The 72,089-nt window shown below is 42.9% G+C and overlaps 3 protein-coding genes and 1 pseudogene across 3 annotated transcripts in view; 3 read left to right on the top strand and 1 right to left on the bottom strand.

Moving 5' to 3' along the window:
* The window catches only part of LOC141336762 (B-cell receptor CD22-like), a 21,480-nt gene extending 1,703 nt beyond the window's left edge, over nucleotides 1–19,777 (top strand). Inside the window, exons 3-8 of the mRNA XM_073842489.1 lie at nucleotides 4,115–4,468; nucleotides 4,566–4,814; nucleotides 4,891–5,133; nucleotides 5,215–5,302; nucleotides 5,377–5,419; nucleotides 16,522–19,777. Of these exons, the coding sequence (XP_073698590.1) occupies nucleotides 4,115–4,468; nucleotides 4,566–4,814; nucleotides 4,891–5,133; nucleotides 5,215–5,302; nucleotides 5,377–5,419; nucleotides 16,522–16,587 (1,043 nt within the window). The 3' untranslated portion in view covers nucleotides 16,588–19,777. The remainder of the gene's footprint in view (nucleotides 1–4,114; nucleotides 4,469–4,565; nucleotides 4,815–4,890; nucleotides 5,134–5,214; nucleotides 5,303–5,376; nucleotides 5,420–16,521) is intronic.
* Nucleotides 19,778–39,260: 19,483 nt separating this feature from the next.
* Nucleotides 39,261–53,001, bottom strand: LOC141336761 (B-cell receptor CD22-like). Its single transcript, XM_073842488.1, has 9 exons — nucleotides 52,959–53,001; nucleotides 51,960–52,304; nucleotides 51,617–51,862; nucleotides 40,571–40,825; nucleotides 40,235–40,477; nucleotides 40,060–40,156; nucleotides 39,854–39,899; nucleotides 39,422–39,678; nucleotides 39,261–39,318 (listed from the first exon to the last, which is right to left on the bottom strand). The coding sequence occupies exons 1-9, from the start codon at nucleotides 52,999–53,001 to the stop codon at nucleotides 39,261–39,263; spliced, it is 1,590 nt and encodes a 529-aa protein (XP_073698589.1).
* A 7,304-nt stretch (nucleotides 53,002–60,305) lies between these two features.
* On the top strand, nucleotides 60,306–61,712 carry LOC141336640 (ras-related C3 botulinum toxin substrate 1 pseudogene; annotated as a pseudogene).
* Nucleotides 61,713–66,246: 4,534 nt separating this feature from the next.
* Nucleotides 66,247–70,377, top strand: LOC141336759 (B-cell receptor CD22-like). The gene is made up of 7 exons (XM_073842487.1): nucleotides 66,247–66,301; nucleotides 67,038–67,385; nucleotides 67,477–67,725; nucleotides 68,325–68,579; nucleotides 69,794–70,051; nucleotides 70,144–70,240; nucleotides 70,326–70,377. Exons 1-7 carry the CDS (start codon nucleotides 66,247–66,249, stop codon nucleotides 70,375–70,377), a joined length of 1,314 nt encoding a protein of 437 aa, XP_073698588.1.
* The last annotated feature ends 1,712 nt before the right edge of the window (nucleotides 70,378–72,089 follow it).

Below are 72,089 nucleotides of genomic sequence, written 5' to 3'. Positions count from 1 at the left end.
GCCATCCTGTAATAGTGGACAATAGTAGAGGACAAATTCCTAACCCTGATCCACAGGGAGGATCAATCTCCAGAAGGGGGCACTGCTCTCAGTGAACCCTTAATGAGAAGGGGGAGCGTGCACAGCCTGGTCCACACGACCTGTATAAAGGTCCGGCAATCTCACGAAGGTGGGTTGGTGCTCATAGAGGACCCTTCCAAAGAAGGGGAGCTGCGTAACCCAATAGGAGCGAATGCTCTCACTGTTACCCTTCGTAGAGGGGAGCATACATCCAGAATACAAGGCTGGAGAGTAAAAACCTGAAGTATGAAGGTCAAGCTCCTAATCCTGAAGCACAGGGAGGAAAACTTGGCCACCAAGGAGTGGTGCTCTGATTTAGTGAACCCTTGAGAAAGGGGGCACGCCAACGTCCTTGTAGAAGGTTAGTAAATCTCAATAGTCTACCCAGGGTAGACTCCCACCCTAAGAAGGGAGGAAGACTTTCCGTCCTGGGATGGTGCTCTGAAGGGAACCCTAGACAACAGGGGAGCTATAAGGTAGGTTCCAAAACCCTGCGCACAGGGAGGAACGCGAGTTCTTATGCTCTAAAGGACCCTTTCCTCAGAAAGGGGAGCACTGGGCGCCTTATAGGATTCTGGGTTAACTCCAAAATTAAACCATGAGGACAGCTTCCTAGCCCTGAGACCAGGGGGAAAAACCATCCTATGATTTGACACTTCGTAAAAACCTTTCTTTCGGAAAGGGAAGTAAAATGAGGCCTGAGGAGCAAGAATTGACCCTAAGGTGCCAGCTTTCTGAGGTGTTTTGACACCAAAAGATGCTCAAGCCCTTCCACAGAGAGGGAGGCATCCGTCAACCTGGGTGTAGATTCTACATCAAGCATTACCCCGGCCCTCAGGCTAGAATGAGGTGGCTTGAGATGAGTCACAGAGTGACACTCAGTTTAGTAAAACCCTTTCCGCAGAAAGGGGAGCGTTCACATAAGTAAACTGGAATCATAACCCAAAATTGGAAAGTGGTCACCAGGTGGTGCTCAATTTAAACCTTTTCCGCAGAAAAGGGAGCATCCTTTAGTTGTTCCGAGTCTGCAGCGAGCACTTCCCCCGCCCTCAGGCGTATTGTAAAAAGGGGGGTGGCCTGCTGGCACTCCTATTTAAGTGAACTCCTGTCTCAACAGGTTAGAGAAGCTCTGTTTCCATGGAAACCGGGGGCTAAAAGAGGAAGTTTCCTCAGGGTAACCTAAACAGGGTCCAGCGGAATCCTGTAGTTCACTTAGGAGAGGACGCGAAGGGGATTCTCGTACACAGGCTATCTGCAACAGAGTTAAACATGCTAGGGCAATCCTAAAATGTATTTTTAAGACGCTTACCTAGGTGAAGGGAAAAACTCCCATGTTTAACCACTGAAAGGGGGGAAACCTATTCGGTAGGCTGACCCTTCTGGATCGAAGTGTTGGAAGACAAATGCCACCATACGACCGGAGGGAGGGGTGCTTCGCTGAATTATCAGTATTCCTTCCTAAGGAATAAACACAACACACAAAAACAGATCCAGAATAACATCTTGTAAGTCATGAGGACAGACTCCTAACCCTGAAGGCCAGGGAGGAACGCCCGTCCTGACGAGGGGGCGCTCATTGGGGACCCTTTCCTCGGAAGGGGAGAGCCCAGCTCGTGCGTGAGGCCTGAAGAGTGAGAATCATCATGGACAAGAAGGACAGGCCCCTAACCCAGATGAACCGGGAGGAAAACCTGGCTCTGTCAGCGAGAAACGGTATTCTGAATAAACCCTTTCCGCAGAAAGGGGAGTGCTACCTCGGTCGAACTGACCCTGCCCTCGAGCTAACAGGGGAATCGACAGACCACCGTCTAGGTGGACTTATGTTCCTGTCTCAACGGGACATAAATTCCCTGGAGCAGGAACTTATGAGGACAGACTCCTAACCCTGAAGGCCAGGGAGGAACGCCCATCCAGCTGAGGGGGCGCTCATTAGGGACCCTTTCCTCGGAAAGGGGAGAGCCCAGCTTGTGCGTGGGGCCTGAAGAGGGGAGCAGGTTAGAGGAATTCTCAGAACAGGCCTGCAAAGGACAGCGTTAAACATGCCAAGGGCAATCCTAAGAAAGAAACTTAGGAAGCTTACCTTGAAGAGGACATAAGTCCTATGTCTGACATATGCTGTAAGGGTGGTTTACCGCACAGCCTGTGGCTTGGAGAGGACGAACACTGCCGTAACCATAATCCGTAGGATCAGAGGGGGAGCATCCGCCGTAGACTTGTCATTTTTCTCTGAGAAAAAAACACAACACACAGGCCTGAGACAGTATGAAGTTCCTTTTTCTTTTATTTAAAGAAAAATGGATCGTACTCACCCATAAGTGACCTGCTTTTAACTCTAACTTAAACAGACCCTGTTTAAGGAGTTAAAATCTGGCCTGGGCCTTCATGGAATGAAGGACTTAAAGGCATTGATCTACCTAGTCCATAGCCACATAAATCCAGAAAGGCTAATGAGCCTGGAAAACTAACAGATCAGTGAAATACCTCTGGTTAGTCCTTTTAAAAACAGCCCAAACCAACAGAGTGGGCCGTCTACTTAAACCCTAGCAGGGGAGACATCACCGTCTAAGCAAGAACTAAAGAGAACTGCTCAAAAAGCCCCCAAAGGGGAGCATTCAGAAAACCAACACACAGACATCCTCAGGTATCTGTGTGTAGGAAGGACCAACCAAGGTGAAAAACTGACCTAAAGCTTCCAGACCCTAAAGGGGAAAGAATTAACACACAGCTAGCCTCAGACAGCTGCAGTTAATAAGACTGTTCTGACATAATCATGGCTGAACTAGTCTCAGTAAATCCCCCCTCTTTTATTTATTTTTTTTGGCGGTAAAACAACTCCACAATCGCGACGCGCAGCACATATTGGGCCTCCGCGGGAGCTACTTTTTTTTTTTAAACATACTCCGCCCAGGCACCAAATTCCCTCAGGAATAAGGCAAGCAAGGAGCCGCTGACAACGCCGCGAATGCGTTTGTTAATACCGCGAGAGGCAAACACACTCATGCAAAATGAGGAACAGAGAAACTCACCTCCCTCCTTTGCGAATGCGTTTTCGCAATAAGCCCATTAGTTCCCTCGGGAGCTGAACGTGCTGAAATTTACCACACCCACATAGCTGAGAGTCGTGCAAGTGGGTATGAGAGTGTGCCTCTCATTAAAACCAAGCAATGAATGCACCGATTGCAATCTACTCTCTCAAGAGCTAATCTTGCTTGCATCATCCCCTCATAGTTCTGGTAGTGTGAAAGTGCGGGTATCAAACTACCACACACGTCACACGCAGGTCTCAGATGAGAGAATACATGCACTCCTAGACAAAGAGAATCTGAAGACAGCGAAGATGTATTGTGTTGCACTGGCGCCCTTTTATGTTATGGTTGCCCGGTAGTGACGCAGCGGCAACGTCATACGCTGTCGCCGGCCATTTCATGTAGTTTTTCTATGTATTCATGAGACACGAGTCACGCTGCAGCGTTCCCCAAAGCGCCCTCTAGAGGACGCAGTCAGAGTTCCCTTCGAAAGGGAACAACAACCAAAACGTAACTTCAAGACTGGACAATGGAACTGGGGAACAAACGACTATTTAAAGGGTAGCAGAGAGGTGTGTCAACTTAACAAGGACCGGTGTAAATAATCAAGGTAATGAGGGGGAAGTCCAAATATGGGGAAAAAGGGGAACCAACACAAACTAAACAATAGGGGGAGACAAAAGAATAAACCAAAACATTGAAACCACGTGGGGGTTTATGGATAAACAGTCCATAAACCTGACAATAGTCACTGATCATTGTACTTTTTTAAACTTTTGTCTGCTTTTTAATGTATTTATTTTTGCTTTGGTGCAATTTCTCTGCCTTTGTGTGTTAGTTTCTGCAAAGACCTTCATCAAACTTCACAAATAGCTGTAATAATTATCACAGTCATTGGCTTTTGAGATTTGTCATGTGTTCTGATGTGTATTTTTTTGTAATAAAATATTATAATCCTTTTCTGACTTTTCATTGTCCAGTGTGACTGATAAAACATATTTTTGGTTCTGATGAATTGTGTGTTTCAGGAGTTTCTAGTGCTGATTGGGGTGTGAGTTACAGTCATTCAAACATCTGTGCACTAAAGAACTCATCAGTGATAATGAGCTGCACTTATACATACCCTACTGGATATCAGATCATGAAAGTGTTCTGGACCAATACAAAAGAGAAAAAAGCGAAATATGAAGAGTTTCCAGATCTGTCTGAGGACCCTGCATACAGTCAGAGGCTTCAGTATCTGGGAGATGAACAGCAGAACTGCACCATCAGACTGAGTCATGTGACACACAAAGATTCACACATGTACTATTTCAGATTTACTACTAATGTAACAGAAGGAAAATGGGTTGGCAATCCAGGAGTGAGTCTTACTGTCACAGGTGACTTTCATGAGGTTCACTCTTCTTTTGTGCATTATGTTGAATAATAATGAGTGTATGACAGCAGCACTAGATATAATGTGTGTGTTGTGTTCAGATCTTCAGGTGGAGTCTCCTGAGAGAGTGACAGAGGGAGATTCAGTCCGTCTGACATGTAAAAGCAGCTGCACTCTGACTGACAGAGCAACATTCATCTGGTACAGAAACTCACAGCCATTAACTGAGAGAAGAGACACAAACAATCAACTCCTGCTGCAGTCAGTCAGAACAGAGGATGCAGGCAGATATAGCTGTGCTCTACATGGACACACTTTCATCTCTCCTGATGTTCATCTCAGTGTTACGTGTGAGTATAGATACAGATTCATTAGATCTTTTTAAAAACTTGTTTGGAAAAACGTTTACCTTTTGTTCTGTTTTAGATGCACCAAAGAGCGTCTCAGTGTCCATAAATGGATCTGCTGAAATAGTGGAAGGTGATTCAGTGACTCTGATCTGCAGCAGTGATTCAAACCCACCTGCTCTGAACTTCAGCTGGTTTAAGGAGAATCAAAGCTCAGCTGTTGGATCTGGACAGAGTTTCAGTGTACTACAGAGTGGACGCTTCTACTGTGAGGCTCATAATCAAAATGGATCTCAGAGATCAGACGCTGTTACTGTCACAGGTGAAAGTCTGGAAGAGCAAACCTGTATAACTTTCTTTGGTTCAGAGAATTAATCTTAGCTGTTGTGTTTCTCTCTTTCAGTGCCTCACAGATCGAGTTGGCGTGTCGTTTTTGGGGTCACAGTGGCATGCGGAGCATTGGTCATCCTCATCATCATCCTCTTTGTAATGTGAGAACCAAAAACAACATTGATATTTTCAACTATAATCATCTGTATGCTGTTGATGTCTGTTATTATTACAGAAAGAAACAAAGGTGTCAATCTGAAGATCTCAGAGTGAAACAGGTAAATCATTCAGACACATCTTTGCAGAAGCAGAATATCAATCAATAAGCTGTTAGTTCATTCATAAACTCTCTTTAAACAGATGTCTGTTTGTGAAGTGCCTCAGATGGTGTGACACACGATATATTTAAGTATTTTACCTGTTGAAATGTCCTCATAACCTGAACACAAAAACAAAGTCTGACTTATATGATTCAGTTAATTAGTCATTTAAAAAAATATTACTTAAAAAATGTTTCTGTGGAGTCTATCTGGTGGCAGAAAATGACAGGTTTAAAGTAGTTTATGGAAGCCATGGGATAAAAGAATTTTAATTTTGCATTTTAAAATGTTGACTTTTTTCAAATCACGTCTCTGATGACAGCTTTCTATAAAAAAAAATATTTGCATTCCAATTCTGACATCCAAAGGCACAGTAATAATTGTTCCCTTCCGGGAACTCGAGCCGCGTCTAGAACGCTATGGGGAACGCCATTGGCGGGCCGCACTCTGAATCATGTCTTACAACCAATGAAATGACGGGAGTGACGTCACAGGCGCGGTGACGTCATCGACCGGGAAGTATAAAGCGCGTGCGTTTGAAGCCGGCGGCAGCTTTTGTCATTCAGCGAGAGCGCTCTGTGTCTGTGTCTGTCCCGGTCATACTGCTGTTTTTTCGTGCCAGTTTGCACGGCTTTTATTTGAGTAGTATGACCTCTTAAATGCAACCAAGGGGGAAAGAAAGTTTAGAAACTACGGCGGTACAAGCAGCCACATAGATAGTGTGTCCCTCCCTGCCAATCCTTCATTGTTGGTGGGGATACATTGTTGATGTGTGGTCTGCTTGAGTGTAGAGCACGCACAGTCAGCCCTCGAAAAGGCTGACTGTCCACAGTGTGAGCGTAAAAATCTCCACTGCGGGTGCTCCACGGAAGGCTCTCTTCGAGGAGGGAGCCTTCGCCAGCGTTTCTCGCAGGTCTGGCCCCGCTTCCGCCGAGGCGGAGCGGTAGCTGCACTCGTTGGGATCGCGGCTCGATCTATTAGAGGGACGGGAGATGGGTGTTTAAAAATACCCTATCTCCTCTCCTATCTAGTGGATCGGTAAACCTCCCACTGGATCAGGAAGCCCTCAATGCGGTTACTTCCCTCCAGGAAAGGTTTTCAACGCTTTCCTTATCTTCCTCCGAGGAGGTTGATGTGAAGTACGTTGTCAAAAGTATTCAACCGCCCCCCCTGATCGCCTCAGTATGATGAGCTGATGGTTGTGCTGACTATGCATTGGCTAAATAAGCATTATGAGCCGCAGAAAAGCAAACGTTCTGCTTCCTGCGGACTAAGTCAGCACTTCCAAATGGAGCTTTCTGTCCTTCCCGATCTACATTGAGTTTTCAGATCTAGGAAAATCTAGAAAGTAAAGATGACGCCGCGGGTTGAACAGACGCTATCAGCTTCTGTCCCCCGGTCTGGCATCATTCTTGAAGGCTCCGTCTTTGCTCTCCAAGCCGCCTAAAGAAAACTTCAGGCTTGATCAGCAAAGATACACGTGCTGGGGTTCTTGACGGGAAAATAAAACCCCAGCCGTGTACCAGCTCCTCACATAGAGGCTCATAATAGGAGCGTTGCAGCCCGTTTCCCTCCGGTGACACCTAGAGGGCGGGGTTAGCAACACTCCTGACCGGGGGCTTCAAAGACTGAGCCCGGTCCGAGGGTCGTGCTTTGGTCTAAGAGGTCCTCGGCTAAACGGCCCTGACTTTATGGAAAATAAATAAATAAAATATAGGGCCGATGAGGGCAGCCCCTCTCGGGGAGGTCTGCGGTGCACCATAGAAAAACTCGGTGACCACACCTTCCCGGCCCTCTGGAGATCTGGAACAATCTCCCGCGAACAGAGTTCGCAACCCCCGCAGGGGTCTTAAGAGCAACTAATTCAGGTGTATCCTGCCAGCTCGCTGTTACAGGTCACCGAATCAGTTCCTCAGATAAATCCAGAAGCCAGCCGCAAGGGGCTGGTTCCCTTAATAGAATTTCTGGCAGCGTGGAAACTACTGCCAAATATTTCTATGTGGGTCCTGCGCACTGTAGAGAAAGGTTATTGCAAAAAACTTCAATTCGGCTCCAAGCCGCCACCTTTCAGCGGGGTATTTCACAGCTCTGGTGAACCCCGAGCAGGGTCTGGTAATCGAACAGGAGGTAGAACTCTCCTGAGGGAGGAGGCCATCGAGGTGGTCCCGCCTCGGTGTAGAGAGTCTGGGTTCTACAGCCAGTACCTCAGTGTTCCCAGGATGGAGGGCTCGGCCCATTTTCGATTTCACGTCTCCATCCTTCCACAACACAGGAAGTTTCTCAGGTTCGCTTTCAGGGGCAAAGCTCTCCAATACAGAGTACTTCCTTTCGGCCTAGCTCTCTCACCCCGAACTTTCACGAAGTGTGTGGATGCTGCTCTGGCTCCTCCGTGACTCCAGGGCATCCGCATACTCGACTGGTCGATTCTGGCCAGCTCAGAACAGTTAGCGGTCCAACATCGAGGTGTTGTTCTCGCTCTCATGAAAGAATTGGGGTTGAGACTCAACACCAAGAAGAGTGGGTTTTCTCCACTACTAAAAACCACTTATCTAGGTGTAATCTGGGATTCGACCACGATGCAGGCACGAATTTTACCTGCTCGGACCGAGTCGATCCTTACTGCAGTAAATGCGGTCAAGCTAGGCCCGCCACTCACTGTCAACAGTTCCAAGTACTGTTAGGTCTTATGGCAGCCGCTTCCAACGAGATACCTTTTGGACTGCTGCTTATGAGACCACTTCAGTGGTGGCTCAAACCAGGGGGTTCTCCCCGAGGGGAAACCCATTTCACAAGATCACGCGGCGCTGCCTACGTGCCTTGGCCATGTGGAAGAAACCCTGGTTTCTCTCTCAGGGTCCGGTTCTGGGATACCTCACCGGATGGGGAGGCGGTCATGAGTGGCCGCTCAACCCAAGGCTTGTGGAGCAATCCCATCTCTCCTGGCACATAAATCGCCTAGAGATGCTAGCCGTGTTCCACGCCCTGAAGTGTTTCCTTCCAGACCCAGAAACCGTCACGTGCTGCAGTCAGCACTGCAGGGATTTATTATATAAATCATCAAGGAGGTATCCGCTCACGCCCCTTATATAAGCTGGCGTACCGGATTCTCCTATGGTCTTAAGGAAAGACTTCTCTCCCTGAGAGCAGTCCAGTATCTCTGGACGTGGGAGCAGACGTCCTGTTGAGGCAGGGGCCGAGGCCCGGGGAATGGATGCTTCACTCAGAAGTGCTGAAGCAGATCTGGAGAGTGTTTAGCCAGGTTCAAGTGGACCTCTCTGCGACTCAAGAGATATCGCAATGTCCCCCCTGGTACTCTCTAGTGCCTCCAGCTCCTGCAGGACTGGACGCTATGGTACAGATGTGGCCGAGGCCTCGTCTGTACGCCCTTTCCCCAATCGCTCTGCTCCCGGGAGTTCTGTAACAAGTGTGACCCCCGAGGGGGCACACCTCATAGAGGCCGGTCTCTCAATCAAGGTTGCCGAGACCATCCCTCACTCCAGAGCTCCCCCTATGAGGCGAGGAAACCTTAAGTGGAACTTGTTTGCTTCATGGTGGCACGAACACCATCTAGACCAAGTTACTGCCCGTTGGTACAGTACTAGAGTCCCCGCAAACTTACCTGTCCACAAAACCGGCTCACTCCACCCTGAGGGTGTTCGTGGCGGCTTATTGGCCTACCACGCCCCTCGTGGTGGCTCGTCCGTATGGTATTCCTCGGTGGTGCACTCAGGCGAGAGGGGGTCTCAAGCCCCAAGCGTGAGTGTAGCTAGGTCTCCCCTCATTGAAGGGTTACTTGAGACCTCCACTCTTAAGAGCTGATGGATTGAGCGTTGTCAGGCTTCCTCTCATTTTAGAGAGTCTTCTATGAAGCCTCCGTTCTCCAGAAGCTCCGCTTCCGCACTTACAAGCATGAGTGTAGTCAGGTCTCCCCTCACTAAAGGGTTTATGTCCGAGACCTCCACTCTTAAGAGCTTCTCATAGGATTGAGCGTTATCAGGCTTCCTCTCACTATAGAGAGTCTTTTATGAAGCCTCCGTTCTCCAGAAGCTCTGCTTCCAGTACTTCCAAGCGTGAGTGTAGCTAGGTCTCCCCTCACTGAAGGGTTACTTGAGACCTCCACTCTCAAGAGCTGATGGATTGAGCGTTGTCAAGCTTCCTCTCATTCTAGAGAGTTTTCTATGAAGCCTCCGTTCTCCAGAAGCTCCGCTTCTGTACTTACAAGCGTGAGTGTAGTCAGGTCTCCCCTCACAAAAGGGTTTATGTTTGAGACCTCCACTCTTAAGAGCTTCTCATAGGATTGAGCGTTATCAGGCTTCCTCTCACTATAGAGAGTCTTTTATGAAGCCTCCGCTCTCCAGAAGCTCCGCTTCCAGTACTTCCAAGTGTGAGTGTAGCTAGGTCTCCCCTCACTGAAGGGTTACTTGAGACCTCCACTCTCAAGAGCTGATGGATTGAGCGTTGTCAGGCTTCCTCTCATTCTAGAGAGTCTTCTATGAAGCCTCCGTTCTCCAAAAGCTCCGCTTCTGTACTTAAAAGCGTGAGTGTTCCAAGCGTGAGTGTAGCCAGGTCTCCCCTCGCTAAGGGTTCTTTGAGGCCTCCACTCCTAAGAGCTGGTGAATTGAGCGTTGAGGTTTCCTCTCACTTTAGAGAGTCTTCTGTGAAGCCTCCGTTCTCCCAAAAGCTCCGCTTCCAGGAACTGCGGGTTGGTCCTCGCCCCTGACATTCGTCAGGTACTATGAACTTGACCTCAGAGCCGCTCTAGGCTCAGCTGTACTCTCGGCTTAGCGAGCTAGGCCTAGAGAGTCAGCCACCTCCCTAGCCAGGAGGAGACTTCTCAAGGCGCATTCTTTCTGCGGAAAGAAGAGAAGTCGTTTTCGCCACGACGCTCCTCGTGTGCCCGAGGGCAGAGGAGTGTCCCTGCATCCTCGTGATCCCGAGGGCCGAGGAGCAGACCTAAGAAGCCTCTTGTCCGTGTAATGCTAGACAAAGGCTCATACTCTCGCGTCCCGGTAGGCTTACCAGGCCGAGCTTCCGGTCCCTCTTGTTCTGGCGCAACCCCAGACAAAGGACTAAGACTCCTCGTGTGCCCGAGGGCCGAGGGGTGCCTCCTGCACTGGCTGGCGAACCAGGCGGAGGTCTTTATTCTCGTGTGCCTGCGGGCCGAGAACCATACAGCCCTCTTGTCTGCGGAATGCTAGACAATGGCTTACTTGTCCTCGTGTTCTGGCGCAGGATGCTACCAGACCGAGTGTAATTCGGTCCCTCTGGTTCCGGAATTTCCTAGACCAAGGACTAAGACTCCTCGTCTGCCTTAGAACAAGGCCGAGGAGTGCCTCATGCGCTGGCTGGCTACCACGCAGAGGCCCCTACTGTCTTCCCCGTGTGCCTGAGGGCCGGGGATTGCAGTGCCCTCTTGTCCGCGGAATGCTAGACAATGGCTTTATCCCTCGCGTCCTGGCGTAGCGCAGGCCGAGCCTTGGATCCCTCTTGTTCTGGCTGAACCCCCAGACAAAGGATCACCCTCTCCTCGTGTGCCCGAGGGCCGAGGAGCCTGGAGGTCAAGCTCACCGTCCTCGTGGGTCTACGGACCGGGGACTACACACACCATCTGTCCGCCGAGTGCTAGACAGTGGTCATTTGGTCCCTCTTGTTCTGGCTGACTCCCAGACAAAGGACTAAGACTCTGCATGTGCCTGAGGGCCGCGGAGTACCTCTCGCTCTGGCTGGCGACCACACAGAGGAAGACTACCATTCCTCGTGTGCCCGAGGGCCGAGGACTACAGGGCTTCTTGTCCGCGGAATGCTAGACAAAGGCTCTTTTCTTTCCACCTGCTGGCACAGACACTGCGCAGGGTTCGGAAATTATGGGGACGTAGGTAGTTTCGTTCCCCATAGCGTTCTAGACGCGGCTCGAGTTCCCGGAAGGGAACGTCTCGGGTTACGTATGTAACCTTAGTTCCCTGAGGGAACGAGACGCCGCGTCTCGGACCATAATTCCCGCACCCTGCGGCGCTCGCTTCATTCCTAAAAGAGCTGCCGCCGGCTTCAAACGCACACGCTTTATACTTCCCGGTCGATGACGTCACCGCGCCTGTGACGTCACTCCCGTCATTTCATTGGTTGTAAGACATGATTCAGAGTGCGGCCCGCCAATGGCGTTCCCCATGGCGTTCTAGACGCGGTGTCTTGTTCCCTCAGGGAACTAAGGTTACATACGTAACCCTAGACGTTTTCTCTTATTCCACGGATTTTACACTTGTTTTCCTCCACTTGTTACAAGTGTTTTACTTCCACCACAATGTGCACACAGCTGCAAGTGACATTAGCTGTCTAGCATGTCTACTCCAAATTGGTCTGTACAGCTCTTAAACTCACAGTAAGTGAGAAGTGTAATATCAAGGTTTTATGTTCTTTAGTTAAAAAAAAAGAAATAACAATGATTGCATCCTGCTTATATTTTCACCTCTAGTCCTGTATTTTTAAGAAATGTAAACACTGCTCTGCTACTTTCCCTCGTTTTCTCCCACGTCCCTAGAATCCCTAGCAAACTCCATTCTCTCTCCAGTTCATACATTTTTTTTGTAATATATTCCTCTCTACATTATATTTTTTACACCATAAAATGACATGCTCAGAGACATTACAAACATCACATTTATCTGTATTGCATTTTCCCATTTTGAAGAGTGTTGATTTAAGTCCAGTATGACCTAGCCTAATTCTTGTAAAAACACTTCTTCCCTTCTACAATTTCCTTTAAGAGCCATCACCTTTAATGATTTCTGTATATTATAGTAGTGTCTCCCTTTACAATCTGTGTCCCATATCATTTGCCATGAGTTCTCTACAGCTGTTTTAATTATTGACTTGGCCTCACCTTTTCCAAAGGGAATTTCCATTATCTCTTCATCCTTTAATTTTAATGCATTCTTAGCTATTGAATCTGCTTTCTCATTACCCTCTACACCAACGTGTGCCAGCACCCAGCAAAACTGTATTAAAATTCCAGATCTTTGTATCCGTAGCAATGTCATTGATATTTCCTTCAACAAGTCATCTCTTTTTGTTTCACTAGCATTCAGACTCATAAGAGCTGCAACAGAATCTGAACATATGACTGCTCTCTCCGGTCTTATTTCTTCTACCCATTGCAAACCTAAAATTATAGCCACTATTTCTGCTGCGAAAACTGACAATTTATTATTAATTATTTTGCTTATAGATATATTGAAATCAGGTATATACACTCCAGCTCCAACATGGTTGTTTCCTGGGTCTTTAGACCCATCAGTAAATACTTGCAAATAATTAAAATATTTCCTCTTAACATACTCTGACACCAACTATCCAATGTTATCTATATTATTTTCAATCCATTCTCTCTTTTGTTCTATAAGTTGTAAATCTACATCCGGCACTGGCAATATCCATGGAGGTACATTACCCCATACAGTATTGGGTCCAATCTCTAACCTATTTAGCCCATATTTTTCTGCTACCAAATTAATATTCCAACCAAATCCTGTGCCTTTTCGTTTTTGTGAATATTCTCAACAGTCTTATCACCTTCGTCGCAGGTTGCTCCTCTCCAGATCCCTTTAGCTTAACCCAGTATGATAATGCCAACTTTATTCGTCTTAAATTTAATGGTAATTCTTCAGATTCCACCAGTAATGCATTGGTCGGAGTTGTTTTAATAGCTCCAATACTAAGTCTGAGAGCTCTATACTGTATTCTATCTAGTTTTTCCAAGTTACTTTTTGCTGCTGCTCCATATACCATACATCCATAATCAATACAGGATCGTATTAAGGCCCTATATGTATCTATAAGTGATTGCTTATCCGCTCCCCAATTATACCCAGAGACCGATCTCATAAGGTTCAACACTTAATTACATTTTGTCACAATCTGTTTAATATGTGTTCTCTATATACACTTCTCATCAAACCATAACCCCAAATATTTAAACGTTGCAACCTTTACCATATTTTGACCATACAGTTTAAGTTGAATATTGCCTAACCTTCTCTTTCTGGAGAATAACATATAACATGATTTCTCAACTGACATCTTAAAACCCCATTCATACGACCATCTTTCAACCTTTATTATGGCACTCTGAATACTCTTAATCACGTGTCTAATATTTTTCCCTCTTTTCCATATAGCCCCATCATCTGCATAAAGTGAGGACCCTATATCTACGCTAACACTGTCAAAGACATAATTTATCATAATGTTAAAGAAAATAGGGCTAATAACACTACCCTGTGGAACACCATTCACAATATTAAACACATCTGATACAGCATCACCTACCTTAACTCTGAAAGTTTGGTTAGTTAAAAAATTTAAGACCCAATCATACATCCTCCCACCAAGACCCCTCTTATGAAGTTTAATCAATAGTCCTTCTCTCCACACTGAATCATAAGCTTTCTCAATATCAAAATACACTATAGCCATACTAACTTTCACTAACGCATCTATAGTAGATCTACCTTTGCGGAAAACATTTTGATGTGTGCTAATCAATTTTCTTTGCTCCAAATAATATGCCAATCTGTGGACTATCACCTTTTCCATCCATTTGCACAAGTGTGATGTTAGCGCTATAGGCCTGTAGTTTCCTGCATTATCCGGGTTTTTGCCAGGTTTGCTAAAAGGTAGTATTAAGGCATTTTTCCATTTATTAGGCATTACACCTTCTTGCCATATCCTGTTAAATAGTCTTAGTATCATTTCTAAGGCTTCAACTGGTAATTGTCTGAACATAGCATAGCATAATTGATCCTGACCTGGAGCTTTCTCCTTATTTGTATTTGCCAAATATTCTTCATCAACTAACACTGGAATTTTATCATATTTTCTTTTCCCACTCATTCTTTTAATCATCAACCAAACATCGTCCAATCTTATTTCTCTACCAATAGCTGAACAGAATTGTCTCCAAGCATTCCTCTTTGCTATTTTAATTATTTTCCGTGCCATAGCTCTCTTTCTTTGATATCCAATCAAATTCTCTTGACTCAGTTGTTTCCTTAATATTCTAAAAGCTTTATTTCTATCCTTTATAGCATTTCTACAATCATCATTCCACCATGGAACCATCTTCTTTTTCCCGTTTATTTTGCTTTTGGGAATGCATGCTGTTGCAGCATTGACAATCAATTTTGTCACTGCTTCAGCACAAGTGTCTATCTTACCTTCCATCGATATTGCTTTCATCTCTTTACAATGTTCTCTGAATTTTTCCCATTCAGCTTTATGAAAGCACCATCTCTGTACTATATATCCTTCCTGCAAATTTAGTTCAAAATTTATAGTGCATAAAATCATATAATGATCACTTCCTGTGATGATATCATTCATTACTTCCCATTCACATATGTTACTTATATTTCCTGATACCAACGTAAGATCAATGCATGAAACTGAGTTTCTTACAACATCCACTCTAGTGCCACTACCATCATTAATACAGACAAGTGATCTCTCATCCATAAGCTCTTCAGTTATTTTCCCATTTCTATCTACATGATCACTTCCCCACAGATTATTATGGGCATTAAAGTCTCCACACCAAATTTCTCTTCTATCCACCCTTCCACTGATCCCTTGGAACATTTCCATGGATTATAGAAGTTTATTATTTTTATGTTTCCTCTGGGACTACATACTTCTACTGCTACACATTCATACTCATTCGGAACATTTATCCTTCTGTATGCTAGAGAGTCTCTAATAAATGTTACACAGCCTCCACCTTGTGCTGAGCTTCACATCTAGCATAACTATACCCTGACAGAACAAATTCCAGATGCGGTCTTAACCATGTGTCTTGTATACAAATAATGTCAGGTGTATCATTCAGATCTGCTATAACTTTTTTGAATTCTTGCCCGTTCGCTATTAGACTTCTGGCATTCCACTGGAGGATATGAAATACCATCAATAGACTAATCACCTTGAGACAGTCCATCAAAGTTGGTAGGATTCAACATCTCATGAATCATTTCTGCTTTTATATCTTTAATCCCTAATAACTCTGTTGCTGCCTCCATGACAGTCTTTATTCTATCACTTTTCCTCTGTTGCTGCATTGCTACATTCACAATCTTACATGTTCCCCTCCGCATCTAGCACATCTTAGTCTTCCTTTGCATTGCCCTGCAGTGTGTCCCATTCTTTGGCATTTGAAACATCGCAATGGGGCTGGAATATACTCCCTTACGTCAAAACTCAGATATTCCATTCTAATTTTCTTAGGCATACTCTTTTCAAATTCTAGAAGTACTGAAAAGCTATCACTTTTCACCCCCCTTCTGTACATTTGTAATCTTGTAGCCTTCAACACCTTTCCTCCTTTCACTTTTTGCATTATTTCTTCCATTGTCATTGTTAGTGGCACATCATATATAACACCTTTCATCTTGCCTGCGTTTCCTGGAATATGTGCATTAATTCTTTCTCCATTCAGTGTTTCAGCCTGTAGAAATTACTCTCTTTGCAGTTTATCTTTAGCAACAATCAAGAGTCTCCTGTTACTTAAGAATTGAGCAAACTTTATTTTGCCCATTTCTTTTTCTATAGCTTTTGTCAGTTTAAGTGGATGAAAGTGCACTTCTTCTTTTTTGAAAGTTATCATCACTTTCCATTCAGCTTGTTCGTCCTCATCCTTCCCATTTTTCTTAGCAGCCCTTTTTCTATTCATATCACCCATCTCTAATCCTAAATTAAAACTTTCTGAGCTAGTACTCCTATTTTTCCTTTTCCTTGTAACATCCTGCCAAGCCATATCATCACTTTCACCATCCGTATTTTCACCCATGATGACTACATCCACGGTACAGCTGTTGCTTAACCCGCCAAACCTCAGTTCACGTTTGCGGCGTCCTTCCTGTGTCACTGTCAAAAGTGTCCGGATGAAACGATCTCCTCGGCATTAAGAGGCTCAAACAACGTTAGCATATTTGTCCTAACAAAACAGTTATATACAGAAATATACTGTACTGCTGTACAATCACATGACTGATCTCTCACTCTCTTTTACACAGACCGTTAATTGCAGACCTCCTGAAGACTCCTACACGACTCATGAAGATCCTTCACTAAGTGTCTGAACCTGCAGCTTTTCTCAATACAATCAATAAAACTCTCTTCAGTACAGTGGTTCTCAATCCTGGTCCTGGGGGACCCCTGCTCTGCACATTTTGCATGTCTCCCCTATTTAACACACCTGACTGAGATCATTAGCTGATTAGTTCAGTTCATGGATCTCTCTCCTCATGAGCTGATGATCTCAATCAGGTGTTTAATAAGGGAAACATGCGAAATGTGCAGAGTAGGGGTGCCCCAGGACCAGGATTGAGAACCTCTGCTTCAGTACTAGTTTCATAATGTTGTTGATGAACGTCAATCAGTCAATTTTTTTTATGTTATTGCTTGTTTAGACAATAGGAAGATGCTGCAGTAAGAGGCGGAGCACAAAGGAAACCTGAGCTCTGTGGGCGGAGTTAAATATAATTCACAGGTTACATCGGAGTCAGTGAAGAATTTTATTTCTTTATAGTTTCAGAAATATGTTTGTATACACATAAATATAAATGTTGAAGTTAAGTAAGCTTACCATTTTAATATTTTCCCTTCAATATTTTAATTGCACACCTTCACAATTGACAATGTATTGCCTTTTGTGTTGCTGTAGCTTTCTCTTTAAGTGATCAGTTTTATTTGTGATTGTTTCATGTGTGCTTGTACAAAACCTTAAACTTCCACCAGAGGTCTCCATCTCCTTTAGTAACTAAATGATCTGATTACCTGCATTTTGCCAAGGGATAGAAAAACATCTTAACTGTAGTATAGTAAAATTGTTTTTTTATAAGGTAGGGTCACTCATACTCACACTGAAAACATTTTTGCAGTGTATTTATTCTCTGAAAGCCTGTGCTATTTGAGTAAACACTCATACAGAATACAGAAACTGACTTAGATAAATAGTAAAGGAATCTTTATTCACACACGTCTTGGGCAGCATATTGAACTGTTTGGCCAAGACAAGAGTATGTTTAGTTTGTGTTTGACCAGTATGAAAGAAGCTGCAAAGCTGCTGTTTGTCTGCTACAGAAATGAGAAGGAACACAGTGCTCTTCCACTTTACCATCTGACAAAAAAAAAAAAAAAAAAAAGTGGTGCGCCTTGTTTGTGAGCAGAGGAATGTCCCTAGTTGCATGCAAAGTAAAACATAACATAAAAACAAATGCATTTCAGTATTGCCAAAACATACTTAAACAGTTAATAGCTGCAATATTGTTTTAAAATAAGCTGTGCATTTGCAGTACCTGGCTTTGTGCGATGTAAAAAAACAAACAAAACAAACTCAGCACTACTTGATTAAACTCAGACTGAAAATAAAATCAGAGGCATAATAGATAGACAGATAGTGTCACGGTGCATACAGGAACTTGCAACACAACGGAGTAAAATGCAAAGTCTTTAATAAATCCTCAGGTAAAGCAACAACAGCAGACAAAACAACTGGAACACAGGAGGAAACTTATGTAACATTTGTTGCCAGACAAAGAAACAGGAAAAACAAACAAACTTATAAAGGAGACTAATTGACTACGACAGGTGTGGCTGATGACACTGATTAACAGGAAATCCAAACATGGGCATGGGAGAAACCAAACAATGGGTGAGGAGACAAAGGGAGAAACCAAAACACACAGACCAAAAGGGGGAAAACATAAGGTAAACCTGACAGATAGATAGATGGATAGATACATATACATATTATAAAAAAAAAAAGAATCAGTCTAGCACACAATGACCATCATTCTCTCAGAGTAAATGTAGGTTTTTAACATATTTACAGTGGTTGTGGTTCAAACAGATGAGTAAATTATTCCTCAACTGTGCAATTATCCAACAGTCACGCATTAAACAGTTGAGCAGAGTGGTCTCTATTACTCATTTGACATTGCTGTAGATCACAGATGTGTCTTCCTCAGTTTGTACATTTGACTGCCTAAAAAACAAAAACAGTGTTACAACTCAGATTAAATGAGTTACTGCTGATAAAGTTTTTTTTCTTACCTTACGACAGCATCAGGCTGATGAACTCTTATATCTACATACTGACATTCATTATCTTTCAGTTTGTTCTCCTCTTTCTTTAGCTGATATTGGACAGTTGCGTACTGGATCTCCTCAGTATCTCTGGATTCAGGAGTTTTTCCTCTGGATCTGCTGGGTTTCACACTGGCATACAGAACATCGTTGACTTTCTCAGCTTCAGAAAGAGGCTCGTCATGAACTGAAACTCTCTGTGACTTGACAGAATAGAGATCATTCTGAAAGACAAGACAATACAGGATTAAGACAAATTAATCTTTTTTTCAGATGCAAGGTACATATTTTACACAGCAGAAGGTCTCAAACTTTTCAGACCAAATACAACCAAATATTAGATAAAATCTGATAACATCAACGGTTGATTGTTTTATTTTCTGCTTCAATGAAGTTGTGTTGTGTCTGGATGATTTACCTGTTGCATTGTAAGATCTTCAGTTTTAACAGTCCTTCGTTTCCTCCTGTTATAATTAAATTATAAAATGAATGTAGAGATATAAAATATGAATGCTGTTCTTAAAGGTGCAGTGTGTAGATTTTTGCGGCATCTAGCGGTGAGATTATGAATTGCAACCAACGGCTCCCGTCCACCGCTCACCCCTCCCTTTAAAGAAGCTACGGTGGCCCACACGGGATTAAGATGTCGTCATTTTAGACAGCAAAGAGTAATGAGGTTTCTTTTAAAACGTAAATTAAGTAATTATATTTACTTAATAATTAAATAAAACGATGTTATTGTGAATATTACAGTTACTTGTTCAACATTGTGTCAGTGTTTTTCCGCTAGAACAACAGTGATGAAACGCGATCTGTAGAGCAGTTTGTCCGTTTAGGGCTACTGTAGAAACAATACGGCGACTTCCATGTGAGGGGACCCGCGGTGTATGTAGATATAAACTGATAATTCGAAGGTAATAAAAAACATAATGGTTCATTAAGTAAAGTCTTTATACATCCCTGAAAACATATGTATACTATATTGCATTTCTGTCTAGAGATCCTCTTAAATATTACACATTGCACCTTTAATGATTACTTATAATGTAAAATACATAAGCCATTTCTTAAAACATCACAATAAAATTGAAAATATATGCACTGCAGTTTTTTTTATTGAACTTACATTATAAACCATATAATGATGATGATGATGATGATGATGATGATGATAATGATGAATAATCCTCCACCAGATGCTGCTGTGATCACAATCACATTCATACCAGCACCATGATGAACTGAAAGAGGAAGATCATCATAATTAACAAACTGTTGAATGATGTGAAGATACAGGAGTGTGTTAATAAAAGCTTCACCTGTGACAGTAACAGCGTCTGATCTCTGAGATCCATGTTGATTGTGAGCCTCACAGTAGAAGCGTCCACTCTGTAGTGCACTGAAACTCTGTCCAGATCCAACAGCTGAGGATTCATCCTCCTTAAACCAGCTGAAGTTCAGAGGAGGTGGGTTTGAATCACTGCTGCAGATCAGAGTCACTGAATCACCTTCCACTATTTCAGCAGATCCAGTTATAGACACGGAGACGCTTTTTGGATTGTCTAAAAAAAAAAAAAAAAAAATGAATATATATATATATATATATCAAAATCAATAATGATAAATTTGAAGTGACTGATGATTTAATAATCACAGATACTGAATCATCATTAACTCACAGATGACATTTAAAGTCACAGCATCAGAGTATTTCTCTCCATGTTTATTTCTGGACTTGCACTTGTATTCTCCACTGTGATCAGAGCTGATCTTTGAGATGTTGTAGATTCTTCCAGATCCCATCAAAGTTCCTCCATTAAACCAACTGATTTCTGCAGGTGGGTTTGAATCACTGCTGCAGATCAGAGTCACTGAATCACCTTCCACTATTTCAGCAGATCCAGTTATGGACACTGAGACGTTCCTAGGTGGATCTAAAACAGAAAAGAAAATCATTTATATATATATATATATATATATATATATATATATATATATATATATATATATATATATATATATATAAATATCAGAAAATGAATTTGGATTTTTGAACAATGTTAAGATGATCTTTTACTCACATATGACATTTAAAGTCATAGGACTAGAGTATTTCTCTCTATATTTATTGATGTTCTTGCACTTGTATTCTCCACTGTGATCAGAGCTGATATTTGAGATGTTGTAGATTCTTCCAGATCTTACAAACGTTCCTCCTTTAAACCAGCTGATTTCTGCAGGTGGGTTTGAATCACTGCTGCAGTTCAGAGTCACTGAATCTCCCTCCACTATTTCACCAGATGGACTGATGGACACTGAGATGTTCCTGGGTGGGTCTAAACAAACAAACAAACAAACATGAAAATTCACAATAAATATTAGACAATTTTACACAATGTGCAGATGATCATTAACTCACACAAGACGTTCAGAGTCACAGCATCAGAGTATTTCTCTCCATGTTTATTGATGGACTTGCACTTGTATTCTCCACTGTGATCAGAGCTGATCTTTGAGATGCTGTAGATTCTTCCAGATCCTACAAACATTTCTCCTTTAAACCAGCTGATTTCTGCAGGTGGGTTTGAATCACTGCTGCAGCTCAGAGTCACTGAATCACCTTTCACTATTTCAGCAGATCCAGTTATGGACACTGAGACACTCCTGGGAGAATCTAAAATGGATAAATATCTAAATTCACAATAAATATTAAGAAACGCTGAATTTGAATGTGAACAATGTGCATCATTAACTCACACATGACATTTAAAGTCAAATTCTTAGAGTATTTCTCTTCATGTTCACTGATGGACTTGCACTTGTATTCTCCACTGTGATCAGAGCTGATCTTTGAGATGCTGTAGATTCTTCCAGATGCTACAAAGGTTCTTCCTTTAAACCAGTCAAGTTTTGCAGGTGGGTTTAAATTACTGCTGCAGTTCAGAGTCACTGAATCTCCCTCCACTATTTCACCAGATGGACTGATGGACACTGAGACACTCTTTGGTGCATCTGAAAACAACAACAAAACAAACAACAACAACAAAAAAACACCTAAAAAGCAAATTTGACATCACACACTGGAACTTACAAATCAATTTTATAAATATCCCTCTATTATTTCACGAGATGGAATGATGGAGATTCAAGGATTTAGTAGATGATCTAAAGGTTTCAGTATTTATCAGTAGGGCTGAAGTTGGTTATTATTAGACAGTTTTAGCTAACACCCTAGTATTATTTAATGCTAAAAAGTGAAAATGAATAAGAAAAAATGTTTAAGAAAAATAAGCTAAGAGAAGGAAAAAAAAGACTTCCACTGGATATGTTTAAAACATTTGAAATACAGATAGGTAAATGTTTTACCAAATTCTGGATTAAATCAATAATGTTAAATATGATTCTCACAATTATATATTTTCCACAATTCTTTTTTTCAAGGTAAATTAAAAGTAATTTATATTTTTTGGCAAAGTATGTACACTGCAACAGCAAAATCTATGAGGAAAATTTTACATTTGAGTGTCTGATGTTCATATGTACATAAACACCACTGATCCTCACAAACCCCTCCAAAACATGCTTCAGTGAGCATCTGTTATAAAACACTTGACTATATTGAAATGTGTTTATTTCTTTATCTTGTTCACAATCATCACACATCAAACCTTTTAGAGTTCTTGATGAGTTCTTTAGTGCACAGATGTGTGAATGACTGCATCTCACACCCCGATCAGCACTAGAAACCCCTGAAACACACAATTCACCAGGATGAATGTTGTTTTATCAGTTACAACAGACCATGAACACAATACTTTTTACTACTTTAAAACAGCAACTCTTTACAAAAAATATGAGCTACTTTTCTCAGAATCTATTGAGTGATAAACGATCATCGTTCATCATCAGCTTTTATGAAGGGTGTTGCAGAAAAGCAGAAGTAAATGCACAGTGACAAACGAGTGAACCAGGAAATCAAAAAGAGAAAAAAGAGAACCAGGAAACCAGCTTTGAACAACACACTGCACTATCAAAATAATTAAAAACAAGACGGAAATAATTAATGACAACTTGTTTTATTAAATACCCAATGACATACAAATAGTTCAGTGACTTTGAGATGGTTTAATTCAATGGTATCTAGTCTTTTGGCTTACCTCACCCAAACGGCCTGATTAAAAGGACACACGTGAGAACAGGACAGAAAAAAATGCTCCTCCGCCGCTCATTGTAAGACCTTAAATAAAAAACATTAGAGTGTTTCTAATGCGAGACTCACCGTGAATCATGAGCAGAAAGATCAGAGGAAGATGAGGAGCCATTCTGACTGACATCAGCATCAAATATATCTATAATACAGCATTAATCATCTCTTATAATCATAACTTTTACTGTACATCATCCTGTATATTCTATACTGTATAAGACATATATGCTATAAGAGCAATTATCATCAGTTTTCATTCACGTACAAGTGTGTTTGTCTTACCGTGTTGAAACTCATCAGATCAACAGCAGACAAAAGACAGACTGTTTGTGGTTAACACTGTTTTAATGATCAGCTGCAAAAAAAATTGTGCCCCTTCCTCATCAGGAAAACCACATTAGTAGACTAAAACTAAAGTAAAAGAGTGAAATAAGATTAATAATTGTGAAGATGAATAATATGATTTTTTTTAGAACAATAATAAAAGTGATTTACAGACGATGCACATCAATGTTGATGTCAGCAGTGGGAGATGGTGACTTCTGAGGGCTTGTACAAACACATATGAGACAATCACACATAAAATGGATCAATGTAAGGGAAAGTTACAGAAATACAAAAGCAAAGCACGAGACCATAAAATTATACATTGTGAAGCAATGATCATTCATGATTAAGAAAGCACTTGCATGCACCACTGAACACCAGTGTGAATGCCTTCATCCGTTAAGATGGAGGATGTTGCAAAAATAAACACACATAGACAGAGGTGAGAAAACAGAGCAAATAAATCAGCCATGAACAACGTGCCACGCTCTCTAATAATCAAACACATGACAGTTCGGACTAACAAAATAATCATTGTTGATTTAATAACTCTGTGACATCCAAATGTGAACTGTGTAGCTTTTAGTTCATGTCTATCAGCTCATGCTACTAAAGTCCTTTGACACATAAACTACCATGGCTGCGTTCCACTTTGCTAGACACACATTTAAAAACGTCTTAAAGCACTTCCCCTCAGGGGAATCCTCACCCTGCTGAAAAAAAAACAAACAAAAAAAAAAAAAAAACTTCAACCATCCTAGGGTGGTTGGTTGGTCTTAGCTGGTTTTAGCTGGTAGTTTCCCAGTCTGACCAGCTATGACCAGCTAAAACCAGCCACCCTGGTGAAAAAAAAAAAAAAAAACTAAAAAACTAAAACCAGCCTAGGCTGGTTGGCTGGTTTTAGCTGGTCAACCAGCCTGATTTTAGCTGGTCAGCAGGCTGGTTTTAGAGGGGTTATGGCCACTTTTCCAGCCTGGCCAGGCTGGGAGACCAGCGAAAACCAGCTTTCTAGCTTAAACCAACTAAGACCAACCAACCAGCCTAGGCTGGTTTTAGCAAGTTTTTTCAGCAGAGCTGTTGCTTCAAAAAAGAGCTGTGGATTCCCTGGTGAAAAAAAAAAATGCTAAAACCAGCCTAGACTGGTTGGCTGGTCGTAGCTGGTTTAAGCTGGAAGTAGCTGGTTTTAACTGGTTTCCCAGCCTGACCAGCTAAAACCAGCCTGACTAGGCTGGGAAAGTGGCCAAAACCCCTCTAAAACCAGCCTGCTGACCAGCTAAAACCAGCCAACCAGTCTAGGCTGGTTTTAGCTGTTTTTCTTCACCAGCCCTGCTGAAAAACAAAAAAACAAAAAACAGGTAATACCAGCCTAGGCTGGTTGGCTAGTCTTAGCTGGTTTAAGCTGGAAGTAGCTGGTTTTAGCTGGTTTCCCATCCTGACCAGCTTGACCAGGCTGGAAAAGTGGCCAAAATCAGCCTCCTGACCAGCTATGACCAGCTAAAACCAGCCACCCTGGTGAAAAAACCCCCCAGCTAAAACCAGCGTAGACTGGTTGGCTGGTCGTAGCTAGTTTAAGCTGGAAGTTGCTGGTTTTAACTGGTCTCCAAAACCCCTCTAAAACCAGCCTGTTGACCAGCTATGACCAACTAAAACCAGCCAACCAGCCTTGGCTGGTTTTAGCAGGTTTTTTTTTTTTCCCAGCAGGGAGGGCACTTCCATTTCGAAGTGTTTTCCACTTTGTGAAGTGGACGAGGGAAGTTCATATGTACAGACCCATGTAACGAGGACGCTGAGGCGGCGTTAGAATCCATTTGCGGAAGTTTATTGAACACAACAAATATCAAATACGTGGAAACAGGCAGATGGTCGGTAACGGTAAAGCAGTTCAATCTAGCAACAATCCAGAGGATAATCCAGCAAACGTACGTCATAAACCAGGCAGAGAAGTCAAACCTTGAAAACAGTCCGATCAGGCTAACAATCCAAATGGGGTAATCCGTGAAATCAGAAGTCAGGGAACGAAGCAGAATCATACACAGGCAGGCTTATCAGAATAATATAGAACGCTCGGTAAGGCAGGTAAACTGGCAATACTTCGCGAATAGGAAGCATGCGGGCACAGCTCAAATAGTCCCAAACAGGAAGCGAGTGTAGAAGCAGCAGAGGGAGCGCTCAGTCAGTATTCGGGTGATGGCTCCCTCTGCTGGCTTGGCATTACAGAACCCCTCCCTCTAGGAGCGACTCCCGGAGCTCGGCGAGGACGTCCCCGTGGTCGTGGTGCTGGACGGTCGGGTCTGGCTCGATGGAACTCCTCCGTGAGAGATGGGTCCAGGATCTCGTTGGCGGCCACCCATGACCTCTCCTCAGGTCCATAGCCCTCCCAGTCCACCAGATACTGGAGCTGACCCCCTCTACGCCGAGAGTCCAGTAACTCCTTTACCTGATAGGCGGGCATGCCGCCTACATCTATGGGTGGCGGTGGTTCTGGGGCCATCTGGCCGGGGTCAGCCTCCGGGTGGACCGGTTTTAGCAGGGACACATGGAAAGAGGGAGAGATACGATAATTAGCAGGAAGCTCAAGCTGGTAGGTCACATCATTAATTCTCTTAAGAATTTTAAAGGGGCCTACATACCTTGGGCTGAGCTTCCTGCTGGGCAGCCGCAGCTTGATGTCCCTAGTAGAGAGCCAGACCCGTTGTCCCGGTTGGTAGGGAGGGTGTGGACGTCGGCGTCTGTTGGCCTGGATCTCCTGATTCCTAACAGCCCGTTGAAGACGCACATGGGCACTGTCCCACACCCTCTCACTACGCTTAATCCAATCGTCTACAGCTGGAACCGAAGAAGGCTCCCCTGACCACGGGAACAAGGGAGGCTGATACCCCAGGACGCACTGAAAGGGGGTGAGGCCTGTAGATGCATGAGTGAGTGAGTTTTGGGCGTATTCGGCCCAGGGGAGAAACTCTGACCACCTGTGTTGCTCTCTGCTGCAGTAGGTTCGCAGGTAGCGTCCGATCTCTTGGTTGAGTCTCTCCACCTGGCCGTTGCTCTGAGGATGATATCCTGACGTGAGACTGACGTTGATATCTAACTGTTTGCAGAATGCTTTCCAGACTTGGGAGGTAAATTGTGTTCCACGATCGCTGACGATATCCTCAGGTAGCCCATAGATGCGGAACACTTGGTTGAAGAGAGCTAGAGCTGTTTCCATGGCTGTAGGTAATCCTTTTAGTGGGATTAGACGGCATGATTTCGAGAATCTGTCTATGATGACCAGAATAGCAGTAAACCCCTCAGATGGTGGCAGATCAGTGACGAAGTCAATGGAGAGGTGAGACCAGGGTCGTTGAGGAATGGGTAATGGTTGAAGTAGGCCTGAGGGTAGTTCCTTGGGGGTCTTGGATGTGGCACAGATCTGACAGGATTTAACGAAGATGGTTGTGTCCCTTGTCATTGAAGGCCACCAAAACGAATTTCTTAATAATTGAAGGGTGCGAGATATACCTGGATGACCTGAACTGATGGAAGTGTGAACCCATTGGAGTACTTGATGGCGCATAACTTGGGGTACATATTGTTTGTTGGGAGGACATTGTGGTGGTGGTGGGTCTTGTTCTTGCCTGCGTTGAATTTCCTCCATGATGTCCCATGAGACAGGTGCTAGAATGATAGTGGGTGGTAGAATTGTTTCTGGTGTGGTATCCTCTAGTGGGGGGTCATGCTTACGGGAGAGAGCGTCTGCCTTACTGTTCTTACTGCCTGGTCGATAGGTGACAGAAAAGTCAAAGCGGGTGAAGAAGAGAGCCCAACGAGCTTGACGAGGGTTAAGTCTTTTAGCTCCCTTTATATATTCAAGATTTTTGTGATCAGTGATAACTTGGAAAGGATAGCGGGCACCCTCAAGCCAATGTCTCCATTCCTCAATGGCGGCTTTCATAGACAGTAGTTCCTTATTACCAACATCGTAGTTTCTTTCTGCACTCGTGAGTTTTCTAGAGTAAAAGGCACATGGGTGAAGCTTGCCTGGTTGGCCGTGACGTTGAGAGAGAACAGCTCCTATTCCGCAGTCTGATGCATCTACTTCCAAAACAAATGGTAGATCAGGATCGGGGTGTTTCAGGATAGGAGCAGAGGTGAAACTTGACTTGAGGGTGGTGAAGGCTTGATCCGCCTCTTCATTCCAGCTGAGCTTCTTGGGTTTGTTCTTGAGGAGTGATGTGAGTGGAGATGCTATTGTGCTGTAATTCCTGATGAAACGGCGGTAGAAGTTAGCAAAGCCCAGAAATCGCTGAAGTTCCTTGATGGTAACAGGTGTAGGCCAATCAGTGACTGCTTGAACTTTGGCTTGATCCATTTTAACTCCCTGATGACTGACCTGATAACCAAGAAAGGAGGTTTGACTGGCATGAAACTCACATTTTTCCGCTTTGACGTAGAGTTGATGTTCTAGTAGACGGGACAGTACAGCACGTACATGAGTGATATGTTCAGTCTCTGACTTGGAATAAATCAAAATGTCGTCAATGTAGGCAATCACAAATTTATTAGTGAAGTCCTTGAAGATCTCATTTATGAAAGATTGAAAGACAGCTGGGGCGTTGGCTAGGCCATAGGGCATTACCAAGTACTCGAAGTGCCCCCTGGTGGTGAGAAATGCGGTCTTCCATTCATCACCCTCCTTAATCCTGATGAGATTATAAGCGCTTCGTAAGTCTAATTTAGTGTAAATAGTGGCTTCTCGCAGTTGTTCTAGAGCTGGAGGTACCAAGGGCAAGGGGTAGCGGAATTTTACTGTGACGTTGTTGAGTCCACGGTAGTCGATGCAGGGTCTTAAACCACCATCCTTCTTGCCTACGAAGAAGAAGCCGGCGGCTGCAGGCGATGTGGACTGGCGAATAAATCCTGAGTCAAGAGCCTCTTCAATGTAGTCCTCCATAGCCTGTTCCTCAATTCGTGACAATGGGTACACTCTACTTTTGGGAGGCATGGCGTTAGGAAGGAGATCAATGGCGCAATCCCATGGACGATGTGGAGGAAGTTGTGTGGCCTTAGTCTTGCTGAAGACTTCTGAAAGATCTTGATAATGAATGGGGATAGTTACCTTTGCCTGGGTTTCGGGACTCTCGATGCTTGTAGTGAGACATGGTTGTGGTTGAATTGAAAGGCAGTTCTTTGAGCAGAATGGCGACCAATGGGTTAATTCCCCTTGAAACCATGAAATGGAGGGATCGTGGATGGAGAGCCATGGAAATCCTAAGATGATTTCATATTTGGGTGAATCAACGACGTACAGAGTGATGTTTTCTTGGTGGAACAGTCCAGTTTGGAGTTTTAGGGTTTTAGTTTGACGTTGGATACCTTGACTGATGAGGGTGTCGTCGATGGCCTTGATCGGGATGGGAGGAATGCATGGTTGTGTAGGAATCTGGTATTTCAGGATGATATCGGAACTGATGATATTCAGGGCTGCTCCAGAGTCGATCATCGCTGTGAGATCAAAAGACAGAGTATCAGTTCTTATGGTGACAGGTAATGTAAGTGATTTATTCTTCAGGACAGAGAAATTGTGAATAATTACCCCTGTGGTTGCCTTGGTCTTGAGTGGGCAACCAATACTACGATGGCCTGGTTCACCGCAGTAGAAGCAGAGATGGTTTTGTCGACGTCTGATTCGTTCTTCTTCAGATAGGCGAGAGATATTAAGCTGCATGGGTTCAACAGATGACTTTTCAGCAGCGGTACAGGTAGCTGGAGATTTATCATAAACCCTCCTATTTACACGTTGCTTAGGAGTCTGCCTCATGAGATTATCAATCTTGATAGCCATATTAACAAGCTCAGAAAATGATAAATCCTCCCGACGACAGGCGAGTTCAGTCTGCAGATCAATATTCAGGCTGTTGTAAAAGATGGCCTTGAGAGAAGTATCATTCCACCCACTTTGAGCTGCCAGCGTGCGAAATTCAATGGAATACTCAGCTGCGGTGCGGTTGCCTTGTTTAACATGAATAATTTGATCTGAAATATCCCTGCCCCCTGCGGGATATTCAAAAACTTCATGGAGTTGACGTAAAAAATACTCAATGGATCCTTTAATCTGCGGATCGCTATCCCACACCGCTGAAGCCCAGTCGAGGGCTTTGCCAGTGAGCAACGTCATGAGAAAAGCACATCTCTTCTCCTCAGATTCAAAGCGATCTTGTTGGTAATCAAAATATAGCTTTACTTGCCGAATAAACCCCTTGCATTGTTCAGCAGAGCCATCAAACTTATTAGGAAGAGCAAAGCTTACCGATGATGATGTGGGAGGAGGAAGAGATCGCACATAGTTAGTCAGATGTTCGTTGACGGATTGTAGCTTCACAAGTTGTTCTTGATAATTCTTTAGAACCTCGCTTTGGTAAGCGAACGCGGCTTGCAAGCTAGAAACTTCCGCTGGATTCAGGGTAGGCGAAGTATTATGTAACGAGGACGCTGAGGCGGCGTTAGAATCCATTTGCGGAAGTTTATTGAACACAACAAATATCAAATACGTGGAAACAGGCAGATGGTCGGTAACGGTAAAGCAGTTCAATCTAGCAACAATCCAGAGGATAATCCAGCAAACGTACGTCATAAACCAGGCAGAGAAGTCAAACCTTGAAAACAGTCCGATCAGGCTAACAATCCAAATGGGGTAATCCGTGAAATCAGAAGTCAGGGAACGAAGCAGAATCATACACAGGCAGGCTTATCAGAATAATATAGAACGCTCGGTAAGGCAGGTAAACTGGCAATACTTCGCGAATAGGAAGCATGCGGGCACAGCTCAAATAGTCCCAAACAGGAAGCGAGTGTAGAAGCAGCAGAGGGAGCGCTCAGTCAGTATTCGGGTGATGGCTCCCTCTGCTGGCTTGGCATTACAACCCTCAACCCCTCGTTTTTGCTTTAATATATACACTTTAGGTAGCTCCATATACCCCAATGAAACAAGATTGTGACATGAAACATGAAAAATAGCCAAAAATATTCATGTTCTGGTGATACACTGATGTTTGTCCAATTAAATGCTCCCTCCTCTAGTCTAAACCACCTGATGTTGACTTAGGCTGCGTTCCAGTTCATTTTTGATGCCGTTCACTCACTAACTTCCCTATGTCTCAATTACTCGGCTGCACAGTACATCATTGATTGCGTTGCAATTGTGCCCACTACTGGCGAAACCATGTGGCACGACTAAGATGGCAACCTGAGTGGGTGCAGTTTCTTTACAGATGCTGCTTATAAGCTGTATATAGTTATATTTAGTCTGCCTTTGGTTATTACAATTTCTGGAATGATTGAAGACTACTTTTAGCTTTGTAAGTGAAGACTTTAGACTTAATCAAAAAAAGCTAAAAAGCTAGCGGTAGCACATGCTAACTCGTTAGTGTTAGCTGAGGGCATGATTATGTTGCCTCTATGAGTGAGGACTAATCATTTAGTCTGGCTTCGTGAAGAGAAGTTCCCAGCTCTGCTTTGTTATTCCAAGCAATTTACCAGCTGCTAAGAAACAGGCCAGTGACAATGCAAACATTGATGTCTCATCTCAGTTAGACAACATAACACAGCTGTTCTGACACGATAGAACAAAAGATCTCTGACTTGAATGAAAAAGAGGATATTGAGACATCTGAGATGAAGTCAGTCACAGCAAAGGTGCATGGATCAAGTTGAACAACAGTTAACCAGATTGTGACGGGCGTCCCGAGGAGCAATCAGCGTCGCCCTGGCAACACACGAGGACCAGCTGGATCCACTCACCACGGACCAATCGGTCACGGCACAGCCAGCTTTATAAGCAGTCTGCCACAACCAGAGAGTGAGACACATCTCCAATGCACTGTGAGACTTACCTGACCGCTGTATCTTTTCTCCTCCAGAGTCGCCGTGACCGCTTGGTCCCCCACTTCCGGGTTGCACGTTTTGGGGTTAAAGCACGTCCTTGCACCAACCCCCTGCACCGGCCACCCTCACTTGGAGACACCAGCACCCAGGAGAAAGCCACCCTGCACCACAAGGAAGACAACCTCACCTCTTCACTCACCGTATTGTTTGCTTTGCTTCACTACTGTCAATAAACGCCCCTCCGGGGCTCACTCAACTCTTGTTTTGTTGTTGCTGTTCTCCGCCCGGCCACAAGGTGGTGGAGAATGCGGGCAGATCGTTCCTAGCGCCGGCTGAGAACACCAACAAACAAGACGTTGTTTACACCGCCATTTTGTTGCCCCTCTCACCTCCGGCTGTCTTTTTTCTTTCTTTTTAGGCTCGCTCCTCCCCGCAACGATGGAGGAACTTGTTAAACAGCTTACGGAGGTTAGCGTCCGCCAGCAACAATGTTTCGAACTGCTTAGCGAGCAACACGGCCACATTCAAGGGTATTTGGCCGAATTACGCTTACCAGCCGCCCAGAACATCCCTCTACCGGACCCTCGAGTCACCGCTGCCCGTTTGCTACCCAAGCTGACCGCAAATGATGATATTGAGGCCTACCTTAAGATGTTCGAATCACTCGCTCGCACCGAAGGGTGGGCGAGAGGTACTTGGGCCGCGACACTGGCACCGTTGCTTTCTGGTGAGGCGCAACGGGCATATTTTTCCTTACCAGGTTCTTCCCAAAATAATTATAATGAGTTAAAAAAAGAAATATTAGGCCGTCTCGGCCTCTCTGCAACCGTTGCCGCCCAGCGCTTCCATGAATGGGAGTTTAAAGCACGGTTGCCAGTCCGCGCCCAGGCCGCTGATCTGATGCGGTTAGCCGAACACTGGCTACTGGAAGATTCACCCTCCCCAGCTCAAGTGGCCGAACGGGTGGTGGTAGATAGGCTGCTGAGAGCTTTACCCCGTTCGATGAGGCAGGCCGCGGGTATGCGGGGACCAAAAACCATCGCTGAGGTGATCGACGCCGTGGAGCTGGCGGACGCAACCTACCACCGGGACCTCGGGGAGCGAGCGCAGCCATTCCCCCGGAGGGTGCCCCAGGAGCGACGCCCGCCGGAAGGCACCCCACGACCGGTACACAGGCCGACCAGCCCCCGCGACGAGCCAATGCCCACAGAGCCGTCGACCCCCATCAAAGCTTGGATGGCAGGCTGTGTGGTTCATCAGAAAACGCCCCCTGAAGCGCCTACGGCCACTGTCAGGATCAGAGGATGCCACTTCCGGGCCCTGTTGGACTCCGGTAGCGCAGTTTCCCTTGTGCGGCCCGCCACCCTTGGGCCCCGGCCAGCCTCCAAGGCTCTGATGCCGATCACCTGCGTCCATGGAGACACGCGTCAGGTACAAACTAACCTTCTTACCTTTCACAAGGATGGACAGGCGTGGACCCTGGAAGTCGGGGTGCTGAAGGACCTACCTGTCCCCCTACTGCTAGGCAGAGACTGGCCGGGGCTCGACGCCGCCTTGGCCTCCACCACACAGCCTGTCCGCTGCCGCCGCAAACCGCGGCCACCGCCGTCGCGGGGGTCCGGATGCCGCTCCAGCCTACTTACGACGGACAGTGGGAGAGAGGGTGAGTCTGCCGGCCAACGCTCTAATCTGTTTCACGATGTGTTTCAACAGGTTACTGGAGGAGGAGACTTTGGGAAAGCCCAAAAAGAGGACGACAGGCTCAAGCACTGCTGGCGGCAAGTCCGAGTGCTCGAGGACCAAGAAATTCTGCCGGCCCCTCACCCCCTCCCACATTTCATCGTTTGGAATGGCCTGTTGTACTGCGTCGCGGAGCGACGGGGGGAGGTTAAACGACTTTTGGTAGTGCCGAAGTCGAAGACGGAGATGGTCCTGGAGCTCGCCCACGCTCACCCTATGGCAGGCCATCTGGGGGCCCAGAACACTACCCAACGAATCCGGGACAGGTTCCACTGGCCAGGGCTGGAAGCCCAAGTGAAGAGCTTCTGCCAAGCTTGCCCTGAATGCCAACGTACGTCTCCTCGGAAACCTCCCCCCAGTCCTCTGATCCCTTTGCCCATCATCGGGGTGCCTTTCGAGTGGATCGGGATGGACATCGTAGGGCCGTTGGCGAGGTCTGGCCGGGGACACGAACACATTCTTGTCATCGTTGACTACGCCACCCGGTATCCAGAGGCAGTCCCCCTTCGCCAAGCCACCGCCAAAGCCATCGCCCGTGAGCTCTTCCTGCTATCCAGCCGGGTGGGTATTCCGTCGGAGATTCTGACCGACCAGGGAACCCCGTTTATGTCCCGGCTAATGGCTGACCTGTGCCGGCTGCTGAAGGTGAAACAGATCAAAACATCGGTCTACCATCCTCAGACCGACGGGCTCGTCGAGCGATTCAACCAGACCCTGAAACAAATGCTCCGGAGGGTGGCGGCCGAAGACAAGAAGGACTGGGATCTGCTCCTACCATACGTTCTCTTCGGCATACGGGAGGTTCCCCAAGCCTCCACCGGCTTCACGCCCTTCGAACTCCTGTTCGGCCGCCAGCCTCGTGGTCTCCTCGACGTAGCCCGAGAAGCCTGGGAGCAGCAGCCGGCCGTCTACCGCACTGTGGTCGAGCACGTGCAGGATATGAGAAGCAAGATCGACAGAGTCATGCCATTAGTCCGGGAGCACCTGGTGAAGTCCCAACAAGCCCAGCAACGCCATTATAATCGGCCGGCCCAACCGCGGGAGTTCCAGCCTGGAGACAGGGTGATGGTCTTGGTCCCGAACGCCGCCTGCAAATTCCTCGCCCAGTGGCAGGGGCCGTTTACCGTGGAGGAGAGGGTAGGCCCTGTTAACTATCGTGTGAGACAGCCCGGCCGAAGACGGCCCCTGCAGCTGTACCACATCAACTTACTTAAGAAGTGGATTGGAGATAGGGACCAAGCCGTCGCCCTCGCCGTCACAGAACCCGCGGTTGTAGACATCAACCCCCATCTGTCGGCCACCCAGAAGACGGAGCTGCGGCACCTGGTCGGTCAGTTCCTGGACGTATTCTCCGACAACCCCGGCCAGACTAACGTCCTCTCCCACGACATCCGCACTCCTCCTGGCGTCATCGTCCGGCAACGGCCCTATCGAGTCCCCGAGGCCCGCCGGCAGGCTATAGAGGAGGAAGTCCAGAAGATGCTCAAGCTGGGGATCATTGAGCCCTCTCGGAGCCCCTGGTCCAGCCCGATAGTCCTGGTCCCAAAGCCGGACGGCACCCTCAGGTTCTGCAATGACTATCGACGCCTCAACGAAGTCTCGGAGTTCGACAGTTACCCCATGCCCCGGGTGGATGAACTCCTGGAGCGCCTGGGAAGGGCCCGGTACATCACCACCCTGGACCTGACCAAGGGTTACTGGCAGGTCCCCCTCTCCGCGGATGCCAGGCCCAAAACCGCCTTCTCCACTCCGTCGGGGCACTGGCAGTACCGGACCCTTCCCTTCGGCCTACATGGCGCTCCAGCGACGTTTCAGCGCCTCATGGATGTGATCCTCCGGCCCCACCAGAACTACGCTGCGGCCTACCTGGACGACGTGGTCATCCACTCGGAGGCATGGGAAGACCACCTGGATCGGCTCCGGAGGGTGCTGTCCGAGCTCCGTCGGGCTGGACTAACAGCCAACCCCCGCAAATGCCACCTTGCCTTGGAAGAAGCCAGGTACCTGGGTTACCGAGTCGGGAGAGGCCTTGTAAAACCCCAAGAAGACAAAGTAAAGGCGATCCTGGAGGCACCAACGCCACACAACAAGACCCAGGTACGGGCCTTCCTGGGGTTGGCTGGCTACTACCGCTGCTTCATCCCCAGCTTCTCCTCTATAGCCGCCCCTCTGACAGACCTGACCAGGAAGGGGCAGCCTGAGCAGGTGCGATGGACCCCGGAAGCGGAGCGCGCCTTCCAACAGATCAAACAGGCCTTAACCACGGAGCCAGTCCTGCGCGCTCCGGACTTCAACTGCCCCTTCCTGCTCCAAACGGATGCTTCAGACACGGGATTGGGGGCCGTGCTCTCCCAAGTCCAGGAGGGAGAGGAGCATCCGATAGTCTACATCAGCCGGAAGCTGACCCGGGCCGAGAGAAACTACGCTGCCGTGGAGAAAGAAGCGCTCGCCATCAAGTGGGCGGTCCTGGAGCTCAGGTATTATCTGCTAGGCCGCAAGTTTACTCTTTTCACAGACCATGCCCCGCTGCAGTGGATGGCCCGGGCCAAGGATACAAACGCCCGGGTCACAAGGTGGTTCCTGTTGCTCCAGGACTTCCACTTCGATGTGCGCCACCGGGCCGGTTCCAGCAACAACAACGCCGACGGGCGCTCTCGGTCCTGGGCAGCGTACACAGGTCTGTCAGGGGTCACTCCCCACCCACCCCCTGTCTCCCCTCTCTCTTTTTACCTCCAGGACCAGGACGTCGCTTGGGGGGGGGAGTGTGACGGGCGTCCCGAGGAGCAATCAGCGTCGCCCTGGCAACACACGAGGACCAGCTGGATCCACTCACCACGGACCAATCGGTCACGGCACAGCCAGCTTTATAAGCAGTCTGCCACAACCAGAGAGTGAGACACATCTCCAATGCACTGTGAGACTTACCTGACCGCTGTATCTTTTCTCCTCCAGAGTCGCCGTGACCGCTTGGTCCCCCACTTCCGGGTTGCACGTTTTGGGGTTAAAGCACGTCCTTGCACCAACCCCCTGCACCGGCCACCCTCACTTGGAGACACCAGCACCCAGGAGAAAGCCACCCTGCACCACAAGGAAGACAACCTCACCTCTTCACTCACCGTATTGTTTGCTTTGCTTCACTACTGTCAATAAACGCACCCTCCGGGGCTCACTCAACTCTTGTTTTGTTGTTGCTGTTCTCCGCCCGGCCACAAGATATAAAGAATAATTGATGATCTTGAAACCTACATGAGGCAGCAAAACCTGAAGCTCATAGGTATTCTGGAAGTGGCTGATGAAAACATCCATCTTGAATTTGTCAAGATTTGTCAGGCTATTTTTCCCAGCAAAAAGGAAAAACTTCCAGAAGTCATTGAAGTTGTTCATTGTCACTGACACAGTGTATAATATATTAAACCAAAGAAAGGTTTAATGTTTATTGATAATTGGAGCACCATTAGTCTGTTCAATAATGATTACAAAGTATTTGCTCTTGGTAATTTTTGATCTTATTGATTATTCTGATCTCAGTAAAGATGATCGTTTTATATTGTTTAAAAGCCTTAAGACCTCTGGTCTAAGTTTATTGTAAATATTGGAAGAAGGTTTGGGTATTACCTAATTCATATCTTGAAGATACTGAACAAATTTTACCCTGCCAAGAATTTATGAACCAGATTTATTGAAGATATAGATGTAAATTGTTTGTTTTGTGCATTATACCCAGAAACAGTAGACCTACCTTATATTTTCTGGCATTGTCAATATACAAATAAGTTAAATTCAAGTTTTTCAATTCAAGTTTATTTGTATAGCGCTTTTCACAATACAAATCGTTGCAAAGCAGCTGTACAAAAATGTAGGCTACTACAATATATTTAGTAGCTTGTTAGTGGTGACTACTGTATGTTAAGTCGATGTACATATGCTATAAATATTAAAAATAGTAATGGTGTAATCAAAAACAGATGATGAAAACTAATAGTAATGTTTATGTGTTGCAATCAAACTTGTAGAAAAATTGTGTAGTGCTGTATGTTGTTTCAAGGCTGGCATCATCTGCGGTCCTCTGAGGGGTTGGCATCATCTCTTCTTCTGAATCCAGACTGAATCTTGTGTAATTCCTAGTTACCATGGGATGGAAATCCCGTGGCAGAAACAGAGAAACAAATAGAGAAATAATTAGCGTAGCTGCTGTTCCAACCACGCAAAAATGATGTGTTCAGCCCAAGCTGAAGAATGCTGATGTGCATGTGATCAGATGTAACTGAAGTACAACATTATGAGATACATTATGTGAATGCTTGGCTAAAGAGATGAGTCTTTAATCTATATTTAAACATAGAGAGTGTGTCTGAACCCCGAATGTTATCAGGGAGGCTATTCCAGAGTTTGGGAGCCAAATGTGAAAAGGCTCTCCCTCCTTTAGTGGACTTTGCTATCCTAGGTACTACTAAAAGTCCAGAGTTTTGCGACCTTAGGGAGCGTGAGGGATTGTAGCATGGTAGGAGACTAGTTAGGTATGCAGGAACTAAACCATTTAGGGCCTTATAGGTAAGAAGTAATATTTTGTAAGTGATACGGAACCTAATAGGTAGCCAGTGCAGAGACCGTAAAATTTTATAGTGAGAGCTTTCTGAATTTATAAATGACAAAGTGTTATGATTTATTTATTTTATGATATGAACATGTAATATTTGGCTTTTTGAACTATAACAAGAAGTTGGAAAATAAGGATTATATTTTCAGTCTCTTGAATGTACTTAAGATTCCTATTTATCAATTAGAATCCTCCTTCTTCTGTAGTATTTAAGGACGTAGATTGTTGTATAAGCACTATTAAGGAGAGTACAAAAAAAAAAAAACTGTAAAAACTGTGCTCTTATTTAGTACACTTAAGTTATTGTGATTTAGCAAGGTCTTTCAATATTCTATTAGTTTATTTATTTGTTGGTTTTCTATACATGTATAGTTTATATGTATTTTCTATATTTTTCTTTGTATGCCATTGGCACTTGTATTATGCATTTGTTGTTCAAGCATCATTAATAAATAAATAAATAAATAAATAAAACCATCAGTGGGCATATCTTTACAATACTTACATCTAAAGCGCTTAAATAAACTAATTACGTTGTTTATCAGAAAGTTTAAGTTTTTCTCCATCGACAGTTCTCCAACTTTAATTGAAATCACAGTCAAAAGGTGTTGATATATGTTTGAGCTGTATCCCTTCTAGCCACAACCCGCTGGAGCAGCGCTGCATGACATGGGTTACTTCCACAATCCTCACTTCCTGCGGAAGTCTAGGGTGTCGTATTAACAGCTCAGTTGAAAACGAAAGTGAAACCAATCTTTTCAAAAAAGGTCCATCCACAAGGAAATTGGCCAAGTGCACGTGAAATGGTCACTTCGAGGAAATACTTTTGCCGTCTGTGATCACGTGACACAGGTTTTGTTTTGGAAATGTAGGTAATTTACTTGGGGATAAAAATTTTTTGCTTACATATTTATCTGCTTTTTCACATTGTATTTGTTTTTTCCCCCCTCACGACACAAAAAGTGCAGACGTATCGGAAATACGTTTGAATTTAAGATTCAGTAAGTGATATGCCAAACACCATCGTTTTTTAGTTCTACATCAATAATATAACAACTGCCTTCATTTATGTATGTGATTCTGGTGTGCTAAAAATCCTGAATCCTGCTGCTGTGTTTACCTGTGTCTACCTAAATTACATGACTACATTGTAAACCATTTTATTACAATAATTCAGAGCACTTCGTTTTATTGGACAGTAGCATTTCTCTTCGCGGCCTGCATTTGATCTAAAACAGACTGAGTGTGAAAATGAGATCCAGATTTGTCGAACTTGACTATGTACAAAGAGGGAAATATACAGTTGGATTTCCCATCCATGAAGAATAATTCACAAATCAACCACTAGAGGTCCTACCAGTGCTGTTTAACCAGTGAAAACGCTACAGCCTCAAATGGCTTGAAGATCAGTTGAAGGTTTATTGAAGCATAAGCCCTGAACATAAAAAGTAAAACATGAAAATGAAAACTTTTTACACAATACATCAAATCAAATACTTAATGTATTTGAATAATGAAAGTTGTACAGATTTAACTGTTGTTAGCTTGTCAAAACATAATTTATAAATGCAATATTTTTTTATATAAGCTACAAACTGCATTTTTAGTACAATATAGCTGACATTCATTGGATCAATTTAAGATGAGATTGTGATATAAAAATACTGAAAAAGAACAAACTATGCTCGCAGAGGCAAATATATTTAAAAAATCAAAAAAAAAAGAAAAAAAAAGAAAAGAAACAGACATTACATTAGTCTAGCACACAATGACTGTTATTCTTTCACAAAATGTCAAAGGAAATGTAGGTTTTGAATATGTTTACAGTGATTGTGGTTCAAACAGATGAGTAAATTATTTCACAATGTACAATTATCCAACAATCACTCAGTAAACAGTTGAACACAGGCTTTGTGTTCTTTGGTCTCTATCGCTCATTTGACGCTGCTATAGATCACTGATGCATCTTCCACAATATGAACATTTGATTGCCTGAAAAGACAAACAAACAGGAGCAAAACAGTGTTACAGCTCAGATTAGATGATCTCTGTTGGTGAAGTAAGTGCTGGTTGTTTTTTTTGCTTTTTTTCTCACCTCACACCAGCATCAGGCTGATGAACTCTTATATCGTCATACTGACATTCATTGTCTTCTGGTCTGTTTTTCTCTTTCTTTCGCTGATATTGAACAGTTGCGTACTGGATATCCTCAGTAACTGTGGATTCAGGAGTTTTTCCTCTGGATCTGCTGGGTTTCACACTGGCATACAGAGCGTCATTGACTGTATCAGCTTCAGAAAGAGGCTCATCATGAACTGAAACTCTCCGTGACATGTCACAATAGAGATCATTCTGAAAGACAAGACAATACATGATTAAATTTCAATTCAATAATAAATTTTTTTCAAAGGTGAGGTGCAGCTTTTACACAGCAGAAGGTCTCAAACTTTTCAGACCAACAACATCAGATAACGGCTGTTTGATTTATTTTTTTTGTAAAGTTGTGTTGTGTTTGTTGATGATTTACCGGTTTCATTGTGAGATCGTCTGTTTTAACACCCTTTTGTTTCCTCCTGTTATAATCACAGACATTAACAACATTTCAACAAATTTATAGAGTAAATATAAATGCTGTTCTTAAAAATTTATAATAAATATATATGAGACATTCTTTTTGGTATATCAGAACAAAAGTGAATGTATTTTATCACAGCAGTTTTTAACTGCACTCACATTATAAACAGGAAGATTATGATCATGATGATAATGATGAATACTCCTCCAGATGCCGCTGTGATCACAATGACATTCTTACCAGCACCACGATGAACTGAAAGAAGAAGGTCATCATAATTAACAAACTGATGAATGATGTGAAGATACAGGAGTGTGTTAATAAAAGCTTCACCTGTGACAGTAACAGCATCTGATCTCTGAGATCCATGTTGATTGTGAGCCTCACAGTAGAAGCGTCCACTCTGTAGTGCACTGAAACTCTGTCCAGATCCAACAGCTGAGCTTTGATTCTCCTTAAACCAGCTGAAGTTCAGAGCAGGTGGGTTTGAATCACTGCTGCAGATCAGAGTCACTGAACCACCTTCCACTGTTTCAGCAGATCCAGTTATGGACACTGAGACATTTCTAGGTGGGTCTAAAATAGAAAATAAAAAATATATTTTTTAAATTTAAATTTTAGAAAATTAATTTGGATTTGTAAACAAAGTTGAGATGATCTTTTACTCACACATGACATTTAAAGTCACAGCATCAGAGTATTTCTCCCCATGTTCATTAATGGACTTGCACTTGTATTCTCCACTGTGATCAGAGCTGATCTTTGAGATGTTGTAGATCCTTTCAGATCCTACAAATGTTCCTCCTTTAAACCAGCTGATTTCTGCAGGTGGGTTTGAATCACTGCTGCAGATCAGAGTCACTGAATCTCCCTCCACTATTTCACCAGATGGACTGATGGACACTGAGACAATCTTTGGTGCATCTAAAGATTAAAAAATAAAATAAAATAACAAAGTAAATTTGGAGTCACACACTTAAGACTTACAAATCAGTTGTATGAATCTTCCTCTGTTAATTTACCAGATGGACTGATGGAGATCATACGATTTAATGAAGGATCTACAGGTTTCAGACTAAAGTATTTAAAGTAGCAGCTGGTGGATTTTTATTTATTTATTTATTTTTAGGTAGGGCTGCAGTTGGTTATTACTAGACATTTTCAGCAAAAAGCATGCTGAGTCGACAGCATCAATGAATGCTTCATCTGTCATTGCGTATCTGTGTTTGAGTGTCTGTTATAAAACACTCGACTGTACTGAAATGTGTTTGTGTCTTTGATTACAATCATTATCTATTAAAAATGTACTAGTAAGATATGTAGCCGTAAACGCTGCTAGCCTTTCAAAAACAAAGACTTTAAAGAGAAAAAGTCAATCTGTACTCACACATGACATTGAGATGAACAGCAGGAGAGATGTAAGTGTGTCCATGTAGAGCACAGCTATATCTGCCTGCATCCTCTCTTCTGACTGACTGCAGCAGGAGTTGATTGTTTGTGTCTCTTCTCTCAGTTAATGGCTGTGAGTTTCTGTACCAGATGAATGTTGCTCTGTCAGTCAGAGTGCAGCTGCTTTTACATGTCAGACGGACTGAATCTCCCTCTGTCACTCTCTCAGGAGACTCCACCTGAAGATCTGAACACAGCACACACATATATTTTCAGTCTCTTGATTATACTTTAGTATAATAGTTTCATTTATCATTGTAAATTCAGAAATCAGAAACCTCTATCTTCTGTAGTAGTTATTTTGATTTATCAAGGTCTTTCAATATTTATTAATTTTAATTATTTGTTGGTTTTATATATACACATGTATAGTTTATATCTATTTGCTATATTTTTTTATGTTTGCCCTCGCAACTTGTATTATGTATTTGTTGTTCAAGCATTAATAAAAAAAAAATAATAATAATTAAAAAAAATCTGTGGGTAAATCTTTTCAATATACTTACATCTAAATGAGTGCTTGAATAAACTAATTAGCTACGTTATTTATCAGAAAGTCTGAGTTTTTATCCATCAACAGTTCTCCAACTTGAACTGAGATCACAGTCAAAGAGTGTGTTGATATATGTTTGACATGTATCCCTTCTTGCCACAACCCACTGGTTAAGGGTTTAGACTAGAAGGGAGACGATCTGGCTACTGGGCATGCGCACATCAATCTAACGTTATTTTTTTATCACACTGTACAACAATAATACTGTTTTTTTTTATTATAGTAAGGGCTAAGTTTAGGGTTGGGGTAGGGGTAGACGTAAAAAAAAACACAATCTAATAGGTAGAAAAATGTATTTCATTGTTAGTTTCCGGTCGGAGCTGTATGACACGGATTACTTCCGCAATCCTCACTTCCTGCGGAAGTCTATGGTGTGTCACGATAACGTCTCAGGTTACGTATGTAACCCTGGTTCCCTGAGGGAACGAGACACTGCGTCCTGAAACGCTGTGGGGGAACGCCATTGGCGGGCCGCACTCTGAGTCATGTCCAACGTCCAATGAGAAACGGGAGTGACGTCACAGGCGCGGTGACGTCATCGACCAGGAAGTATAAAAGCACGTGCGTTTGAAGCTGGCGTCAGCTCATAGGCATGAAGCGAGCGCAGCAGGGATGCGGGAATTATGGTCCGAGACGCAGTGTCTCGTTCCCTCAGGGAACCAGGGTTACATACGTAACCTGAGACGTTCCCTTCCGGGAACTCTACACTGCGTCCTGAAACGCTGTGGGGAACGAGGTATCAACGTCCCCATAATTTCCGCACCCTGCCTAGTGTCTGCTAGAACAAGGGGGGAAAAGACAGCGTTATAATACAATACAAACCTCAGCCTGGGGATCCTGCCAGGACATGGGTGGTAATACATCTCTGACTGTGGAGCCCACCAGATCAGAGGGAAAGAGACCTCGGCCCTCGAGCCCACGAGGTCATGTCATCCTTCGTCGGGTCTCGCAAGACTGAGAAGGGACAGTGTCTAAAAATACTTACCTGATGAGACACTGTGGTAACTCCGCCTGGTGGTCTTGCCAGGACGCGAGTGGTAATACATCTCTGTCTGTGATCCATCACCAGACAAGAGGGAAAATGAACCTCGGCCCTCAGGCACTCGAGGAGAAGTGGCGATCCATTGTCTGCATTACAGCCAGTACAAGAGGGACGCAAGAAGTGCCTGGTGACCTTGCCAGGGCACTGGAATTCATCTCTGTCTGTGATCCACCACCAGACAAGAGGGATAAGAGACCTCGGCCTTCAGGCACACGAGGATAGGGTTCTCGACCGCTGCCTGTCACACGACCAGTGCAGGGGGAGAAATGCTCCTCGGCCCTCGGGCACTCGAGGAGAAGTGGCGATCCATTGTCTGCGTTACAGCCAGTACAAGAGGGACGCAAGAAGTGCCTGGTGACCTTGCCAGGGCACTGGAATTCATCTCTGTCTGTGATCAGCCACCAGACAAGAGGGATAGAGTAGGCCTCGGCCTTAGGCACACGAGGCTAGGGTTCTCAACCGCTGCCTGTCACCAGACCAGCGCAGGGGGAGAAAGTGTTCCTCGGCCCTTGGGCACGCGAGGAGAGATAGTGGTCCTTTGTCTGCATTACAGCCAGCACAAGAGGGACACAAGAAGTGCCTGGTGATTTTGCCAGGGCACTGGAATTCATCTCTGTCTGTGATCCATCACCAGACGAGAGGGATAAAAAGACCTCGGCCCTCAGGCACACGAGGATAAGGTTCTCAACCGCTGCCTGTCACATGACCAGTGCAGGGGGAGAAATGCTCCTCGGCCCTCAGGCACACGAGGAGAAATGGTAGTCCGTTGTCTGCGTACAGCCAGTACAAGAGGGACATAGGGAGCGCCTGGTGATCCTGCCAGGACACTGGAACTCATCTCTGTCTGTGATCAACCACCAGACACGAGGAATACAGGCCTCGGCCCTCGGGCACACGAGGCTGGAAGGAATATAGAGGAGAGTCATACGCCTTTGTCTGGGGAACTTGCCAGAACAAAAAGGGGTAAAAACTCTTTTCCTTACTCGAAGGAAAGCGCCTTTTTGACCTCTTGAGCCTAGCCTTTGTGCTAGGGCTGAAAGATGACTGAGCCCGGAGTGGCTCTGAGGTCTAGTTCGTAGAATCTGACGAACGTAAGAGGTGAGGACCAACCCGCCGCACTGCAGATGTCCTTGATCGGGACACCTGCCATCAGAGCTTTGGAGGCTGCGACGCCTCGAGTTGAGTGAGCCTTGACTCCCATCGGGGATGGGAGACCAGAGGACTCGTATGCAGTAGAGATGGCATCAACGATCCACTTACTGATAGTAGGCTTGGAAGCCGGGCACCCCCTCTTAGGGGGGCCGTAACAGACAAACAATTGCTCTGATTTACGCCACAGGGCAGCTCTGTGGACATAAGTGTCTAGTGCTCTTACTGGACACATTAAGTTATACTTCCTCTGGTCGTGCTCCACGAATGGAGGAGGATAAAACGCTAGCAGCGTTATTGGCTGTGGTGTTACTGATGGGACCTTGGGTGTGTACCCAGCTCTTGGGTAGAGGAATGCTTTGGCCAACCCTGGGGCAAAGTCAATATAGGAAGGGGCCACTGAAAGGGCCTGCAGGTCACCGACTCTCTTAAGAGATGTTAGCGCCAACAGCAGTGCTGTTTTTAGGGTAAGCATCCGATCGGAGGCCTCCTCCAGAGGCTCGAAGGGGGGCTTACACAGCGCTTCCAGCACCACAGCCAAGTCCCACGTAGGGACTCTCGGTCTTGCACGAGGCCTCAGCCTGAGTGCACCGCGGAGGAAACGTGAGACCAGGGGGTTTCTGCCCACTGAAAGGCCGCCCTGAGGGGCGTGGTAAGCCGATATAGCCGCCACGTACACCTTCAGGGTGGAGTGAGCTAACCCAGCGGACAAACGAGTTTGCAGGAACTCCAGCACTGTACCAATCGGGCAGTGGACTGGGTTTGAGTGGCGTTCATGACACCATGACGCAAACAGGTTCCACTTTAGGCCATAAAGTTTCCTCGTAGAGGGAGCTCTGGATTGAAAGATGGTCTCAACAACCTCGGTTGAGAGACCAGCTTCTATGAGTTGTGCCCCCTCAGGGGCCACACCCATAACTTACACTTCTCTGGGTGGGGGTGGCATATTGCGCCCCCAGCCTGAGAAAGAAGGTCGCTCCTGACAGGAATCTCCCATGGAGAGCCGTCGAGGAGGGCGATTATATCCGAGAACCATACTCGGGCCGGCCAGTACGGGGCTACTAGCAGCAGCCGTACTCCGTACCGGCGCACTCTTTCCAGAACTCCCGGGAGCAGAGCGATCGGGGGAAAAGCGTACAGACGAAGCCTCGGCCACGTCTGTACCATGGCATCCAGTCCGAGAGGAGCTGGAGGAACTAGAGAGTACCAAAGGGGACATTGCGATGTCTCCTGAGTCGCAAAGAGGTCCACCTGGGCTTGACCAAAGACTCTCCATATCTGCTTCACCACCTGAGGGTGAAGCATCCATTCCCCGGGCCTCAGCCCCTGCCTCGACAGGACGTCTGCTCCCACATTGAGACGTCCAGGAATGTGAACTGCTCTCAATGAGAGAAGCTTCCCTTGTGACCACAGGATGATCTGGCACGCCAGCTTGTACACTCAAAAAAATGATTCTTTAAACTAACTCAATTCAATTATGGACAGTGGTTCCAAACAACCAAATTGTTTATTATTAACATATAAGGATTTTTTTCAATCTTTTCAAAATTATTCTGTTAAGACAACACAATTGAATTAGGAAAATCAATGTGAAATAGTAATGTCCAACCAAATCAATGTAATCAATGTCCTTTAACTTAAAACCATTAAGTTTAGTCAGCTTGTTTTGGTTTACTAAAAAATAGGCCAAAGAGCTCATAATTTATTCATGTCGCAATGCATGATGGGAGTCATGGATGAGTTCTGATTGGCTACAACTTGGTTTTTTGGTGGTCACCGTTGTTGTGATTCTCACACTGATTCTTCATGTCTGTGTGTCTAAAAGCAAAAAAGCTTTTTTTTTTTCTTTCTTCATCTGTCTCATAAAGCCAAAACTGACAGATCTTTTGTTCACAGTTCTCTTGAAATCTGTAAGGAAAACCTAAGTCAAGTACTTAAGTCACTATATGATGATAGCTATTTTAAGTACAGTCAATGCTACTTGATGACTTTTGTTCTTGGCTTGTCTAGCTGTTATAACTCAGTAAAAGCAGCCAAACAAAATCTAACATTGAAGATTTAAGGGTCAAGAGCCCAACTAATGCAAACATTGACCACTATAATGGTTGCTTAAATTTTTTTTCCCTCTTTTGGTGATTCTGCTTATTAACATCAGGTGTCTGTAATAATGATCAATCATGACGACGTGTCTTCATCAAATACTTTAGAAATTGTCACATCCCGTTTTTGAATGGTGAAATTAAACCCTTTGCGTTACTTTAACAATTCATAATTAAGTAAAGTGGATAATTAAACAGCTTAAGTTATTTAAGCACAATGCAATAGTGTTTTGGCGGACAACAAAATATATATATGTTGTTTTAAAATAAAATATTTAAATAAAACCAACAATGGCACAAAACCATTTTTTTGAGTGTATAAGGGGCGTGAACGCAGACCTCCCTGGTGGTTTATATAGTAGACCACCGCCGTGTTGTCTGTGCGGACCAGCACGTGACGGTTTCTCAGGTCTGGAAGGAAATGCTTCAGAGCCAGGAACACTGCCAACATTTCTAGGCAATTTATGTGCCAGGAGTGATGCTGGTCGTTCCATAGGCCTTGGGCGGAGCGGCCACTCATGACCGCTCCCCACCCGGTGAGGGATGCATCTGTCGCTAGCGTGACGCGGCGGCAAGGAGCTCCCAGCGCTGGACCTTGTAATAGGAACCAGGGCTTTTTCCACATGACTAAGGCACGTAGGCAGCGCCGCGTGACCTTGATCTTGCGGAATGGGTTCCCCCTCGGGGAAAACCCTTTGGTTTTGAGCCACCACTGCAGTGGTCTCATGTGCAGCAGTCCAAGAGGTATCATGTTGGATGCAGCTGCCATAAGATCTAACAGTACTTGGAACTGTTTGACAGTGAGTAGCAGGCCTAGCTTGACCGCATTTGCTGCAGTAAGGATCGACTCTATCCGAGCAGGTGACAAACGTGCCTGCATCGTGGTCGAATCCCAGATTACACCTAGATAAGTGGTTCTCTGTAATGGAGACAGCACACTTTTCTTGGCGTTGAGTCTCAACCCCAGCTTTTCCATGTGAGCAAGAACAACATCTCGATGTTGAGCCGCTAACTGTTCTGAACTGGTTAGAATGAGCCAGTCGTCTATGTAGTTGAGTATGCGGATGCCCTGGAGTCGCAATGGAGCCAGAGCAGCATCCACACACTTCGTAAAAGTTCGGGGAGAGAGCGCTAGGCCGAACGGAAGAACTCTGTATTGGTAAGCTTTGCCCCTGAAAGCGAACCTGAGAAACTTCCGGTGTTGAGGAAGGATGGAGACGTGAAAGTATGCGTCTTTCAGATCTATCGTGACAAACCAGTCCTCGGACCTGATTTGAGACACGACCTGTCTGACAGTCAACATTTTGAACTTCAGTTTTCTTACTGAGAGGTTTAGCTGTCTGAGATCTAAAATGGGCCGCAGGCCCCCATCCTTCTTGGGAACAATGAAGTACCGGCTGTAGAACCCGGCTTCTCTGTGTTGAGGAGGGACCACCTCGATGGCCTCCTTCCTCAGGAGAGTATTCACTTCCTGTTCCAATACCAGAGCCTGCTCGGGGCCTACCAGAGTAGGAAATACCCCGCTGAAAGGTGGCGGCCTGGCGCCGAATTGAATGGAATAACCTTTCTCTACAGTACGCAGGACCCACATAGAAATATTTGGCAGTAGTTTCCACGCTGCCAGAAATTCTACTAAGGGAACCAGCCTCTCGAGACTGGTCTCTGGATTTATTAGAGGAGCTAACTTGGTGACCTGTAGCAGCGAACTGGCAGGATGCACCTGAAGTGAGCGCTCTAGAGACCCCCGTGGGGGTGGCGAACTCTCTGGTTCCGCTACGTTTCCGGGCGGAAGGACCAGAGAATGATGTTCGCGGGAGACTGCCGCGCCCTGTAACACCGGCAGGGTTAGCTGACGAATCTCCTGAGGGCCCCGAAGAGAGGTGGTCACCGTACTCCTCAGAGGCGGTGAGGCACCTGACTCTTCGAGAGGGGCTGCCCTCATTGGCCCTGGGCCACGACCATCAGGGCCGTTTAGCCGCGGCCCTCTTAGACTGTAGGACGACCCTCAGGTCGGGCCTAGTCTTCGAGGGCCCCGGCTTGGAGCGTTGCTGAGCCCGCCCTCTAGGCCGCGCCGGAGGGGCACGGGTAGCAACGCTCCTTTTCTGGGTCTCCCTGTGTGAGGAGCTGGAGTGCGGCTGGGGCTGCTCCCGTCCAGCAGCCCCAGAGGAGAAAGTGCGGCGAGGGAGGTAACGCTGGAACGCCGCTGCCTGCCTACGGGCCTCCTGGTGCCTGTTGACAACTGTGTCAACAGAGTCACCAAAGAGGCCGGAGGGGTGCAGGGGGGCGTCCAGGAGCGTGACCCTGTCCTTCTCTTTCATGTCGGACAGGGTCAGCCAGAGATGCCTCTCCGCGGCCACCAAGGCTGCCATAGACCGCCCAACAGCGCGGGCGGTCTCCTTGGTGGCCCGGAGCGCCAGATCAGCGGTCCTGCGCATCTCTGACACGCTCACCTCCTCGCCGTCACTAAGCTCCTTCAGCAGGTCGGCTTGGTACGCCTGGAGCACAGACATGGTGTGTAAACATGCACCAGCCTGACCTGCTGCCGCATAAGCCTTGCCCATCAAGCCTGATGTTACCTTTAATGGCTTGGTGGGCAAGGACGGAGCCTTCAGGGACGATGCCAGGCCGGGAGACAGATAGCTTGCTAGTGTCTGCTCGACCTGAGGCATCGCCCTGTAGCCGTATTCCTCCACCCCCCCCCCACATTACCGTAGTAATCTGAGGCGGGGGAGTAGAGACGTGAGGAATACGGCCTATCCCACGACCTCGCGATCTCTTTATGGAGGTCGGGGAAAAAGGGAAGGCTCCGTTTGGGAGGTGCTGATTTAGCCCGCAGGAAGCGCTCATCAAGCCTGCTCGCCTGGGGCTCTGGATCTGGAGCGGGTGACCAGCTGATGTTGAGCTTGGCCACCGCGCTCGTCAGCACCTCCACCAGCTCCTCATTCTGGGGTGAACGGGGGGGCGGTTGTGGGAGGTCAACGCTCTCGATGTCAACCTCCTCGGAGGAAGACAGGAGAAGCGTTGACTCCTCCTCTCGGAGGGAAGGAACCGCAGTGCGGGCTTCCTCATCCAAGAGGAGGTCATACGATCCGCTGGGTGAGGAGAGAGATAGGGGATCACCCGTCTCAACTCCCTCCAGCAGATCTAGCTGCGAACCCCACGAGTGCAGCTGCCGCTCCGCCTCGACGGAAGCGGGGCCAGACCCGCGGGGAACGCTAATGAAAGCCCCCTCCTCAAAGAGGGCTTTCCGGGAACGGAGCAACCGCAGCGGCATCCGCTCGCACTGCGGGCAGCCAGCCCCCTCAAGGGCTGACCTAGCGTGCTCCGCTCCCAAGCAGACCACACATAGATCGTGTGTATCCCCACCAACAATGAAGCGTTGGCAGGGAGGGACACACCGTCTATGTGGCTGCTGAACCGCCTTAGAACGTTCGTTCTTAAAAGAACGTTTTCCCCCTGGCATTTCTGCTCAAATAAAAGTAGTGCAATTGGCACTGAAAAACAGCAGAATGCAATTCAGACAGACAATAACACAGAGTGCTCTCGCTGAATGACAAAAGCTGACGCCAGCTTCAAACGCACGTGCTTTTATACTTCCTGGTCGATGACGTCACCGCGCCTGTGACGTCACTCCCGTTTCTCATTGGACGTTGGACATGACTCAGAGTGCGGCCCGCCAATGGCGTTCCCCACAGCGTTTCAGGACGCAGTGTAGAGTTCCCGGAAGGGAACTGCTCAGTTGAAGACGAAAGTGAAACCAATCTTTTTAAGAAAGGTCCTTCAAGGAAATTAGCCAAGTGCGTATTAGGTTGTCAATTCGAGGAAGTAATTTTGCCGTCTTTGATCACGTGATACAGGTCATTTACTTGGGATACAAGAAATGTTCCTTACATATTCATCTGCTTTTTCACATTTTATCTGTTTTTTTCCCCTCACGACACACAGAAACAGTGAAGAAGCTGAAACAAGTTTAAAAATTAGACACAGTAAGTAATAATCAATGCCAAACTTTTAGTTTCTACAACAATAATATATTTTGATGTGCTGAAAAGTGATGAATCCTGCTGCTGTGTTTCATGTTAATTTGAAATACATATTTGTCTCAATATGTGGTATTTATTCTCTGTAACCTCAATTACAAGACTTCATTGTAAACCATTTTATTACAATAACTTAGAGCACTCTGTTTGAATGGACAGTATAGCATTTCTATTCGATGTCTGCATTTTATCTAAAACAGACTGAGTGTGAAAATGACATCCAGATTTGTCGATCTTGACCATATACAAAGAAACAGTTTTCAGGAGGGAAAAGTAGTTGGATGTCCCATCCATGAAGAATAATTCACAAATCAACCACTAGAGGTCCCACCAGTGCTGTTTATTCAGTGAAAACGCTACAGCCTCAAATGGCTTGAAGGTCAATCAGGTTTATTGAAGCATAAGCCCTAAACATATAAGTAAAACATGAAAATTAAAACTTTTTATAAAATACAATAATACATCAGAGTCACTGAATCTCCCTCCACTATTTCATCAGATGGACTGATGGACACTGAGACACTCTTTGGTGCATCTAAAAAAAAAAAAAAAATAATAATAATAATAAAAAAAAATAACAAAGTAAATTACACATCACGCACTTAAGACTTACAAATCAGTTTTTATGACTCTCCCTCTGTTATTTTTATCAGATGGACTGATGGAGATGACAAGATTTATTAGAGGATCTGCAGGTTTCAGATTGAAGCATTTAAAGTAGCAGCTGGTGGATTTATTTATTTTTGTTTTAGTTAGGGCTGCAGTTGGTTATTACTAGACATTTTCAGCAAACACCCCAGTGTGATTTAATGCTAAAGAGTGAAATTGAAAGAACAAGTTTAAGAAAATAGAAAAGAAAAAAATTTGAAATTTTTGTTATAAATCGTAAGACTACAACTGTATAGTTTTCAAACATTTGAAATACAGATAAATGTTTTAACAAATTATGAATTAAAATACTGGATACAATATGGATCCATTCAAAATAACCAGTAGAATTCAGCGATCTGAAGGAGAGTCAACAGCATCAGTGAGCATTTTGTCTGTTAGAGCAAGCATCCATATCTGTGTTTGAGTGTCTGTTATAAAACACATGACTATACTGAAATGTGTTTGTGTCTTTACCTTGATTACAATCATTATCCATTAAAAATGTACTAGTGAGACACCGCTTTGCTTTATTCAGATATAGCCACGACATTGGCACGTTCTCTTTTTGGTTTAGATTTAAGGACATTGATTAGTTAAATTTTATGTCATATGTTGAATATCTTAATCTGCAGTTGGCTAAACAACTACTTTATCACCCTAGAGATATGTAGCCCTAAATGCTGCTAGCCTTTTAAAGACAGCTTTAAAGAGAAACAGTAAATCTGTACTCACACATGACATTAAGATAAACAGCAGGAGAGATGTAAGTGTGTCCATGTAGAGCACAGCTATATCTGCCTGCATCCTCTCTTTTGACCGACAGGAGGGCGAGTTTGTTTTCAACACTTCCTGTACTTAATGGCTGTGAGTTTCTGTACCAGATGAATGTTGCTCTGTCAGTCAGAGTGCAGCTGCTTTTACATGTCAGACGGACTGAATCTCCCTCTGTCACTCTCTCAGGAGACTCCACCTGAAGATCTGAACACAACACACACATTATATCTAGTGCTGCTGACATACACTCATTATTATTCAACATAATGCACAGAAGAAGAGTAAACCTCATGAAAGTCACCTGTGACAGTAAGACTCACTGGAGCACCAAGCCATTTGCCATTATCTTTATCAGTAGTGAATCTGAAATAGTACATGTGTTCATCCTTCTGTGTCACATGACTCAGTCTGATGGATGAGTACCCCTGTTCATTTTTCAGACACTGAAGCCTCTGACTTAATTCAGGGTCCTTAAACAGATCTGTAGGCTCTACACCCTTTACAGTGTTTTTGGTCCAGAATGCTTTCACGATCTGATGTCCATTAGGGTATGTATAAGTGCAGCTCATTATCACTGATGAGTTCTTTAGTGCACAGATGTGTGAATGACTGTAACTCACACTATATTTACCATCACTAGTAACCCCTGAAACACAGAATATATCAGGATGAAAATGTTATTTTATCTGTTACAACAGATCATGAATGCAATGTTTTTTTTACCACTCATAACAGAAAATAAACCTAATTTTCTCAGAATCTATTGAGTGATAAATGATGTGAAGTTCATCATCAGCTTTTATGAAGGGTGCTGAAGAAAAGCAGAAGTAAAAGCACAGTGACAAAGGAGTGAAATAAAAATAAAATAAATTTCAATAATAATCAGATCAAAAAAAAAAAGAAAATCAAATCAGTTTCGTGGCTTTTACTCTGTCTACATCTCTAAGCTCATCTATATGCCAGTAAACTAATTTTACACAGTAAATATTTAACATATACACATTTACTTCCGCGAACATGAGCTGGACATATTAACAATCTGGTGTTACACTGATATTTGTCCAATCAGATGCTCCGAACAATGAGCATGTCTCTCCTAAACTACCTGACACTGACTAGCAAATAACAAAAGACTATTGGACATTTCTAAAAGGCACAAGTTATTTGACATATCTCAGCCAAACTTCCTGTTTGAGAAAAAATGTGAATACAGGGAAGAAAAAAGTGCTCATCCGCTGCTCATTCTGAGGCCTTAAATAAAAACATCACTGTTTCTAATGTGAATGTAAGAGAGACTCACCGCGAATCATGAGCAGAAAGATCAGAGGAAGACGAGGAGCCATTCTGACCCACATCAGCATCAAATATATCTATAATATAGCATCAATCATCAATATATAATCATAACTTTCACCGTAAATCACACTATTCTGAACATTTCTCCTGATGTGGTATATAAGCAATAACCATCTGCTTTCATTAACATATAGTGTGTTTATCTTACCATGTTGAAGCTCACCAGATCAACAGCAGCCAAATGACTGACTGTTTTAACACATGCACTTATAGCTAAAGACAAACTTTGTGGTTAACACTGTTTTAATGTCCATCAGCGGAAATATCAGTGTCCCTCCCTAAACAAGAGAGCAACATTAGTGGACTAAAACTTAAGTAAAATAGAAAACATTTTAAGACCATAAAATTATATATTGTTCATTGTGAAGCTGCACAATTCTAATTTTGTGCAGTAGTTTAGCTTACAATGAACAATTACGATATAAAGCAGGAATATGTTGTATAAGAAAGCGCTTATATCCACCACTGAACATCAGTGTGAATGACAACTTCATCAGTTTAGACCAGGGGTGTCAAACTCAGTTCCTGAAAGTCCACAGCCCTGTAAAGTTTTAACAGTGATGCCTGTCAATCATGTGTGGCTCCGCCCCCAGGGCTCAGCATTGGTTCCTTTGTGCCCTGCCTCTTACTGCAGCATCTTCCAGTTGATCTGAACAAACAATCAAGATATATTGTGAAAAAGAACTTACATTTTCTTTTGTTCTCTGCCAAACTGATTATGTTTCTTCAGAGGACAAGAATTAAACAACTGGAATAGTATGAATTATATTTATGCTGTGTTATTCAATGTTTAAAGCATCAAAGTTTTGGTGACCGTTCACTGGCATTGCATGTTTCTAAAAATCAGTTTCATTTTGACCCAATTTTTTGTAAATGTTCTGTAAACACTGGTTGCGAAAAACATACTATGCAAATAAAAAAGACTTGCAACATAAACAGAAATATCTTAAAAATGTAAATTCCATCAAACCTGTTATTAGAGTGAAAGGTGAGGACCCTGGAAAAAAAGTTCACTAACTCGGATGGTTTCAGGACTGGTTTAAACTACCAAATATACATAATATGTGACCTTGGACCACAAAACCAGTCATAAGGGTCAATTTATTGAAATTTAAATGTATACATCATCTGAAAGCTGACTAAATAAGCTTGGCATTGATGTATGGTTGTTAGAATAGGACAATATTTGGCCGAGATACAACTATTTATCAATCTGGAATCTGGGTGCAAAAAATAAAATAAAATAAGTAAAAATCTAAATATTGAGAAAATCGCCTTTGTGTCCAAATGAAGTGTTTAGTAATCAAAAAAAAAAAAAATTGATTACACTACCGTTGAAAAGTTTGGGGTCAGTAAGACTTGTAATAGTCTTTAAAGAAGTCTCTTATGCTCATCAAGGCTGCAATTATTTGATTAAAATACAGAAAAAAAAACATACTTTAAAAAATAATTTATTCCTGTGATGAAAAGCTGAGTGTCACATGATCCTTCAGAAATCATTCTAATATGCTGATTTATTATTAGAATGATCAATGTTGGATAATATCAACAGTTGTGCAGCCAAATATTATTTTTATTATTTTATTATTATTATTTTTATTATTTGATTCTTTCATGAAGTTTAAAGAGTACAGTGTTGATTCAAAATATACATATTTTATAACAATGTAAATTATTTATTAACTTTTAATAAACTTTTAATTATTAACTTAATACATCCTTGCTGAATAAAAGTATTAATTTCTTAAAAAAAAAAAAAAAATGTACTGACCCCAAACTTTTGAATGGTAGTGTATGTACGGTAGGAAATTTACAAAATCTGTTCACAGAATATGATCTTTATTTAATACCCTAATGATTTTGGCCATAAAAAAGACCAAACTCAACAATCAAACAATTTTACCCATATTTATATGTCAAGAAATGCATAAAAACAGTAAGGCTACATGTTGACTTGTATATGATTGTTTTAACTCATATCTCTACTAAGCATATAGTAAGAACATCAAATTCCACATTTTTGATCACCCCACAAATCTAGACTATAAAATCATAAGACAGATTGGTCATATCATACACCGTTTATTCCCTCTATGGCTTTTAAAACATGCACAGTACATTTCAGCAATCACAAACATAACTTGTAAGAGTACAATTTAAAAAGAATGATAAGAATTTCTATCTTTGTTAAAACATTTCACTTTCCCGTCAGCTTTGAGTTTGTTTTCTTTGCCCAGAAGTCACGTGGATGGTCTAATGTGACTGAACCTTTACAATCTGTCACTAGTTTTCAACACACTGACTTCAGAAGATGTCAAATCAAATCCCCCCACACACACACAAAAAGCAGAAGACATTTTTTTTTTTTTTTTTTCAAAATGAGGCTTAAAAATGTTGTCAGACGTGTTTCCAGATCTTCATTTTTGGGAAAAGCTTGCCCTTCAAAACTTAGAGACATATAACCAGTTTACCTCAGTGTTTGTAGATTAGTTCTTTCACACACATCTCAATTTATAATCAGACACTAGTTAAAGTATTGTTTTATTTAATTACATCGTTATTCAGTTGATGTTGGTCTTTTGGCTCAATCTGTGTTTGATAACATTGTCTTGATGATGTTTATTATCCATAATGGCACTAGAGATGTCCTGGTGTTTATTGCAGATGGCAGTGGTGTTGGATGATGTTCTTCACTGGATCTGAAACCCATCCTAAGCTCTGAGGCATCTCCAAATCCATTTTCTCCAGAAAGATTATGCACTAGAGACACAGCATGATTCAGTATTGAATTAAATTGTTAAATCATCAATGTAATGAAATGCAATGATGTTTAGGCCAATGGGCTGTGAAAAATAACTTAATTTAAGATATTTGCAAATAATAAATCAAATGGTATGAGTAGTAAGTACATATTTTTTATTCCAAATCTAAGCTTGTTTTGACACATTTGCATTCTTTTTTAAATTTCAAATTTCAAATTTTTAAATTTTACATTTTAAATTTAACCTTGATTAAACTTCCACAGTAGAGATGTTTTTTTCCCCTTCCAAATCCATATTTTAAAAGCAATGCATTTAAACTAACTTACCTTTCTTAGCTAATTCAAAAACCAAAATCAAAGCCTCCCAAAATATCGCCAAAACCTCCAAAATCACTGCAGCCTCCAAAGAAATCAAAGCCTCCCATATCACCAAAACCTCCAAAATCACTGCAGCCTCCAGAGAAATCAAAGCCTCCCAGACCGCTCAAGTCAGTACAGCCTCCCACAGCAGTGAAGTCTCCATAGCCTCCAGTATAATCCAAGCCTCCAGTATAATTATAGCCTCCCAGACCAGTCATATCTACACAGCCTCCCAGACCAGTGGTGTCTCCATAGACATAACAGACACCTCCTGTAGGATCAACCATTCCAGCACCATCACAGCCTTCATAAGTGAAGTAAACATCACCAGGCTGAAAATCGCCCATTTCTGCAGTCGTTTTATACATGTTGACGAGTGCACGGTTTTGAAGATTACGGTTTCTTCTCTTTTTATTATTATAGTTCCTCTTGCAGTTCTTACATGTTCCTTTGCTGTTCTTAGAACCCATTGCTTTAGCAGGTTTAAGCGATCAGTTCAACCACAAGCTGAGCTGGAAATGTTCTCAAATCTAAACCTGGTGTTGATCTGAATGCCTTCTGTATTTAACGTCTTCTAAGCAGGCGTTTCCAGCCAATCTACCTGATCTCACATGACTAAAACTTGCATACCATACGTGTCTACCCAACCTGTATATGGATGAGTGCACACACACGTTTACTTAGCCATCTAAATTACATACACTTTTATTGTTTTTATATATAAATATTTACATTTTACAAAACTTTCATTTTGTTTTATACCGGTTTTACCAACAAGGGCATAAGTGGCTTCTTTCTAAATAAAAATGGAGTATCCCGACCCTTTAAAATGTCTTAATTCAACCTGAAGGATGCCAAACAAGATGGTCATTTGATAGACATAATACAAGTGTTTGCAGTGCTGTTGGCTTTACAAAATCAAAGCCTCCAAAGCCTCCCATTTCGAAGCCTCCACTCAAATCCAAGCCTTCATTAAAGTTTCCCAAATTAAAGCCTATTAAGGCCCTTATAGTTTGGCAGACCATTAAAACCTCCACAATCTACCATACAATGTAGGTCTGGTAAAACCAAGTTACTGTTTTCAAAACCACCCCAGTTGTTATTAAATCTAAAAACGTTGACATTATTGCTGCCTTTATGGCAATGGTTTCTGTATTGATAATTGTACTTCTTCTTGTAGTTCTCACTACCTCCTTTGCTGCTGTTAACCCATCACTTCTCTAGAGGCTTTGAGTGATGAGCTTGAATCGGCGAGGTCCTTAACTTGATGTCAATCAGAACGTGGTCTGTATTTATGGTCTTCCATGAGCACACTGTATGTAAATGAATATGTAAAGCAGGCATTTCCAGTTAATTGGCTGGTTTCACAAGGCTAAAACGTAAATAATGTATGTTTCTGCCTAACCTATACAGTATATGTATATGCATGAGTGCACACACACACACACACACACACACACACACACACACACACACACACACATTCTCAATTACTGTAAATTACTCAGTCTGTGATGTATTTTCTCTCCAGGCTTGCAAGTGCAGGAATGTGACATATGCTGACATGCCATCATTGTAGTGGGACCTGTTGTGTAAATCAGATATTTTCTTGTAAATAAAAAGTAATGCATTAGTTACTTGGAAAAAAGTAATCTGACTACATGTGAAATGTGTTACCCCTAACACTGCAAAATCAGTTCAAAATCTACTCAACTCATTTTATTGCATGGTCCTTTAAATGCATATGAGCTCTGCTGGCATCTCCAGTCTCTGATGTGGGATTATGAAATGTAATGTTTACTTTAGCCACATTTAGCCACGTTTAGCGTGAAACTTTCCAACAAGCACATTATAAGAAAGGCCATTCGCAAACATTCATAAAAAAAACCCTTTATACTCACTTCTGCTGTGGGTGAAGCTGCATCACGAATCATTCACACGAACATAGAGGCATATGTCGATCAGGATCGGCGCTTTCCTTTTAAAAACTAAAGTAACGTTTTCCTCTGCGTCTTCAGCGGCTCAGATGTCAGGAATAAATGACTACTATGTTCATTATTACATCCAACAACAGAACACCTCACATTCTTGTCTTCCTCTGCACCTGAGTCACACAATGGCGATCGGAGTGGGACTGTTTCAGCTCGGTGAGGGCGGGGCTAAGGTTAGGCGCTTATGTCAATCAATTATTGTGGGAGGGGTCTCTGTCTGTGTTTCGTCACAACAACAAGAAGCTGAGAATTACCTGATTTTAAAAAGGAGATATTACTTTTAAAGATTAAAAAAATACCACTGGGTGGATTTTTATCATTGTAGGGTGGTTGTGTACACAAACTGGCAACACACATTAATGTTCAAACTACATGTAAAAGTGAGTTTTGCTTTTGATGAGCCCTTTAAGAAAAATTACAGAAGAATAAAATAAAGCATATTTCGTTATCTATTGAAACTAAAAAGGGTTCAATTTTACAAGATGATTTTAGGATCGCCGTCATCCTCAAAATGTACATTCACCATCTGTCTGATATTCGTGATCTCAATCATATTCTCAAAGGTTTCATTTTCAATGACTTCAAAGTCAATGTTTTGATCGCTGGCAGCTTATTTACCACATCCATCCACCATCAAGTAACAGTGACATTCTGTTGTTTTATGTCTGCGATAGTTACAAGTGAAACAACACATCATTATTGTCTATTGTGCCACCTAAAGGAATAAAGATGAATTGCACATATTGAGATATTTACATATTTTTACGCATGTAAAAAATATATTTCTCTGGATTTAAACATTCTTGAAAACATTTGGATCATGGCATGTCAAGCCAGCAAAATATATATCACTTTTCTAGTTGTTTTTAATCAAATTTTTTTTTTTTTTTTTTTTTTTACATATTGTGACTTTAATTTACACAGCTTATAGGAAAGCTGATTTTTGTAGCACATCAATTATAGAAAATTATACCAAAGTTCAAAACAGAGAGCACAAAAAAAACATGACTGACAGATCTTAAAGCAAAACATGCTCACAAACTATCTGACAAATTAGGTTTTGCTTAGGTTCAAATTGAATGAAAAAAGTGCATGTGAACCCCCCTTCCCCATAATTTATGCAATAGATCAAAGACAATTCTGCAGGCTGCAAATGCATGATATAAAGATATAAAATTAATCTTTATACCTGGAGTAAAAATGGAAAATACCAAGTTTTCAGTTGTTTTTAAATGTAGCTATTTTACATGATTACACTAAATGTAAAAATAAATCTTATTCTTTGATCAGGGCTGAAAAAAAAAAAAGAAACTCTAAATATGTGTAATTTCTATGGTGGTGAAATGTTGCAGAGCACGTAAAACTGAAGAACTGGTTCAACTGGGCTGGCCGAGAAACACTGTAACTAAACAGTGACTCTTACAGGAATACACTGATTTACAAGAAAATCCTCAGCCATCAGAGGTGTGTCTGTCTGTCTGGCTTGAAAAGATTGATTTCACACTTCAAACAGGTTCAGTTGTGACTGATGGTTTCTTTCTTTTCTAGTGTGTAACAAACACAATGCTTTATGCCTGTAGTTTTGTGTGTGCGCTAGGTTTAGAGGCAGGGGATAGAAAACACAGTTTGTACAGCAGAAATGGAAACCCAATACTTCTGTACTTATATGTGTGAGTGTGCATGTGTGTGTTGTGTGCTGAGCAAACAGCCAGCACACATAGACACACACACACAAACTATAAACTTTATGTTTGGATGAATACATTAAAACTTATCATTTGCAATGTGGATTTCATATGGATAATGCATTTAAATTTGCAGTACTGTGTGTACTGTTTTCTCTCAGGGGCAGGACGAATAATGATTATTCTTTAATTTGTTCACAGTGTTCCCACAACAATCTGTATTTCATTGCCAGAATATGAATAAACTAAACAGTCCTTCCTGTTCATGTATAATTTTTAACACAGTGTTGAATGCATAATGGTTATTGATTTACCCAACATGTTTTATAATGCTGTAAAATCTATGAAAACCCTTCTGATTTTGAGGTGTGGCTGTTTGTTCAACTGGAGCAGCAGCATATGTGTTGAAATGCCATCGGTAGGCTATTTTTACTCAGTCAAATTTAAGTGAATCATAACATCTATTAAGTCTTATCGACTATGCACTTCTTTTCTGTGTGGAGTTGCTGTGTTTTTAAAATTGTGAGGTTGAATTATCTTCGTCAGAGCAGCTTTTATTGATTTATTCGCAGATAACAGGACAGTGTGCAAAGTAAACACAGATGCAGACCATAAAGTGTGTGATCGTGGGGGACGCGGCTGCTGACAAAACAAGCCTTCTGATCAGCTACACCACTGGTTGTTTTCCGAGTGGATACGTCCCCACTGTGTTTGATAATTATGCGGTCACTGTGAGTGTCGATGGGAATCCAATCAACCTGGGGCTTTTTAATACAGCAGGACAAGAGGAATATGACAGACTTCGACCACTTGCCTACCCTCAGACTGATGTGTTCTTGATCTGTTTCTCTCTTGTGGATCTAGAATCATTAGAGAACGTCCTTGATAAGTGGTATCCAGAGGTAAGGCATTTTTGCCCCAACACTCCGATCGTTCTAGTTGGGACTAAACTTGATCTAAGAGACGACAAGGACACCATTGAAAAGCTGAAAAAGAACAAACAAACTGCCATCAGTTACCAGCAAGGCCTGACTGTGGCTAAAGAAATAGGAGCAGTAGAGTATCTGGAGTGTTCAGCATCAGCACAGAAGGGCGTCAAGACGGTGTTCGATGAAGCTGTTCGGGTGGCCCTGGATCCAACTCTGGATTCATCCCCAGTGAAGAAAAGAGAGGGACAGTGTTTAATCACCTAAACTGACTTCACAAACCTCACCATCTGCAATCTGTGCAGACTTGAGAAGGGAAAAATTGTGTCCAAGTAAATATTGGTTTGGTCAAGTATATGACTTTTGATACATTTGTTTGCTCGAGTATACTGCCGTCCAAAGGCAAAGTGCAGTAACTACGCCAACACTGAAACTGAGAAAAATGCCTTTAAAGATTTTACAACAGCTAGTCAAACATGTTGAAACTCTCATCTCTAATCTGTCATCTCTGAAACGGGACACAATTGAACCAGGAGAGTTTGCCACAAGACAAAACAATTGTCACAAAGTCCATTTTAAGCCGTAACTGAATTTTGACCAAATGTGTAGTTACTGCACTTTGCCTTTGGAGGGCAGTATATGTTAATGTATTAAATTTTAAATTGTTTAAACAAGTAAATATTGATCTGATCAATTATATGTGGACCACAAAAGCATTCAAAATGGTATTTATTTATTGAGATTTATACATCATCTGAAAACTGATGGAAAAATAAGCTTTCCATTGATGTATGGTTTGGATAGGACAATATTTGATACAACTATTAACTATACAACTATTTGAGAATCTGGAATCTGAAATGGGTGAAAAAATTTTTTTTTTGAAAAAATACTGAGAAAATTGTCTTCAAAGTTGTCCCGATTAAGTTCTTAGCAATGCATATTACTATTCAAAAATTGAATTACTTAATTACTTTTGGCATAAAATAAAAATTTATAATTTTGACCCATACAATGTATTTTTTTGCTATTGCTTCAAATAGACCTACTTAAGACTGGTTTTGTGCTCCAGGGTCATATATACTGTATTGGTTTGAAAACAGGTTTGATGAAATTTGATTAAGTATAATTGGTTTGTTCAAATAGTCAGTGAATTGTTCAAGTATGTATTGGTTTGTTTACATTGCTTTAACCAAGAATGCATTGGTTTGGAATTACACAGCATTCACTAACCCTCCCAGTTAAATTAAAGTAACCCGCCCCTCTAATTTATTTATTTGTTTATTTATGAACCTCATAATGTCTCCCTACAGGGTCAACAGCTACAATATCATCTACTATCTGTACCACTGAAAACACTGAAAATAATTCATCAGGCAAATCACAGTTTTAACGGAAATGTAGCAAAATCACAAAATGTGATGCTTAAGCAGTTTGCTTTAGCAAAGTTTTCAAGACACATTCACTAGGGGTGACTGTAACCATATTAGTTTATTTGTTTGTTTGTTTATTTAAAACATACTTTACCTTTTATTTCACCAGTGTATCTCAAACCTATTCCTGGCAACACACCAACATTACAAAGAAAGTTTTCTCAGGAAATGCTCAGCAAGAAAATGTCATCCATCATTTGTTCTTTCACACTTGGATATGAACTACACTCCAGTAAAATCATACTGCATATTTCATAATCCAAAAAAAGCAAAGCCAAATCAACCCTCGCTACTTACTAAACTGGTTGTGAATTGTTTTAATGTCCCCTCGTGTGTGATTAGTGTGATACCACAATAGGGGGTCAGGTAGGTCCGCCAATAGTGCCCTTTCAGCTCAGTTTTATGACTATTATTTTGTAAAACAGAAGAATATGAAGTTATGAATTCTGCTATGCAGGCAGAACAGCCCGATGGCAGCAGGCCCAGACTATTTTCAGGTGGTCCTTAAAGGGTCATAAAGGTGTTTGTGTTGCACATCATAGGTAACTGGTTAATGTTGAGCTTTTTTGCACTATTTTAATCTTTCAAGTTTTAAGCTGTAAACTTTTGAAGTTGTAATTATGGATTTGTCGTGTTCAAAAGTTCTCCCAGATAACATACCAACAGTAAATCAACACTATCTGTAAATAAAATTAAGGAAAGGAAAGCAAAAATGGCGCTGGGGATGCAGTTGGGGTTTTTGTGCCTTGGTCAAGGGTCTCACCTCAGTGGTGCTATTAAGGGTGGTAGATAGCACTGTAAATTCACTCCCCCCTAAAATCCCTGCTGGTACCGAGACTTGACTCCATGAACTTTGGGTTACAAGTCCGACTCTCGACCATTAGGCCACAACTGCCCCCCAACCCTGCCCCCAAAATTATTATTATCAGTGAATATGGTTATTGTGTCACAACATAAATCACTTTATAAATAAACACCCAATTACAGCATTCAGAGAAACACTTACATAAGCCATCAAGAGTCCAACACTGATCACCACTAGGGTGACTCCAAATGAAATAATGGACTGGACTATAGAAGGGATGTGTTTACACTGCTTGAACAGCCATAATGTTTGGCTGAATGTCTTAACAACAATGAAAACGTTGGTCTGTGATTAACTATAAACAGTCAGGACACTGAACAGGTACATAGCTTTAAGTTTTTTGGGAACACTGTCTTTGCATCACATAAATGCAATGATAACCTAACCTAACCTATTATTACAAAAATCTTGTCAAAGGCTTCTGTTTCTTAATAAGTATATAGTCTGTTAGATAAATATATAATGCTATGGAGCACATGCACATCATTTGAGTATATTTAATGGGGTCCTATTATGCTTTTTCACTTTTTGATTTTTAGCCAGTGTGTGGTGTGTATGTTTGGACATAAAAAAGATCTACAAAGTTGCAAATCTCGAAGTCCACTAAAAATGGAGATAAGTAGTTTTCAAAAAAGCCAGTAAAAGCCCACCTTAGCGATCTTTTGTAGGAAAAATATCCATATTTAAAACCCAGGAATTACTTTAGTAGTTTGCGCCATTGTACACGGAACTTGCTGCTTTGGGAAGGGGCGTAACATAACTAAAATGCTGTCTAAGCTGTCCATCAATTACAACGCAGTGGGACTGCTAACCAATCACAACACATTTAGTTTTTCGGGAGGCGGAGCTTTTCAAACCTAGAACTAACCGAGCCACTTGTGCCAGCCTGGGGAGAAAGCTGTTGTAATAATGTAAATTATGTTAAAAATAATGTGTTTTTCAAACCACCAAGCAAGAGACCATGTTCTAGTGCACCCCTAAACCAAAATAAAGAGATTGTAAAAGAGCATAATAGGACCCCTTTAACACAATCTGCAAGGTATCAATGAGTGTTTATTTTTCTGTTTGTTGAGTTGCTCTGTTGTGTCTAAAGTGGCTCTCTGGAGGCTGATAATAAACTTCATTACTGCAAAGAGTAACCTGTGAATGTTATCTTAATGCTGCAGAGCCAAGGAAGTACTAAAACCTAGTACACACATGTTGGAAGTAATAATGCAGTGATATAGGCTTCTTGAACAGGACGTCACTCCCACAGGGGGTTCAAGTCCGCCACTATTGGATAATGCATTCAAAGCTGTCCGAACAACTTTAACTCCAAATTAGCAGGAAGGTCGGAGCTGATAGCCTCTGATATGCATAGTGCTGATCCTGTTCCCTTCTCTTCACCCTGTGCTTTCCTGTCTGATCTTGACATTGTCTTATTTAATAAAGGCACAAAAAAGCCAAACATATAACTAAAAGTAAGACACTTTAGATTTTTAAATATGCCAAATAAACAGATTATTGTGATAACTGTGGGGACAAAAACAAAGATGTCATTATATTGACAATACAAAAAGCAATATACTTGTATTAAAAATAATTATCCATGTGAAATCTTATCAGTTTACAGTTCTCATGTTAATATACAGCATATCTTCTATTGTTAGTGATAGTTTTTTGCTCAGCCCATTATCATCCCATATATAGGACACTGACAGTGAAGTAATACACACACACACACACACACACACACACACACACACACACACACACACACACACACACACACTCCTAAAATGCGGAACATTTCCTGTTTTTAGAAGGAAAGTTTATTTGACAAAGAAATGGTAAAATAAATACATACATAAATTTCTTTTAAGAAGAAAAATTTTCTTCTTAAAAGTGCTCAACAAATAATTTTAAATTGTTAAATATTTTTTATTAGTATAGTATTTTTTAAATAGTATTTTTATTAAATTATTAATTTGTATTAATATATGTATTAATATAAATGACATTAGTAGTCCACAATGACAGCATAACATATGAACTGCTGAATGGTCATTCTTAGCAATAAGACCCCCCCCCCCCCACCACACACACACACACACACACACACACACACACACACACACACACACACACATAAAAAAGGTCCTGGAAAAAGTGAGCATGATTGCTGCTGATGAAGAATTCATCTGATGTAACATTTGACAAAGACGATTTCTGGGATGTTTGAGGAACACTAAAAAAAGTGAGTCCTTCTTTTTTCATTACATTGGCACAAGTATTATTTTTGTTGTGGTAGTTACATTTGCTATACTAAGTTATATGTGATGTAGCTCCTATTGTAATGGTTAGTTTTCTGCTAGCTGATTCTTCTTCTTCCCAAATGTGAGTCTATGACAGTGATATAAACGGTATATTGATTGGTATATTGAAAGTTGGCACACTTGTGCAGTTAATAGTAATCTGACCAAATTTGGTGTCTTTAGCACCAACTCTGTAGTGTCAATAGTGGTTTAAATATTCTCTGTTCTTTTGGTTATAACTCTTGAAACCTTTCTCTTAAAGAAAACAAATCCATTACAGTAGTCATCCAATGTACTGTATTCCATTTTTTTTTTTTTTACTACTCCTTCAAATTGGGTCTACAAAAGTTCAACCGAAAGTTGCTTATAAAGCAACATATTTTTAATATTATTTTTGTTCAAAAGTTCTAATGTGGAGTTAACAATGTTGACCCAAAACTTTTTAGATGCTACACTGTTAAAAATGAAGGTGCTTCACAATGCTATAGAAGAACCGTTTTTTTTTTTTTTTTTTGTCTAAATGGTTCTATAAAGAACATTTAACATCTGAAGAACCTTTTTGTTTCTGAACCTTTGACTGAATGGTTCTTTGTGGAAGCAAACATGGTTCTTCTGTGGCATCACTGCGAAGAACCTTTTAAAGCAGCTTCATTTTTAAGAGTGTATATCTTGGCTAAATGTTGATCTATTGAAATGAAACTTCAGCAACACTGTGATCTGAAGGTACATGCGACATTTGGGAACAGTGTTATGGGTCATGAGCTCCAAATAGTGGTTATTTTTGCTCATATGTTTTGAAATGTTTGTCAAAAAAATCATGATCTTGGTGTCATTGGGTCATGTTGTGTCATGTCAAAATCAATTTTCGGTACAGTTATTTATTTATTTATTTTTTTGTTGTAGGTGTTGCAGTGCTGATGTCAATCAGAATGGCTCCTCCTCTTCCTATTATCTTTCTGCTCATGATTTATGGTGAGTCACTGATGTTACTGCAACTCTCCACGCTATATTTACTTTTCAGAGTACACTTTTAAAAATAAAAGTGCTTCACAATGCCATAGAATAACCTTTTTTGTCTATATGGTTCCAAAAAGAAACTTTAACATCTGAAGAATCTTTCTGTTTCACAAAAGGTTCTTTGTGGTGTAAGAAGGTTCTTCAGATTATACAAATGGTAAGAAAGAGATGGTTCTTAAAGAGCGTTTGATTGAATGGTACTTTGTGGAACCAAAAATGGTTCTTCCATGACATCGCTTCAAAGATCCTTTCAAAGCACTTTTATTTTAAAGAGTGTAGTCATTTAAATGTGATTATTTGCACAATATCTAAATTTTGCTCTTCTTCATCACTCTCCACTGATCTTCTTACTTTGTGTGTAAGCTCGGCTAGTGATGTCTTTATTATGAAATCTGTTTTAAGGCTTTATAGTGCTGAAATGCTCTCAAACTGACCACTAGAGGGGTAATAGTTGAACTGCAGATCAACACTGACCCCTAGTGGAGCATTTCTGTTCTTTTCACCATTTATTTATTAATTTTTATGTCCTCTCTGTACATTCTGTATTGTGGAAGCTTGTGGCATTATACATAGATGTAGACAAGACCAAGAGCAAGACCAATACCACTCAAGAGCCCAACTAAAGCAAACACTCAATAAAATATCAACGTCTAAACAAAGCATTTTCATTATTATTATTTCTGTGTTTCAGATGTTTCTAGTGCTGATTGGGGTGTGAGTTACAGTCATTCAAACATCTGTGCACTAAAGAACTCATCAGTGATAATCAACTGTTCTTATACATACCCTACTGAATATCAGATCATGAAAGTGTTCTGGACCAAAAACCCTGTGAAAGTGGGTGAAGAGCATCCAGATCTGTCTGAGGATCCTGAATACAGTCAGAGGCTTCAGTATCTTGGAGATAAAGAGCAGAACTGCACCATCAGACTGAGTCACTTGACACAGAAGGATTCACGCATGTACTATTTCAGATTCACTACTGATAAACCTGATGGCACATGGCTTGGTAAACCAGGAGTGACTCTTGCTGTCACAGGTGACTTTGATGAAGTTGACCTCTTCTTCTGTGTTGAATAATAATGAGTGTATGACAGCAGCACTAGATATAATGTGTGTGTTGTGTTCAGATCTTCAGGTGGAGTCTCCTGAGAGAGTGACAGAGGGAGATTCAGTCCGTCTGACATGTAAAAGCAGCTGCACTCTGACTGACAGAGCAACATTCATCTGGTACAGAAACTCACAGCCATTAACTGAGAGAAGAGACACAAACAATCAACTCCTGCTGCAGCCAGTCAGAAGAGAGGATGCAGGCAGATATAGCTGTGCTCTACATGGACACACTTACATCTCTCCTGCTGTTCATCTCAATGTCACGTGTATGTCTGAATATTAATATTAATATTAATATTAATCTCTTCATAAATGCCAGAGGATATTGACAGCATACACTCCTCATGATGTAATAAACCAAATAGAATTGATATTCAAATGACACAACAAAAAGTTAAAATTGCCTGGCTTGTTGGCAGTGGTTGTTTACACTAACTCTGCCCACCACTGTCTGATTCAGCCAGACAAAATGGATGGGAATAACATTTTTTACCCCTTTTTTTTAGATCCACCCAACAATGTCTCAGTGTCCATCAGTCCATCTGGTGAAATAGTGGAGGGAGATTCAGTGACTCTGATCTGCAGCAGTGATTCAAACCCACCTGCAGAAATCAGCTGGTTTAATGGAGGAACTTTGATGGGATCTGGAAGAATCTACAGCATGTCAAACATCAGCTCTGATCACAGTGGAGAATACAAGTGCAAGTCCATCTATAAACATGGAGAGAAATACTCTGATGCTGTGACTATAAATGTCATGTGTGAGTAAAATATCATCTCAACATTTGTGTGAGTTTATTAAAAATATTACAGCTTGCCGTTAAATAGTGGTGGTACAAAAATGTTTTATTATCCTTGTCATTAGATCCTCCCAGGAGCGTCTCATTGTCCATAAACAGATCTGTTGAAATAGTGGAAGGAGACTCAGCGACTCTGATTTGTAGCAGTGATTCGAACCCACCAGCAGAAATCAGTTGGTTTAATGGAGGAACTTTGATGGGATCTGGAAGAATCTACAGCATGTCAAATATCAGCTCTAATCATAGTGGAGAATACAAGTGCAAGGCCTTTAATAAACATGGAGAGAAATACTCTGATGCTGTGTCTCTAAATATCATGTGTGAGTTAATGATGATTGTAATAACACATCATCTAAACATCTTTGATCTCAAATTATTCCTGATGATTATTATTATTATTATTATTATTTTTTTGGTTTTAGACCCTCCCAGGAGCATCTTAGTATCCATCAGTCCATGTTGTGAAATACTGGAGGGAGATTCAGTGACTCTGATCTGCAGCAGTGATTCAAACCCACCTTCAAAAATCAACTGGTTTAAAGGAGGAATGTTTGTAGGATCTGGGAGAATCTACAGCATCTCAAAGATCAGCTCTGATCACAGTGGAGAATACATGTGCAAGTCCATTAATGAACATGGAGAGAAATACTCTGATGCTGTGACTTTAAACGTCATGTGTGAGTTAATGATGGTTTAACCCACTAGGTCATTCATCCAGGTTTCTTTATTAATAACTTCAAACAGCCCCGCCCATTAAAAACTCTGTGGATTAATGAACAGAGTATAAAAATGGCCCTGTTTAAAAGTTTACATACACTTGATTCCTAATATTGTGTTGTTACCTGACACAGCTGTTTTTTTTTCTTGTTTTTTTTTAGTGATAGTGTCATGATCTGGGCTGTGGGGCCTCCCTCAGCCACTTGGGGTCGCTGTTTTCCCTTCCCTACACTGCACTTCCTGATTGCATTCACCTGTCTTTGTCATTAGCACTGATTCACTCACAGCTGTTCACTATTATTCTGGTCTTTAAAAACTCTCACCTTTCACTCCTGCTTCATGGCTGCATTGTCTTCTGTCTTCGTATGTATGTTTCTCACGCTCCTGATCTCTGTTTTCCTTGTTCATGTTTTAGTTCTGTTTACTTTGTATTTTCAAGTCGTGTTGTGCCGTGTTGGCCTTTTGTTTGTTCTGTTTTATTGTGTTTTGTTCATTAAAGATCCTTCCCCTGCATTTGGACCCAGACCTCCATCTCTCACTCGTGACAGATAGTTGTTCATGAGTCCCTTGTTTGTCCTGAACAGTTAAAGTGCCTGCTGTTCTTCAGAAAAATCATTCTGGTTTTCCTGCATTTTTATGTATTTGAAACCTTTCCAACAATGACTGTATGATTTTGAGATTTTTCTACACTGATGACAACTGAGGGACTCATATGCAACTATTACAGAAGGTTCAAATGCTCACTGATGCTCACTGAAAACACTTGTGCTCATTTTTTTTAATTATTATAAATGACATCTATTATTTTCCTGTTTAGATCCTCCCAGGAATGTCTCAGTGTCCAAAAATGGGTCTGGAGAAATAGTGGAGGGAGATTCAGTGACTCTGATCTGCAGCAGTGATTCAAACCCACTTGCTCTAAACTTCAGCTGGTTTAAAGGAGAAATGTTTGTTGGATCTGGAAGAATCTTCAGCATCTCAAAGATCAGCTCTGATCACAGTGGAGAATACAAGTGCAAGTCCATCAATAAACATGGAGAGAAATACTCTGATGCTGTGACTTTATGTGTCATGTGTGAGTTTTATTGCATCTGCTTGCTTATATTTCAATATATTTCTCTTATTTGGTCCGGATGAACAGCTGATGTGTTTTTGTCTGTATTTCAGCAGTCAGATGGGTTTTGTGGTTTAAAGCATTTGGTGTCGGTGTGGCTGTTGGTGGTGTTGTTGTTGTACTTCTTGGAGGAGCATCAGTGTACCTTTGGTAAGACGTCCATTTCAAACACAATCACATTCAAAGAGTTCCTATATATATGATTGTGCCGTTTTTTCTTTCTTTCTTCTGACAGTCTTACTAAACAGAACAGAAGATCTGGTATGAAGGAGTTTGCGGTGAGATGATCACAATTATTTACAGTGTTTTCCTGCATGCAGAGATGTTTACAGCCACTATGCGTCTCATGTCCAAACACCTGATTCCTAATTCAACATCCAGGAGTTTGTATAATCTAGTAGAGTTTTCAAATGTATTGGGCCTGAAACAACACGAAAAGGCAGTTCAATATTACAAATCCCTCATCGACAAAATCAACACTGCTCACTATGCATGTTGTTGCAATCTACAGAATGTTAAAGTAAAACTGAAGCAGAGTTGAAGTTAAGTAAATTAGATAATTAAGTGATTAATTAAGTGTTGATTGAGCATTACTGATGAACAACTGCTCCTTCAGTGATTCTACTTGTTGGTGTTGTTCACACACTTCACTAGCAGACTATCAGCTTTTACACATGAACTCACAATATTTGTGTCTCATGAGTGAGTGAATGATAGAAATGTCATTATGATGTGATTGTTACGAGATGTGTTGAACGAGACGATAGACAATATTCAAACAACTATATTTAATATCAATCTTCAAGAGGAACAAGGCAGGAACAGAGATCTTCACACACTTCGCTCAACATTAAGGACTGACAATACACTGAACTCAAAGACAGACTTATAAAGGGTAACTCATAATTAAACACAGGTGACGGTGATTACACAAACGAGGACTAAACCAAACGATCACAAAATGACATGGGGAGACAAAAACAGACGTGAAATGTGACACCGCGGATCCGGAGGGCCAAAGCGGAACCGGAGGCTCTGGCGGCCGAGGCGGAGCGACAGAGGACAAAGGCGACGTTGACAGGAAGGAGGAGCCGGACAGAGCCGGAGGGACAGAGGGACGAGGCGAAGCCAGAGGAGTGGAGTCCCGAGGCGGCGGATGGTCGACGACTGACCAAGGCGGAGCCGGAAGAACGATGGAGCCCGGTGGAGCTGGTGGGCCGACGGGCGACGGTGAAGCTGAGGGCGTAGAGAGCTGTGGTGGAGCCGCAGGGTCGGAGGTCCGAGGTGGAGATCTGGGTTGTGAGGCTGGAGGCGGAGCTGAGGGATCCTCCAGCCCTGCCACCGATGTAGCATGGCTGCCCTGCGGCGAGCCCACTGCATGGATGGTGGGGCTGAGGGTGAGCAAGGGGACTGGCTGATGACATCAGGGACTCTGGACGGCTGGACGGAACCAGCGGGGATTCAGGACGGCTGGACGGAACCAGCGGGGATTCAGGACGGCTGGGCAGAACCAGCGGGGACTCAGGACGGCTGGGCGGAACCAGCGGGGAACAGGCAGATCCAGACAGAAGAGGGAGGGTGGGGGGGGAAGTTCATGCAAGCCAGTGGTTCAGAGAAAAACTCTATTAAATCAGGCGTGTTATACTCCACAACTTCGGAAAAGAAGTCAATTAAGTCCCCAGAGATGTCTTCCAGCTCACCCCCAGCGGTGTTGCAGTGGGCAGGGCTCTCCACTTCCCTCACCTGCTCCACATCGCAATCCGCCGTCGCAGATGTAGAATCCGGCTCACGCACCTGATCAGTCGGAGAGGGCTCTGGCTCTGTCGCTCGCGGCTCTAGTCCCTCATCCGCGGTGTGCTCGGGTTCGTGCTCTTCGTGTCGGGGTGATGGTTTGCTGCTCTCTGGGTCAAGAGTGGGGCTGACGTCCTCCTCGATGAAGCCGACAGTCCAGGAAGATCTACAGGATGCCAGCACCCACTCGATGTATTTGGCGATGCTC

Source organism: Garra rufa, chromosome 6, assembly GCF_049309525.1.
Source record: "Garra rufa chromosome 6, GarRuf1.0, whole genome shotgun sequence".
Taxonomy (NCBI): Eukaryota; Metazoa; Chordata; class Actinopteri; order Cypriniformes; family Cyprinidae; genus Garra; species Garra rufa.
This window is presented reverse-complemented; position numbering and strand designations above follow the sequence as displayed.

Excerpts from the sequence above, each read along its gene's own strand:
- LOC141336761 (XM_073842488.1), bottom strand. The coding sequence starts at position 53,001 with ATGGCTCCTCGTCTTCCTCTGATCTTTCTGCTCATGATTCGCG. Across the intron at positions 39,679-39,853 it reads ACGATCTCACAATGAAACCG|AATGATCTCTATTGTGACAT; the intron begins GTAAATCATCAA and ends CTTGTCTTTCAG. Across the intron at positions 39,319-39,421 it reads CAGCCTGATGCTGGTGTGAG|GCAATCAAATGTTCATATTG; the intron begins GTGAGAAAAAAA and ends TTGTCTTTTCAG.
- LOC141336759 (XM_073842487.1), top strand. The coding sequence starts at position 66,247 with ATGTCAATCAGAATGGCTCCTCCTCTTCCTATTATCTTTCTGCTCATG. Across the intron at positions 68,580-69,793 it reads TGTGTCTCTAAATATCATGT|ATCCTCCCAGGAATGTCTCA; the intron begins GTGAGTTAATGA and ends TTTCCTGTTTAG. Across the intron at positions 70,241-70,325 it reads GGAGCATCAGTGTACCTTTG|TCTTACTAAACAGAACAGAA; the intron begins GTAAGACGTCCA and ends TTCTTCTGACAG.